Source organism: Phaseolus vulgaris, chromosome 10 (assembly GCF_051622355.1).
Source record: "Phaseolus vulgaris cultivar YP4 chromosome 10, ASM5162235v1, whole genome shotgun sequence".
NCBI classification, from domain to species: Eukaryota; Viridiplantae; Streptophyta; class Magnoliopsida; order Fabales; family Fabaceae; genus Phaseolus; species Phaseolus vulgaris.
Window position 1 is genome coordinate 7,672,519 of NC_143507.1, and position 60,948 is coordinate 7,733,466.

The 60,948-nt window shown below is 33.8% G+C and overlaps 4 protein-coding genes across 7 annotated transcripts; all 4 read left to right on the forward strand.

Annotated features, from left to right (window-relative positions):
• Positions 1 to 426: 426 nt before the first annotated feature.
• On the forward strand, positions 427 to 5,344 carry LOC137819422 (2-alkenal reductase (NADP(+)-dependent)). Its single transcript, XM_068623272.2, has 5 exons — positions 427 to 787; positions 1,109 to 1,286; positions 3,818 to 3,984; positions 4,533 to 4,615; positions 4,756 to 5,344. The coding sequence occupies exons 1-5, from the start codon at positions 563 to 565 to the stop codon at positions 5,132 to 5,134; spliced, it is 1,032 nt and encodes a 343-aa protein (XP_068479373.1). The 5' UTR covers positions 427 to 562; the 3' UTR covers positions 5,135 to 5,344.
• A 21,391-nt stretch (positions 5,345 to 26,735) lies between these two features.
• Positions 26,736 to 31,237, forward strand: LOC137819321 (2-alkenal reductase (NADP(+)-dependent)-like). 3 transcript variants are annotated; one of them, XR_016516303.1, is made up of 5 exons: positions 26,760 to 27,173; positions 27,774 to 27,951; positions 29,821 to 29,986; positions 30,539 to 30,621; positions 30,748 to 31,237. XR_016516303.1 is itself a non-coding variant. In XM_090296476.1 (4 exons), the coding sequence occupies exons 1-4, from the start codon at positions 26,949 to 26,951 to the stop codon at positions 31,124 to 31,126; spliced, it is 948 nt and encodes a 315-aa protein (XP_090152602.1). In that variant the 5' UTR covers positions 26,736 to 26,948; the 3' UTR covers positions 31,127 to 31,237. The 3 variants fall into 3 exon arrangements, 2 of the variants coding, with proteins under 2 accessions (XP_090152602.1, XP_090152601.1); XM_090296476.1 differs by lacking the exon at positions 30,539 to 30,621 and having other exon boundaries at positions 26,736 to 27,173; XM_090296475.1 differs by lacking the exons at positions 26,760 to 27,173; positions 27,774 to 27,951; positions 29,821 to 29,986.
• An 18,013-nt stretch (positions 31,238 to 49,250) lies between these two features.
• LOC137818467 (2-alkenal reductase (NADP(+)-dependent)) lies at positions 49,251 to 54,529 on the forward strand. Its single transcript, XM_068621914.2, has 5 exons — positions 49,251 to 49,551; positions 51,682 to 51,859; positions 53,356 to 53,522; positions 53,881 to 53,963; positions 54,082 to 54,529. The coding sequence occupies exons 1-5, from the start codon at positions 49,327 to 49,329 to the stop codon at positions 54,458 to 54,460; spliced, it is 1,032 nt and encodes a 343-aa protein (XP_068478015.2). The 5' UTR covers positions 49,251 to 49,326; the 3' UTR covers positions 54,461 to 54,529.
• Positions 54,530 to 55,530: 1,001 nt separating this feature from the next.
• On the forward strand, positions 55,531 to 60,714 carry LOC137819235 (Ribosomal L18p/L5e family protein). Of its 2 annotated transcripts, XR_016516409.1 has the most exons (4): positions 55,531 to 55,794; positions 56,016 to 56,161; positions 57,688 to 58,364; positions 60,007 to 60,714. XR_016516409.1 is itself a non-coding variant. In XM_068623021.2 (2 exons), the coding sequence occupies exon 2, from the start codon at positions 60,017 to 60,019 to the stop codon at positions 60,392 to 60,394; it is 378 nt and encodes a 125-aa protein (XP_068479122.1). In that variant the 5' UTR covers positions 57,765 to 58,364; positions 60,007 to 60,016; the 3' UTR covers positions 60,395 to 60,714. The 2 variants fall into 2 exon arrangements, 1 of the variants encoding a protein (XP_068479122.1); XM_068623021.2 differs by lacking the exons at positions 55,531 to 55,794; positions 56,016 to 56,161 and having other exon boundaries at positions 57,765 to 58,364.
• Positions 60,715 to 60,948: the final 234 nt, after the last annotated feature.

The window sequence follows — 60,948 nt, forward strand, 5'->3', positions numbered from 1 at the left end:
TTTGTACTTTATATTTATTAAGTTTATTCTTAATATTCTAGACTTTAATAAACTTTGGTACATCATTAAAGCTGGTCATTATTTTATTTTTTTCTATTTTATAATTAAAGTATTTTGATCTTTATTAATCGCATGATATTTGGTAGGTTGAAATTTTTTTTGTAGTTACATATGAGCTAAAATTGAAAAATGAAATTTGAGAGAAAAAAATTTAAAATTAAAATTAAAATTTTAGACATAGAAGTGCCAAGAATCTTAAGGTGCATTCTATGTTTAGATCACATCTTTCATTATAATGTGAAGTTGAATCTCATTATAATCCATATTTAAAGTGAAAGTGAAAAGGATGGGATAACAGATGCAATACTGGTAAGTTTGAAGATGGCAATAATATTATTAGTGGTAAAGAAAGAAGCTTGCATCTTTATGCATCGTACGTGCTTAGTGCTTCATGATAAGGCCATGACCCAGTGCCCTTTCGTTCTCTCATTTGATCCCTCATCATCCATTCCTCTTCACAACACAACACATTGAAACGACAAAAACATCATAAACCTCTGAGATGGCGGAACTGAGGAACAAGCAAGTGATTCTGAACAACTATGTTGTTGGTTTTCCCAAAGAATCAGACATGAGCATTGTTGAAGGAACCATAACTTTGAAGGTTCCAGAAGGTTCCTCTGATCTGCTCCTCAAAAATCTCTACCTCTCATGTGATCCCTACATGCGATTCTTCATGACCAAGGAGGACAACCCTTTGGGAATTGGCACCTACAAGCTTCACTCTGTAACTCACTCACTCTTTCACCACACAATCTTCACTATTTTCTTACTATTATTAACTTCAATCATATATTATACATTAAATTTTATGATATCTATGTTTTCATACTTTTTTTTTGTTTTTGTTTAGTTGATAAGTAAATCCATCATAAGTTTTGATGCTAAATTTTTGCACCTTCTGGTTATGTTCATGTAATGGATTTTTTTGGAAGAAATAGGTTAATGCTTAAGTTAAAAGTAGTTTGTAAAGAATTTAATAAAGAGAGGTTCTTTAAGAGTAATTAATGTTATATAAAGGTAGGTGGTAACTGTTGAGTGATTGCAGGCATTGAGAGGAGATGGTGTGTCTCAAGTGGTGGAATCTGGACATCCAGATTATAAGAAAGGTGATTTAGTTTATGCAAGGACTAGATGGGAAGAGTATAGTTTGATCCCTTCATCTGAGATATGTTTGAAAATTGAGCACACTGATCTCCCACTTTCCTACTATATTGGTGTTCTTGGTAGGTATATTCTCAATAATTTCAATTTATGGTTTATTCTCATTTTCGGTTCATTATAAAGTGGTAGAAAATCAATTTGGTTCTTCATATTAAACTTTGATGGAATTTTGTTTAAAATATTTTAATTTGGTTCTTTTTATTAGATTGTTTTTGGCGTCTTTAAGTATGAAATTTCATATGAAATACATGTACAATGACATGATTATTAGGGTGAAATTTGTCCCTTTTATGTAGTTGTTTAGGTCATGTTCACCCCTTGTTTTGAGTGTGCCCTTCTCTTCCGCTGAGTTGAGTGGTTTGCTTCACTGCTCATCAATATCTGAGTACTAATCTTCATCATCTTGTAGTTATAATGGATGGGGGTTGCAAAACCATATGGTGGTGGAAGTAGGAGTTCCTTCGTTGCATTCATTTGCCACTGTGGATATTTTTTTGTATTAATAATGTTAGAAAACAATTTTGGATAAATAGATCCTTAAAATTTCATGAAATAAGTTTTGATATGCTCCCACATGATGATATAAGACATGATAAAGGCCCACCACTACTAAGGATGGAAGAGAGAGAAAATAGAAAAGTAATACCATTTTATGAAATTAACCCTGGAAAATCTTACAAACAAGTTTTAAACAACCAATTACGTTCTTTAGTTCAAATATCAACAAATAGTATTATTACAATTACAACTCTTTCAAAAAAACATATTGTTCATGTATGCCAATATAGTGCCACATCGCTCAAGAGTCGAGTCCAAGGACAATTTATATACTCCCTCAACCCATTGATGCGCCTTTTCAAGATAAAACCATGACGGAGCACCATCATAATTGCTCAATTACTACTAAGATACACTAACTGCAATAGTTTTTCATGTTGCTCAATAGTGTGGTTTTTCATGTTTTAAAAACAATCTCTCTTTGTAAATGTATAGATTATTTATGCCTTAGGGACTAGTTGATCATAGGGTCGGAATCCAAAAACAATCTCTTTGTATATGCAAAAGCAAAGCTTTGTCAATAACATTCTCTCATTCCTTTGATAGTTTGAAGCCTTTTGACATTGATGCTCATTATTATTCAACAAACATTGTCTTGTTAAAATGATCACCTTCCTTGTGCAATCAATTTCTTGTAATGCATAGTTAGGCTTTTTCATTAAAGTGGGCAATCACACCCATGAAATTCATTGTCATAACATAAATGAGTTTCCCAAAAAAACTGAAAAAAGACCCACCATTGTGGGACAACTTTCCTAGCCATCTCTTTCCTTTCTTTCACCCTTTTATGTACCATGTTATTTCTATCCATTAACTTTTTTAGCCCTTTCTCAATCTCCCCCGCCATTACAAGATCACCACCCCTTTTATAGTCCAATCTCAACTTCACTACTAATCTAATCTCCATTACCGTCCTAAAAGTATTCAAGTGTTGTTCTGCATAAATAGGCATGTCAATATTGGTACTCCAAACCACAAGCTTTCCAAAATAGAGTCCATCCACAATGAGACACAAATTCCCCAATGGCTTTGTGGCCATAACCTCCATTTGAGGTGCCCGATAACATAACATTCCCTTACCTTCTGCCCTCTTTAAAAATGCTTTTGGTAAGGTTCACTCTTCATTTTTTGTTATGGTTGGTGGAGAACACATAATCCACAAGGATAACCCTAAAATTGTTTTCGAGCATTCTTAACAATTGTAATTGTTCTAAATACAAAAAATCTTCACAATGACAAATGTACTTGTTCTACTCCCACCACCATGAGAGGAGTTACATTAGATTTGCAACCCTCATTCATTACAACTACCATATGATAAAGAATGGATATCCAAACATTGATGAGCAGTGAAACAAACTCCTCAACTCAATAGTAGAGAAAAAGAACATACTCAAAATAGGTGAAGAAGGTGACCTGGCAACTATATAAAAGGAGCACATCTCGCCCCAACAATTCTTCTATTCTTTATGTGTTTTAAATGAAATTCCATGTATCCAACTTTGTCTACAAAATCATCATTGAGTCATTTTAAACAAAATTGGCACCACATTAAACAAAATAAAAATTAAGGGACAAAATTGATTTTTTGCCACTTATTTTGGGACCAAAACTGGTATTAAACCTCAATTTATTTTCATTCTTAGTGAATGATGCACTTGATGTTAGTATGACCTTCATTAATAACATGAAGCTTTCTTTTCATAATTACTCATTTCTATTATCTAAAATATCATTTCCTATTGTTTTACCTAAGATTCTAGTAATGGCCATGTAATGTAGCCATGTCAGATACTTATTCATTTCAAATTTTGCATGCACATTCTGTTTCACCTAAATAAATCTTAGTGAGTTTGCATGCAAGCTTATGATATTGTAAGCTTTTATATAACTTTGGTGTGACATTTGACCCATGTTATTTTCTTTTTTGAATGATGCTCAACAAGCTTCCATGCAAGCTTATGTATGTTCTTGCATGATTTTCTATAAGTTTGTTATGCCTTTTAACCTATAACACTATATTATTTTATCACAGGTGTGTCAGGATTGACTGCTTATGCTGGCTTCTTTGAAGTAGGTTCTCCCCAAAAGGGAGATAATGTTTTTGTTTCAGCTGCCTCTGGTGCTATTGGTCAACTTGTTGGCCAATTCGCCAAGTTGAACGGTTGCTATGTTGTTGGAAGTGCAGGAAGCAAAGACAAGGTATTTATTTCTTATTGTTATGTATTTGGATAAAAATGAATAATAAGCTTCAATGTTAGAATATTTATTCTATTATTTAAAATACCACTCTTTTCAATTCGCTTGGTTGCAACAAACCAAAACCTTTCTATGACATGAATATCCTGATTATAGAATACATTGGATTTTTTTTTCTTCCAATTATAATTCTTTAGCAAAGTAAACTTTTTAGGTAAGTAACATACTTTATGATTTTCGAAAATTGTTGTTGGAATAAAAATAGATGAATTTTGTTTTATTTAATGTAGGGAATATTATTTGTTCAGTTTCAAAATTTTCATTATTTTATATATTATATAAATTAGAAAATATGTATTATTGTATTTCTATGTTCGTGTTTGTTTGCAATGTGTCCAAAACTCCCAAAACTTTCCATTGCACCATATTTTTTTATGAATAGTGTTATAACAGAAAGCATTAATAGTGTTTGCTTATGGTTGTTGTGAATTTTGAATGGAAGACTAGAAATTAGTTTTCCTTTCACTTATAAGCACGTGTCTTGTAATTAGGTGGATCTTTTGAAGAATAAATTAGGATTTGATGAAGCTTTTAACTATAAGGAAGAGCCAGACCTCAATGCAGCTTTGAAAAGGTTAGTACATAACATTGTCCCAACAGAGAAATGTGACTTTATATTGTTTATTTCCATAAATAAAAGGTTACAAGTTATAGTACCTAGTGACACGAGCAATATTAATGAGTAGTGACAATGGATATAAATTTTGAAATCAGGTATTTTCCAGAAGGCATTGACATTTACTTTGAGAATGTTGGGGGCAAGACACTTGATGCAGTACTTCCAAATATGAGACTCCATGGTCGCATAGTTGTTTGTGGAATGATCTCACAATACAATCTTACTCAACCGGAAGGTGTAACAAATTTGGCACATCTCATATTTAAGAGGGTTAAAATGGAAGGTTTTCTTATAATTGATTTCTTCCATTTATTTCCCAAATTCTTGGAGTTTGTCGTGCCTCTAATTAGAGAAGGAAAGGTTGTGTATGTTGAAGACATTGTTGAAGGTCTTGAGAATGGCCCTGCAGCATTGGTTGGCCTCTTTAGTGGTCGCAATGTCGGCAAACAAGTGGTGGATGTTTCTCGGGAGTAAAATTCTATAAATACACTCTTATTCTCTAAGCTTTATTTCTAAATTTTCAATTTTCCATTGGATATTAAATCTTGTTTTTATGGTCTATGTAATCAAATTCCGTTATGCTTAGAATAATTACTGTATGATGTTAATTTTCTTTTGAAACAATTGGCAAAAGGACACCCAATCTTAACAAGTAGACATTATTAAGTATTTATCATTTTTCAAGGACTTGCTTCAATGTTAGCATAATTTATATTTATGAATAGCTAATGTGATGCAATCCACGATGATGGATTGTAGAAGTTGAATGCAGTGGCAACGAAATGGAGAAGAGTTTGCACCGAGAATGAGAGATTTTGGTGAGGAATTGGAATAGTTTTGGTGTTAGGAAGTAGAAATAGGTTTGGCCAACTTTCTAGCTATTACTAGGCCTTTGAGGCTCTCTAGCAAAAGGAGATTTAGGAGAGAATGAGCTTCATTTCAAAATTCATTCAGTTAATTGCAAATCTCAATACATGAGAGTATTAGGAGTATTTATAGATGAAGGTAGCTTGCTCCTTAAACTACCATAACTCTAGTTAAGTAAACTTAACTATGGTGAGTGTGGTGGCTTAAAGGGGTCTGTGTACTCTTCTTCTAGAGTATCTTTCTTTCATCTATAAAATACTCTAAGGAAATTTAAAATACAAAATCTTATATTGGTGGTTCTGCATCAAGCTCCCTCCCTTCAAAAGGATGTGTCCTCGGATCCAGTTTAAAGTGCCACCTTATGTGAAATGAATGACTTTAAGATCTTTCTGGTTCATGAATCTACCTGAAAAAAGACAACAAGCATAAGGAGAATGCAAAAGAATAGAAGTTGATGGATGTAGAAACTGAAAACAAGCAAAGTATGTGGTATGGTACCTTTATGGTGGTTCTTATTTCCTAAGGTAGGAAAATAAAACACTAAACAAAATGGATAAAACTACGTAGAATAAGAAAAAAATATAATAGGAAGAAGAATTACCTCGATTAGGTGATACAAGTACGTAATTAATTTCCTGTGTCGAGGTAACATGTTCATTTGATTTATGCGATGTTTTCATTATTTGTACCTCATGAAGTTGCTTCCCGTGTATTACTAGCAAGGCTTCACAAGGTGTTTGAACCAAATCTGGTTTAGCTCCATATAAAAGGTTTGCATCAAGTAACTCCTCACAGGATTGTTTTAAGAAACTTATATTCTTTTTTTTATGCAGCCTTAGACAAAGATTTGTAAAAGATGAAAAGTTTTTGTAATGGGTTTTCCACTACTTGTGAGGGTATAGAGAAACTAACAATAAACCTATTGTCTCTATTAGTGAAAGTAATTTTATCAAAACAATCCTAGTAAATAAATATATTGTGAAAATTGCTAGGTTATTTTAATAAAACATCTAAGGTTATCAAACTCGAGAGTCTAAGTAGACTCGTGGGAGGTCCATAAACCTGACTCGTAAACCCGACTCGTAGACTCGTAAGAGTATATTTTATATAAAAATTTAATACAAAAAATAAATATTCATGATACTAATTTTACAATATTAGAATTAATAAATTCATTCATATAATAATTATCTAACTTCTAGGTGGTGGTGTGGAATGAAGATGTACTACCATTGATACAATTTGAACCAGATCTTACGAGTTGAATTTGCAGAAACATAAGAATAAAAACCAATTTATCTTAATCTTATTTCAGTCACTCTAAATAAATAAAAAATCAACCTAAAATAAAAAATAACTTTAAAAGAAATCAACCCAAATATTCCATTTTCGATTTCAGATTCACCCAACACAACCAACCCTCAATCATGAAACCCACAACCCAACCTTGATCGCGAAATCAAACTCGCAAACCAAAGGCAACATGAAAATTAAGGTAGAACGCGATAACAGTGGCGACACGGGGGCGACGGTGAGCAAAGATGAAGGCAACAATGAGGGAAGGAGAGGCAACAAAAAGGCAATGTGATGCGATTCTTGGACATGCGAGACGATGAGGCACAACCGGATAATGATGAGACAACGATGAGGTGATGACAATGAAGCCAAGTGAAACGTGAATGCAGCAAGTTCAGTTCAGGTTGGAACGAACCCTAAAAACCTTGACACTAAGCAAAAGTGGGTCATTTTGGGCATTTCTTTATAACTCGTTTACTCGGTCTCCAACTCACGAGTTTGATCGAGTCTAGTCTGGGTTTACTCAAAGACCAGTCTACTCACGAGTTCACTCGTGACCCATCAGTAGACTCTTAAACTCATAAGGGTTTACAAGTTAACCCTAGAGTTTGATAACCTTGAAACATCACAAGCTTCTATAGGAATAATGTGACTTAAAACATTTGTATCATAATGTCCTAAAGAAGGCTTGACTTTCATGCATTGAATTACAACTAAATCCCATCATTTTGAATCAAAAGATGGTTATAAGATGGAAAAAGGGGTATTTATGTTGTATTTCAACATTTGAATAGACAAAGATATTTGAATCAAGAAAAGAGTCATTGGAAATACTAGTATTAGACTCCTTTCCTTTGGGCTCAATATTAATCAACTCTTTAGAAAATTTCTTTATCCTATCTTTCTTTTCTATTGCTTCTCTTTCTATCTTTACTTTTTCCTCTCTTTCTCTCTTTTCTTTTTCCTCTCTTTCTTTCTCCTCACTTTCTTTTTCTATTTTTGCTATCTCTTCTAATTTCTCCTTCTCTCTCTCTTTTCATTTTCAATGAATTTCTGTAAAACAATTTGATCTTCTTTGACTTAAGTAGGAGTGAGAGGACAAAGGGTAATCCTTTTCCCTACATGACGAAAACTAATTTTATTTGATTTTCTATCATTAATAGCTTTATGATTAGAGAGCCATGGGTGGCTAAGTAAATGATGTCCAACATCCATTGGAATAATATCACAAAAAATGGTTTTTTGATAAACTCTAAGGTTATTAGATTACTTACTTGGTTACTCACAATAATACCACCATCCTCATTAATCCAATGTAACTTATAAGGTTTTGGGTGAGGTATGGTAAGAAGATTTAGCTTGAGTACCACTCTTGCACTACAATAGTTAGAATATGACTCATTATCCACAACTAAAGTACATATTTCATCAAAAACTTTGCATCTTGTGTGGAATAGATTTTCCTGTTGTGACTATTCCAGATCATTAGAATGGCTATCAAGTAGTTTTCTCACCATTAAGCATTTTTCGTGAGAAAAAGAATATTTTTTAATGAAAGGATGAGGAATAGAAAGAGTTTTTAAACTTTTTGCTGGATATGTAGAAACATGAGGGTGAACAAAAGAAATTTTCTTTTTGTTAGTAGTATGGATTATGCTATGATCATCCATTATTGAAAAGCAAATGTTTTCATAAATATTTAAAAAAAAAATTCAAGTTGAGTGATAAAAGAAATTTCAATAAGATGTTTTAGTTTTGTGAAGTAAATCAAGGATTCAAGTGTAAGTTTTCTCCAAGTTCACTCCTAGGAAAGTGAGGTGAGTCACAATGGACTTCTTAAGTACTAAGACTTTCCTAGCCTGAGTTTACCCAAGATGGTTCAAAATATTAGTTTCCTCAAAGAACTTCAAAACCATTTTAGAAACAGTAATGAGTATGGGAATGCAAGAATGATCTTAAAACCAAAAGAAAGGCAACACAAGCAAAAATACCTAAGAAAAGCTCTATAAAAGATTAAAAAAAATAAGCGGACTGGTAGGGACTGTTTAAGAAATTTATATGTATATTTACACAAAGCTTTTGAATCTGAAATTTTTATTATATATTCTGAGCTCAAAAAGGAACAAAATGCCACAAATTTGAGGGCAAACAATATGTATACACTGGGAAACAAATCAACCAAACTTCTAAAAACGCAAACAGTTTGGCAGCAAAGGAGAAATTGGTTTCAAAACTGGAAGATTGAATTGTAAAATTTATGGTAATTTTTCTACGACGAATTTGAAGCTGAAATTTTAACCAGTTCAAGGTATCTTATGAAACAAGATATGGTAAAAATTTTAGGCTAAAACACCATGTGCAAAAAATTTAAAACCGAGAGGAAAAACTGACACTGAAACAGTTTGGCAAATAGAAAAAAACGTCCTGGCTTTTGGAATTTATAACTTTTTTTGTAGGTGAGATTAGGACATGCTTTTTTATTGCGTGTGGTAAACATGTTAAGGTATTTACAAAAAAATTCCACACTATTTGGATGCGAAATGAGGTCAAGATAATTTTTCAAAACTAAGTGTAAATCATACAATTCTGCAAACTGAACAGAAACCTAAAGAAGATATATCTGTATGTATTAGTATAATGTATTTACATACAGAAAAATATGTATATAGTTATGTATGGAATTACATACAAATTTTGTATGAAATTACATACGAATTTTAAAATTTGTATGTAATAGTTACCTACGACAATTTTACATACAAAATTTTGTCCGTATATAATCTATATGCAATTATGTTTACATACAGATTTTGTCTATTACATACAAATTTTTTATGTATTTAATACCGATTTTTTTTTTTTAGTGCATGTTAAATCTCTCTAATACATTTTCATTATATTTTTGTTGTGAGAACCATAATTTTTCATTTTTATTGTCATGAACAATTTAAAAGCCACAAATTTGTTTTTCCAGGACCCAAATCTTTTATTACAAAAGACTTGTTTAGCTTCCTTTTGAGACTTTGAATCTCGCTCATGTCATGACCAACAATGAACAAAGAATAAGAAAATAATAAAATTTCCATTAGAAGTGTTTTTCACAAGAACGCAATGACCATAAGAGATTTTATCATACCTGGCCCATTATGAAGAAATCAAATTTTCTATACCACTATATTGGAGCATGTTCGAGTTCATGTTGTTCCATATAAATCTCTTCCTCCAAGTCACCCTGAAAGGAATATCCTTTTCAATTAAACAATTCAAAGGTATAAGGTTTCATAGGTGTTTCACAACCATAACCTAGGAAGAAAAATTATTTGACTCATGACTAATGAATTATGGGTAATCCATATAAGAAACTACAATACTACCTCATACTGAAAATCTTAAGATAATAAATTTGTGGATGTACCGTTCGGTATCGAACGAGTCCGTCGCTCGGTCTCAGTGACTGACTGACCATGCCAAAATACATTTAAGACACAATAAATGACAGTAATGATAAATATAGAATTCCTTAAGAATCATGGTCACATCCCACCAAATTCGGGAGGCACCCCCGAGAAATCAGTCAACACTGAGTAAGTGGAAGACATTGATTTATAGCAAATATTCTTTAAATATACCAACATACCTTCCTATATATCAGGGATCGTGATAGAAATCAATCAACACTAATTTGGTCCAATAAAGCAAAGGCTCATGACTAACACTATAAATAAACCCTCCACAGAGGTGTAAGGGACGCTTTAATTAGTTTTCCCTATACACTCTTAATACATAGTACTTACTTGATTGTAGAAGTACTTTTTTCAAGTCAACCACGACCGAGCATCAACAAATAAGGGATGAGATTTATTACAATATGTCATAAATTTATAGATGGAAAAAAATATTGTATACGAAGAGAGAGAGGAAATTTAGAGAAAAAGTTAGCTTCTCTTCCAAGGAAATAAGAATCTTCTTCCCTAGAAACTCAAAAGGAGGTACCTCAAATTATAGATACACTAATAATAGAAAACTCCTACAAATCAAGGAAATGATAAGCGAGAAATAGAGATATCTTCTAAAAAGTTGATTAAATTGAGCCAAAAGGAAAGGAGTCTTGTACTAGCATTGTTCATATTATTTCCAATGACTTTTTCCTTGATTTAAACATTTTGTTTAAAAATATTAATCAACTTAAAACTCTCCATAGAGAAAATTATCTTCATCATACTTGTCAAAATTTTCAAAAGTTTTCTCTTATGGCTAGTGTACTGGTAGCCTAAAACCGAGAGGTATAGGCCGAGAACTACATGTCCAATAATCAAAGTAATAAATTAAAACCGAAAGGTCTGGATCGAAACCTAAAAGGATAATAAAAATCATAATAAAGCCCAATTTAAATAAGGAACTTGCACAAGGGGGTGTAAAAGTAATAAAAAAGGTGTGAGAAGAAAGTCCAAAAGTACTGTAGAAGGCCCATCAACGAAACCCTATAAATAGGAGGTCAGCACAAGAAAAAGGTAAGAGTGATTTTATCTGAAAAACCATTACATTGTTTCTGACTTTGGCATCGGAGCGACTTGCAGGTACATCCCCCCACCTGTGAGGAATACCAACCGAAAGGAGTAGCCGAGAGGTGCAGCCGAGAGGAGCAGCCGAGATGAATAGCCGAGAGAAGTAGCCAAGAGGAGCAACCGCGAGTCCAGCCCAGTTGAGGATCCAGCCCAATAGGAAACCGAAAGTATAGCCCGAAATCAAAAGATTTGTGAAAAAGGCCATCTTGTTTCAGTTCGAGTGTTCTTGGTCCCTTTTTGTAAGAACATTTTGGCGCCCACCGTGGGGCCGAGAACTAGTTAGAAAGAAAGGTAGAAGAGAAGATGGATCAGAGAGAAGGACAGGACGGAGAGCAAGTAGATAATGTCAGTATGCCAATGACAATGCTGGTGCAGCTGCAGAAAGAGTTCGAGACGTTAAAAAAGAGTAATGAAGAAGAGCTGAGTATGTTAAGAGCCGAAAATGCACGCATGAGGAGAAAACTACAAGAGGAAACAGTTTTGAATGCATCATTTGAAACTGTTCAGCCAAGAGCTCAAGTCAATGAGAGGATTTGTCATAATGAAAGTTCCCAAACGAAAAGAAGATTCCTTGGAGATTCTGAAGTTTTTGCAGGAGCATCTTCAAGAAAACATCCCTTTCATGATGTTATAGTTGATACTCCATTGCCTGACAATTGGAGAAGTTTAACTATTGACAAGTATGACGGAAGCACGGACCCTGATGAACATGTTGCGGTATATACCACGCAGATCAGTCTATATACATGGAACGATGCTATTATGTGCAGAGTGTTCCCTACAACGTTAAAAGGGACAGCGTTAAGTTGGTTCACACGCCTTCCGCCTTTGAGCATAGATTATTTTGACACATTGGTGGAAAAGTTTGGAGCTCAGTTCGCAACTAGTCGTCCCCATCATTTAACCTCGATTGCTTTGGTGAATATAAGGCAAGAAAAGGGAGAGTCGTTAAGAATGTTCATGGAACGCTTTAGGAAGGTTGCCCTGGGAATTCAAAACCTCAGCCCAGAGGTTACCATGCATCATATGATAACAGCACTAAAGCCAGGGCCGTTTGCTGATAGTCTCTGCAAGAAACCCGCGACTAGTTTAGATGAGCTAAGACAACGAGCGTCAAAGTTCATGCAAATGGAAGAACTGAGAGAGTTCCGGAATCAGGCAAGGATGGATGGAGGTGAAAAAAAGGTGATAGAAAAAGAAAGTGGACCTATGGCTAGAAGAGCCAGGGAAGAATTCAGAAGCCGAAAGTTCCAGCAATACACACCCTTAAATACAAACAGAACAAGAGTCTTACAAGAAGCCATGGCGGCAGAGATAATACCACCAACTAGAAAAGCGCGAACACCGGAAAGGGCCGACCACACCAAACATTGTGAATATCATAAAAATCATGGCCACCATACAGAGGAGTGTGTCGGGTTGAAAGATAGAATAGAAGAATTGATTCAGGCTGGGCAGTTGAAGCGTTTTGTTCAAGGAGGAAATGTTAGGCTGAGGTCAAGTCCGGAGAGAAGATTGAAAGGAATCGAAACAGGGGGAAGAAGGGCAGAAAGATTTGAAAGAGAAAAAAGAATAGAAAAAAGAGATGATAGAAGAGGTGGAAGATCAGAAGGAAGAAATGACAGGGTTTATCAAAACACACAATCAGTAAGGAGAAGTAGGGAACGAAGCTTGGGGAGACCTGTCAGGGGGTTTATAAACACTATTTCAGGTGGTTTCTCTGGAAAAGAATCATCATCAGCAAGGAAACAACATTGGAGAAGTATAAGGACCATTAACCACATTTTTAAAAGAAGAACTTTGCCACCAATGCTTTTTACAGATGAAGATTTTCAAGAAATTGATCCCGATCACGACGATCCTATGGTGATAACAGTTGAAATAGCCGAATATGCCGTCATGAAAACCTTGGTTGATCAAGGCAGCTCAGTTGATATTCTGTTTTGGGATACTTTCAAAAGATTGCATCTAAAAGAAGAAGACATTGTACCTTTCCGAGAACAAATCATTGGTTTTTCAGGGGAGAGAGTCAGCACGAAAGGATATGTGGATTTGATGACTACGTTCGGAAGAGGAAGTAAGACTAAAAAGATTAAAATCAGATATTTGGTGGTGGATGCTTCTACATCATATAATGTGTTGTTAGGACATTCTTCTTTGAATAAGCTGGGAGCAATAGTTTCAACGCCACATCTAGCAATGAAATTTCCAACAGAAAAGGGGGAGATAGCAACAGTTTATGTTAATCAAAGAGATGCTCGAGAATGTTATGCAGCCGGTTTGAAGATGAATTTAAAAACACACAAAGATACCGAAAGAATGGTGGCAATGGCGGATTTGGACCCGAGATTAAATGATGAAAGGTTGGAACCGAAAGAAGAGACTACAGCCGTGGTATTAGGCCGGGACGAGAAGCAATGCACTTATATAAGTGGAAGTTTGCCCGAAGAATTGTTAAACAAACTTGTCACATTGTTACGCGACAACAAAGACTTGTTCGCTTGGACACCGTCTGATATACCTGGAATTGATCCAAAGGTAATTTGTCACAAGTTGTCGGTATGCCGAGAAGCAAGACCGATATCTCAGAAACGAAGAAAGTTGGGTGAAGAGAGAAGGAAGGCAGCAATGGAAGAAACTGAGAAGTTAATGCAAGCCGGTTTCATTAAGGAAGCTCAATATACGACATGGTTGTCCAATGTGGTGCTTGTCAAAAAACCGAATGGAAAGTGGAGAATGTGTACAGATTATACAGACTTAAATAAGGCTTGTCCGAAAGATACATATCCTTTGCCCAACATTGACCGATTGGTAGATGGGGCGTCTGGACAAGAAATGATGAGTTTTCTTGATGCTTATTCAGGGTATAACCAAATACAGATGTATGAGCCAGATGTGCCCAAAACAGCTTTTACCACAGATACGGCAAATTATTGTTACAAAGTCATGCCTTTCGGCTTAAAGAATGCCGGAGCAACGTATCAGAGACTGATGGATAAGGTGTTCAAAGATCAAATTGGAAGAAACATGGAAGTATATGTGGATGATATGGTTGTGAAGTCAGAGAAAGTGGAGAAACATTTGGGAGATCTTGAGGAGGTGTTTTCACGCATAAGAGAGTACAATATACGTCTCAACCCAGAAAAATGTGTATTCGGCGTCAAAGGGGGAAAATTTCTAGGTTTTATGTTAACCAACAGAGGGATTGAGGCTAATCCTGATAAATGTGAAGCAATTATGAAGATGGGGAACCCGAAAAACCTGAAAGAAGTGCAGAGGTTAGTGGGAAAACTAAATTCATTGTCAAGGTTTTTACCGATCTTAGCCGAAAAAACTAAACCGATAATAAGCTTGTTAAAAAAATCAGAAACCTTTGAGTGGAATGAAAAATGTGAGCAAGCCTTCTCTCAAATCAAAAGCATGGTAGCTGAACCACCAATCCTAATCAAACCTGAGTTGACCCAACCCATCATAGTTTACTTAGCAACTTCCAATGAAGCAATAGGAGCAGCGTTAATCCAAGAGAATCCAGACCAGAAACCAATATACTTTGTAAGTAGATCCCTTCAAAATGCTGAAACCAGATATCCCAAAGTAGAAAAAGTTGCCTTGACCTTGGTGTACGCCGCAAGACGTCTTCGGCCATACTTTCAGAATCATCAGATAATTGTGAGGACAGATTATCCAATATCAAAAATCTTGAGAAAACCAGAACTTGCAAGTAGGATGGTGACATGGTCAATGGAGCTTTCCGAATATGGAATCAAATATCAACCGAGAGGACCAATCAAAGCTCAAGCCCTTGCAGATTTCATCATCCAGATGCCGACAACAGCACAGCAGGAGCAGTGGATATTGTACGTAGATGGCGCGTCAAGCAAAAAAGGAAGCGGAGCAGGGATAGTACTTGAAGGACCAGACAACTTCCAAATAGAGATGGCACTGAGATTCGAGTTCAGAACATCCAACAACCAGGCCGAATACGAAGCTCTTATTGCAAGACTACTACTGGCGAGAGACATGGGAGTTGAAAACGTCATTTGCAAAAGTGATTCTCAGCTCTCAGTGGGACAGGTACGAGGAGATTATCAGGTAAAAGATCCATTATTGATGCAATATTATCATAAGGTATTAAATGTCATGCAATGTTTCAAACAAGCTGAAATAAAATATATTCCGAGAGAACTAAACATGAAAGCAGATTCATTATCTAAATTGGCAAGTCAACAGCGGCAACTCCAACACAATTCGGTTATACAACAAACCCTCAGTCACCCGACAGTCGGTTTCGAGGAATGTTGCAACGTCACCACTACAACAGATGAATGGATAGAAAAATATTTGGAAGCCATAAAGAATCAAGAGCAAGGTGTTCAATTGGATACAAAAATGACCAAAAAAATAGCTAGTTTTGTGTTAATTGGAGATGAACTCTACAAACGCGGATATTCGATACCTTTATTGAAATGTCTCTCAAAAGAGCAAGCTCAATATGTAGTGAAAGAACTTCACGAAGGAATATGTGGCTTACATTGTGGAGCTCAAACAATGGCAACAAAAGTTTGCAGAGCCGGATATTATTGGCCAACACTCCGAGAAGATTGTGAAATTTATGTTAAAACATGCAAGAAGTGTCAAGAATTTGGAAGTTTGAACCATATACCAGCACAGGCGTTACAAGGAATTACTTCTCCATGGCCCTTTGCAAAATGGGGAATTGATATACTCGGTTCATTCCCACTTGGCCGGGGACAAACTAAATTCATGATAGTCGCTGTAGATTACTTTACAAAATGGATAGAAGCAGAAGCACTGACTAAGATAACAGCTCAGCAAGTTCAAACATTTATATGGAAAAATATAATATGTCGATTCGAAATCCCACACACCATAATAACTGACAATGGCCGACAATTCATTGACAAAAAACTTATGGAATTTTATGCAGATTTGGGAATCAAGTCAACAAGCACTTCAGTTGAACATCCGCAGACGAATGGACAAGCGGAGGCTGCAAACAAAGTTATTTTGGGACAATTGAAGAAGAGGTTAGGAAATGCCAAAGGTTTGTGGGCAGAGAAGTTACCAGAGATCTTATGGGCATATAGATGCACACCACAAACTTCAACTGGTGAAACACCATTCAACCTCACATATGGGACGGATGCAATGTTACCTGTAGAAGTGAATGAACCAACGTTACGAAGGCAGATAGAAGACTGGAATATTAACAATGAATGCTTGAGAACCGACCTTGATCTCATTGAAGAACTTAGAGAACGAGCAAAGATAAAAGAGGCAGCAGTAAAAAGAAGAGCAATGAAAAGGTTCAATGCGAAAGTAAAATTCAGAGATTTTAAGGAGGGGGACTTAGTATGGAGAATGCGAACTGATGCACGAAAAGATCCGCGACATGGAAAATTGGCCTCTAATTGGGAAGGTCCATTCAGAATACTCGAAAATTTGCAAAATGGAGCATACAGATTGGAAACTTTAGAAGAAAAAATAGTACCGAGAACATGGAATACAAGTCATTTAAAGTTTTATTTTAGTTGAAGTTCGGAGATGTACAAAGAAGGATGTATATATATCTATCCATCAATGAAGAAGCATTATCCATTAACAATGTGTCGTTCATTCATAAAACTTTCGGTCTTGGATGATTTCACTCTAAGTGAAAACCCACCCGAAAAGAAATGTATTCATAAAACTTTCGGTCTTGGATGATTTCACTCTAAGTGAAAACCCACCCGAAAAGAAATGTATTCATAAAACTTTCGGTCTTGGATGATTTCACTCTAAGTGAAAACCCACCCGAAAAGAAATGTATTCATAAAACTTTCGGTCTTGGATGATTTCACTCTAAGTGAAAACCCACCCGAAAAAACATCTATTCATAAAATTTTCGGCTTTGGATGATTTCACTCTAAGTGAAAACCCACCCGAAAAAACATCTGTTCATAAAACTTTCGGCTTTGGCTGATTTCACTCTAAGAGAAAATCCACCCAAAAATTCGTATATTCATAAAAACTAGTGATCTCGAACGCTTCCATTTCCAATAAAAAATTCACTCGCATACCATACTTGTGTTAATAATAAATTGGATAAACCACTAATAAATTATGAATCAATAACCCATTATGATATTTTACAAACTTGATTTCATGCGTTCATAAAATTACAAATCAATCCGCTATTTCGAAACCACCTTCGGATAAAAACCGACAGATACTCGGTGTGTGAACAAAACATCATCGCATTAAAAATAAATCGGTAGGTGGCAATTATGTAGAATACGACCAATAACGTAAAAAAATATATAACAGTTGACAATCTAACAAACTTTATATGTATTAAGGTTTTCGAAACGACATTACATTTAACAAAACGAATCCCCCCACATTGATTAGCATATCAAAAACATCCATACATGGATTTGTAGTTCAAAATAAATCTACTTTCGACAAGCAAACCTACGCCCTCCTAGCTCTCAATATTGACATCTTCAGCATCTGTGTCTGGGATCTCGTTAGCCGGCACCAATTCACCCTTGTAAAAATCTTTTTTAACATCAAAGTTGCCTTCATCAAGTGGAATCTTATAAAAATATTTTGCTTGTTGAAGCGCTTTCTCAAAACCAAGTTGATGTTGTTCAAATATAAAGCTTTCGGCTTCAAAAACGTTGGTCCTCAGCTGATTTATCTCTTCATCCATGAGTTTGATGGCATTCTTGTCGGCTTCGTTCGTAGACAATAACGCTAACACCTTATCATTCAACAGTTGATTCTCTTTACGGAGTTGAGCGTTTTCTTCACTTGACCTCAAGCTTTCATTCTTCAATTCAACAATTTCTTTTTTAAACTCTTCCTTTGCAACTTCTTGTTCACCTTTTTGTTTCTTCATCTCTTCTAGTTGCTCGAACAAAGAGCTCTTTTTCTCCTTATACTCAGCAAGGTCAGTCCTCAATTTCTCAAATTCAGATAAAGACACACAATTTCCATTTTTCTCCTTCATCATTTTTCCAATCAACAAACTTCTACTCGACAATTCAATAATCGAATCAGCCAATGAAGCAGCATCCATATTTTTCAACATATTATAAGACGATTCGTTAAAAGAAGTTTGGACAAACATCGCATACATAGTTGATGCACAAAAAATGGTTTCAGAAAGCGGTTCCGACGACACATTCTCAACGCGACGATGACGCCGAGAAGAAGAGTGTGATCTCTTGCTACTTCTATCTCGCTTCTTTGATTTTTTCGAAGGCCCAGCAACATCAACATGATGCGCAACTTCAACCACTTCAACAGGTGCAACACGCTCCGCTTCTTCCGTTTCAACAACAGGATTCACCACATTTTCGCGCCGAGGAGTTACATCACCTACCTTGTTTAGCAGCTTCGAAAAATAAGACCGAGCTTTCGGATTTGTGCTTGCCATCAAAGCTGAAAATCAATAAAAAACTTAGCAAAGTTAAAAAACACATCCTATAAAACAAGTAAATGAAGAACAACCACCTACCAATGAGATCCTCTCGTGGATGGGACGAAGTATACAATTGTAGCAAGGCGCGAGTGGGAACTTGGTACGAGAGGTGACTGAAAACTTCAATAACATGACGATCGGCCGCCCCCATTGAGTGAAAAGATATTGAATTAAACTTCACGGGATCTCTTGTCCAGTAAAGAGGAAATTTTGGAGACTCTCCATTGAAAAAATACTCTTTCCCTATCGGCTCTATTAGAATTTTGAAAAAACCTCCCTTAAAATCCTTATATGATGATGTAAAAGGTTTAAGGAAGCAAACGTTGGATTTACTAATAAGAGAAAGCCATCCTGGTCGTTTACCAGGCCGAGAACTATAATAATACAGGAACGAAGCTGGACTAGGAGAAAGCGACAGTAATTTACACAAAATACTAAAAGCTTGCATGGCAGCCCAACCATTAGGATGAAGCTGAGTAGGGGCAACATTAAGAAAATTAAGAACGCCTATTTGAAAGTTGTTCAAAGGCAATCGAATATGAAGGTCTCTAAAAAAGCAAGCATAAAAATAGAAAAACCGAGAGGTATAGGCCGAGAACTACATGTCCAATAATCAAAGTAATAAATTAAAACCGAAAGGTCTGGACCGAAACCTAAAAGGATAATAAAAATCATAATAAAGCCCAATTTAAATAAGGAACTTGCACAAGGGGGTGTAAAAGTAATAAAAAAGGTGTGAGAAGAAAGTCCAAAAGTACTGTAGAAGGCCCATCAACGAAACCCTATAAATAGGAGGTCAGCACAAGAAAAAGGTAAGAGTGATTTTATCTGAAAAACCATTACATTGTTTCTGACTTTGGCATCGGAGCGACTTGCAGGTACATCCCCCCACCTGTGAGGAATACCAACCGAAAGGAGTAGCCGAGAGGTGCAGCCGAGAGGAGCAGCCGAGATGAATAGCCGAGAGAAGTAGCCAAGAGGAGCAACCGCGAGTCCAGCCCAGTTGAGGATCCAGCCCAATAGGAAACCGAAAGTATAGCCCGAAATCAGAAGATTTGTGAAAAAGGCCATCTTGTTTCAGTTCGAGTGTTCTTGGTCCCTTTATGTAAGAACAACTAGTTATCAAATTCTACCTTTGTTTATTCAAATGTTGACATACAACATAAATACCCCTTTTTTGTATTATAAACATCTTTGGCTTTAAATGATGGGAATTTAGTTGTGAGTCAACAAGTAAAAGCCAAACCTTCTTTAGGACATTATGATAAAAAAAATTTAAATCACATTGTTCCTGTAAAAGCTTGTGATATTTTCTTAGAACGACCTTGGAATTTTCACAGTACTTTTGTTTACCACATTTATTTTAATGAAATTACTTTCACTTATAGAGGAAATAGGTTTGTTTTTAGTTTTTCAATACCTTCACAAGTAATGGAAACCAACTACAAACACAGTTGAATTTTGAAAATCTTTGTCGATAGTTGAACCAAGCATTAAAATAAACTTTTTCTCCTTAGAACAATCTTGCGAGGAGTTACTTGATGTATACCTTTTATCTGGAGCTGAACCAGATTTGGTTCCAACACCTTGTGAAGACTTGCTAGTAATACACCAGGGTGATCAACCGTTAAGGGACCTTCACAAGGTACAAATACTAAAAACACCAAATAAATCTGATACCCATTTTACCCCGACACATAAAATATTTTGCATGCTTGTATCATCTGATCGAGGTAATTCTTCTTCATGTTCTATTTCTTCTTATTCTACTTTATTCTCCCCATTTTGTGTGGTATTTCTCTATACATGTTCCACACAACCTAATTTGTTTGTTGTATGTTTACATAACAATCAATATTTAGTCTTTTTTCATTCTACTTATGTTTATTGTCTTTTTCAGGTGGATCCACGAACCGGGTGGGTCTTGACTTCACTCATTAAAAATAAAGGTGACACTTTCACTGAATCTGAGGACATGTCCTTTTGAAGGAGGCATCCTGATGGAGAACCATCCAAGACACCATACACAAGAATAAAAGAACAGACGACCTGTTTGTATATATTTTAGAATAAACCTGTATAAGAATTATATTTTGGTTTCTTTTCAAGAGTACTTTGTAGATGAAATAGAGACACTCTAGAAACCCTAACTTGTCACACAAGTAAGGATTCCTAAAGAATCTCAAAGGAGCATACACTGCCTCCTTGAGCCACCACACCTCACCTTAGCTGAGTTCACTTAACTAGGATTATGGTAGCTTAAGAAGCAAGCTACCTTCATCTATAAATACCCTAAATCTCACTCATGTATGGAGATTTGCAAATATTGAAAGAAAAGTTCAGGACTTCATTCGCTCCCAAATCTCTCTTGCTAGTGGGCCTAATTGACTTAGTGAACCTATGAAAAGTTGGCCAAACCTCTTTCCCTTGATTGCACCTTCAACTCCACTGAATTCTCTCATCTTCTCTCAATGTGGGTGCCTCTTCATCACTCCATTTTCGCTGCCACTTCAATCATTCCATTAACCACAAACTTGGACTACATCAACTAGCTTTTTGTTACACGTTATAGGGTCGTGTGACTCTTTGCGATATAAATGATCTTTCATCATAAGATTCAAATATGAGTAGTTTTCAGTAATGAACTAGATCCATCAGGCGAAATGAATCCTTCAAACTTAAATCACAAAGGCTTGCTCCCTTGAAACAATTGAGTTTTAATACCATTGCTGAGAAACAAAACACATACATATAAGCAAAAAATTCCCCTCCATTTGTGATGGATTCCTTGAAGTTATCTTCGAGTTTCTTGAGACTGTTTGCCTAGACAAAAGACTTTGCTCCAGCTACTATGAAAAGTACCAAAACTTAGGCTTTGGTTCGACTATATAGGTTTCCTTTGGAGTATTAGAGATCAAGGGCGATTTTTTCCATCATCAAAGGTCTTGGTACTCCTTTGTATTTGGATGAGAATACTATGAGAAAGAAGAGGGGTATGTTTTCTAGAGTGTTGGTGGATATTGATATGTTTCCCCTCTTTCCGATCAACTCTTGGTTGAACGTTCGGACTACACTTTTGTAGTTGGAGTGGAATATGAATGGCTAATTCCTTTTTGCTCTCATTGTAAGATGATAGGGCATGAGCTTGCTCAGTGTCGGGTCATACATGATCAGGCTCGTGTTCCTGGGCCTCAACAAAAATCTTTTCAGAAGATAGTTTCCGATGAACGGGATAAGGAGAGGACTGTGGTTCCTAAACAACGTCAAAAATATCGGAAGAAAGGTCTGTAGCCAAAGCTCGTGGATGGCCCCACAGATAATTCAAACTTTGTTTTTTCTAACGAGGCTAATGCAGGGTCACCCTTGGGTCACCTTGCTTCTAATAAACCAGGAGGACTGGAGGATGATTTTGCTGATATGTCTCCTCTTGAGGATGCCTCGGATCAAGAATCCATGAAAGGGTTATGCACTCATACTTCGGATTTTCCAGAACAAGGAATGCTACCTGCTGTTATGCAAGGCAAGGGCTCAGAGTCTCGTGCTCCTATTGAGGATCTTCATGTGGAGGTCTCACCTCTTATGGGGGATCCATCTCTTCATAGGGATACTTCACCTGTAGTTTCTACAACACCATTCACTACTCCTATGGATGGTCATCACATGTGTGCAATTGTGATTGTACCATCCTCGTCGTTGGTCCTGCAAAATCATTTTTCCTCTCTCGAGGGTTTGGAAACTACAGATGTGGGAGGTGATCCTTATATTGGGGAGACAGATTCGGGATTGTATTGGTATTGCTTTAGAGGCTATTAACATGCTCTCTAAAATGGTTTGAGGAGGTAATGTGGCATACAAAGTTGATATTCATAAAGCCTTTGATACTCTAAGTTGAAAATTTTTATTATTAGTTTTGACACGCTTTGGTTTTCACCCATCGTTTGTCGGTTGGATTAGTACTATTCTCCGGTCCGCTATGCTTTCTATCAGAATAAATGGCAATCTGGTGGGTTTTTTTCCTTGTAGTAGAGGAGTTAGACAAGGTGATCCTTTGTCTCTTCTACTTTTCTGTCTTGTAGAGGAAGTTCTTAGTAAAGGTCTTTCTAAGCTTGTGAATGATAAGAAGATTCTACACATGGTTGGTTCGCAAGGTTTTCTCACTCCCTCCCATGTTTTGTATGCTGATCACATTTTTGTTTTCTGTAGGGCGAATAATAAGTCTCTTAGAAATTTGAGTACTTTTCTTAAAACATATGGTGATTTCTCGGGTCAATATGTTAACAATTCTAATAGTAGTTTTTTCACCATCGATAATTCTGCAAGATTTGTCACCAAAATTCAACGTATTCTTTCTTATAGCCATGGTTGTTTGCCTTTCAATTATTTAGGAGTGTTTATCTTTGTTGGTGCTCCAAAAAGTCGTTTTCTGCAACCTTTGGCGAATAAAGTCAAATTAAAGCTAGCATCTTGGAAAAGTAAATCTCTTAGCATGATGGGTCAGATTCAGTTGGTCAATACGGTGATTACGGGAATTCTAGCATATAGCTTTAATTTGTATAAATGGCCTCTTCTTAAGCAAGTTGAGCAGTGGTGTCAAAATTTTTTATGGACTGGAGATATTCTGTAGAAAGGCATAGCTACTGTTAATTAGGCTACGATTTGTTCTCCCCTTGAGAATGGAGGTTTGAAGATTATTAACCTTCACCATGAAAATAATGCATATCTTCTTAAGCTTGCTAGGAACTTTGCTTATAGCAACAGGTCTTGGTCTTTGCTCTTGAAAGTCAAGGTTCTTAAATCAAAATACGAGTTTAAAATGGTTTATAGATCCTCATCTCTTTGGCCTAGAATTAAGCAGTTTTATTTTACTATACTTGATTATACTTCTTGGACTGTTGGTACAGGTTCTTTTATTAATTTCTGGAATAATAAATGGTGTTCTACTACTCCTTTAGCACATATTGTAGGTTTATCTGATGGTATTAGCATTCTGGATACAGTTTCTCAGTTTTGGACAGGTCGTGATTGGAATATTTTGTTGTCTTTACAGCAGATGCCTCATCTTTTTAGTCATATCATAGTTAGGGCGGATCAGGATGTTCCTAATTGGATTCTAGATGGGTCTGGTCGGTTCACTCTTCAATCGGCTAGGATTTTTTTCTTAGAACCAGGAGTTCCCTGTGGTTGTGGTAAATTTATTTGGTCTTCAGATATCCCACCTTCCAAAACTCTTGTCCTTTGGAAAGTTTTTCATGGGCGGCTTCCTACAGATCAACATATTCAAAATAAAGGTCTCCATATTTGTTCTATGTGTACGCTTTGTGAAAAGCATGAGGAATCTCTTCATCATTTATTTTTTGAATGCCCTAATGCTTTGTATATTTGGAGTTGGGTTCAACAGATTTTTCTTACTTCTCATTTCTCTAATAAGGATGATATTCTTTCATTTATTAAGAGTGATGGTAGTCCTTTGGTTAAATTGATTAAACTTGTTGTGATAACTTTTTCTATTTGAATGTTATGGCGTATGAGGAATTATGCTCGTTTTCAGGATAAGATTGAGGTTTCTAGGGCTATTTCAATTATTAAAGATTTAACTTGTCTAGTGGGAAAGTTGTCTAAAGCTTCAATGAAGAATGATATGATGGATTTCAGTTTGATTAAGTTTTTTGGTATTAATACTCGTACTGGTAAAGTTCGTCGTCCTCTTCCTGTTAGATGGGATTTTTCTTCACCAGGATGGGTTAAAATTAACACTGATGGGGCTGCTAGGGGTTCTTCAGGTCTTGCCACTTGTGGGGGTATTTTCCGTGGGAGTATGGGGGAGTTTATTGGAACTTTCTCTGTGTTTCTTGCGTTTAGACTGCTTTGGTTGCTGGATTTTATGGAGTTATATATGCTTTGGAGGAAGCTCAAAAGTTGGGACTAACTAATGTCTGGCTGGAATGTGACTCTACCTTGGTTTGTGTTGCGTTTACTGCTAGGACAAATGTTCCTTGGATGTTTCGTAATCGATGAAATATTTGTCTTAATTACTGTGGAAAAATCAGGTTTAGGGTTACTCATATTTTTCGTGAAGGGAATGTGTGTGCTGATAAGTTGACTAATTTAGGATTTATTCATAAAGAATTCTTTCATTGGTATAATAGGCTTCCATCTAGTCTGTTCTTAGAATTCTTTATTAATAGGTATAGTCTACCTATGTATCGCTTTTGTTAACATATGAATTTTGGTCTAGTCCTCCCATATTTTTGTATTTTTTTTTAATAATACATTTTTCATGTGATGGCAAATGATTGTTGTTACTTAAGGTGTCATGTGTCAACCTAACTGAGATGTCAAGTAACATAGTAATGTCTAATATGAAAGTTTTTTATAAAAAAAAATTCCCCTCCATAAATGTAACTTAAAATAGGTTTGTGAGAAATAATAATAAAAGAAAAGGATAACACACAAACCTTTTCACGTGAAAAACTTACTCAATAATGGGATCAAGTTTTTTTTTTTCTTTATAACATCCCTTTTTTCACTACCCATTCCTAAATAATTGTTTTCAATAGATTGAGAGAATTTCACTATTTATTCGATTGGAGTATTCTCTTTTTGCTCGATTTATAGTCTCTAACTCCAATTCAATAAACATTAGATGTGCTTTTATTTGTGAGATGATACGTCAACTAAATATAATATCAAATCATAAATTATATATAAATTTTTTCTTACAAATCAATTTTATAAAATTAAATTAAACTTAAATATATTTCTTAAAATATATAAAAATCATTTAAAATATTTTCTAATAAAAGTTGGTTGAAGTTATTAAAAGATAAAAAAAAATTACAGTGAATTTGATTTTTTTAATTCTAACTTCCCGTGACAATGGGATGGTTTTTCTAAAACCCGGGCAGAAGCATCAAAGGGGAAAATAGAAAAATTGTAATTATTATTTTTTTTCTATCAGTAAATAATTGTACCTATTATTTTACAGCAATAATTCCATATTAATTGTACCTATTTTTTGATCAGCAATAATCCCATATTATAATTATTATTGTACCCGTTTATTTTGCTATTGAGGTATTATCAATATATAAAAAAAAATAATGTGTATATAAATTGTTATTAATCTTGACTCCTAAGCAATATGGGATTATTGAGTGTACAGGAACAAGTTTCTAGTCGAGTTCTAATGGGAACAAATTATCTTTAGTTGAAGGCTAATAGAACGGAGGTTTATCTTTGAAACCTTGTTTTGTTTTCACATACAGTGTCAATGTTCCGATTTCAAATTCGTTGAGATAGCATGTTTTGGAACTTAGAATTTCGTCACGGTTGTCTTTAAAAAGTGTCTTGGTGAGTTAAGAGAGGAAGATGTATATAAATTGAAATTAAGTTTAAAGATAAAAATAATTAATTATTATATTAACTAAATTATATATATTATTATAAAGATTACAAAAATTATTGATATTTCAAGTAATTTTTATTATTAATAAAATTTATAAATTAGTATACTATAAATTTTTAATTATAATTCATTTATAGAATAGATGACATGTTCCATGATACTTGAGAAGCTATATGTTTTCCCATTTTGTCAAGAATTTAACTCTTATCATTTGTATGAACAAAAATATTGCCTCTTGTATTTTAATAATCTTAAGAAATGAAGCTGAATAATAAATTTTTATCTCTAATATAATTAAATAAAAAATACAATATCTTGTAGAGTCACAACTTAACCTTTATTTGATGTGGTGTTGAATCTGATTACAATCCATATTTGGAGTGATTGTGAAAACACATGGGATAACACATGCAATAGCAATAAATGGTAAGTGTGAAGTTGGCAATAATATTTATGGTAAAGAAAGAGAAGGGAAAATGGAAAAGAAGACAAAAGAACCAGAAACAGGAAGAAAGGTAGCTTGTTGCATCTTTATGCATCGTGCATAGTGCTTCAAGATAAGGCCATGACCCAGTTGCCCTTTCGTTCTCCCATTTGATCCCTCATCATCCATTCCTCTTCACAACACAACACATTGAAACGACACAAACATCATAAACCTCTGAGATGGCGGAACTGAGGAACAGGCAAGTGGTTCTGAACAACTATGTTGTTGGTTTTCCCAAAGAATCAGACATGAGCATTGTTGAAGGAACCATAACATTGAAGCTTCCAGAAGGTTCCTCTGATCTTCTCCTCAAAAATCTCTACCTCTCATGCGATCCCTACATGCGATTCCTCATGACCAAGGAGGACAACCCTTTGGGAATTGGCGCCTACAAGCTTTACTCTGTAACTCACTCACTCTTTCACCACACAATCTTCACTCTTTTCTTACTTACTACATGCTAAATTTTATGATATCAATGCTTTCAGATTTATTTATTATTGTTTAGTTGATATATAAATCGAAGATCCCAACCTCAACCTTAAGAGCCGGTTTTATGAGGTTGAGTTAGGCTTAAAGTCCACTTTATAATATGGTATCAGATTCATTTTTCGAGTCTATCCTAGAGAGTGTTTGTTGGGCTTATCAGACCATCCGCTATCGGGTCGTTATCGGATCACTCATAATATGTTATCTCACGCACGAGCTGTCACTCTCGACGTGAGGGGTGTGTTGGAGATCCCACATAAGTGGGTGCAAACCTCAACCTTATGAGCTGGTTTTATGGAATTGAGTTACGCTTAAAGTTCACTTTGTAAAATCCATCATAACTTTTGATGCTAAATTTTTGCAGTTTTGGTAATGTTCATGTAACAGATTTTTTTTTGGAAGAAATAGGTTAATGCTTAAGTTAAAAATAGTTTTTAAAGAACTTAATAAAGAGAGGTTCTTTAAGAGTAATTAATGTTATATAAAGGTAGGTGGTGAATGTTGAGTAATTGCAGGCATTGACAGGAAATGGTGTGTCTAAAGTGGTGGAATCTGGAGATCCAGATTATAAGAAAGGTGATTTAGTTTGTGCATGGACTAGATGGGAAGAGTATAGTTTGATCCCTTCATCTCAAATACGGTTCAAAATTGAGCACACTGATCTCCCACTCTCCTATTATAGTGGAGTTCTTGGTATGTATATCCTCAACAATTTCAATTCATGGTTTAATGCTACGTTTTATTTTAATATAAATGGTAAAAAATCAATTTCGTCTTTTAGATTTTATATTGTTATTCTAAAATTATGTAAAATAATTTAATATGGTTTTTTTATTAGATTTTTTGACGGTTTTAAGTGGATGATGATTTGACAGACAAAGTTTGACAATTGAAATTCATGTCGTGACAAAATTGTTGGAGTGATATTTGTTCTTTTTATGTAGTTGTCTAGGTCATTTTTTCCTTCTGATCTAGGTGTATTCTTCTTTTATGCTGTGTCACTAATCATCAATATATAGGTATCAGTCTTCATCATCTTGTAGTTAGAATGGATGGAGGTTGCAAAACCATTGTAACTCCTCTCATGGTAGTGAAAGTGAGAGTTCCTTCCTTGCACTCATTTGTCATTGTGAGATTTTCTTTTTATATTGAGAATAACTACAACCATTAAAAATAATGGAAAATAATTTTAAGCATATGAATCCTTGAAAAATAGTTATGTGCATTTTTTTCTTTGCTCGTCTTTTCCATGATATAAGTTATGATATGGTGATATAAAACATGATAAAGAGTTCAATACTAAGGAGGGGCGAGAAAGAAAAATAGAAAAATAATATCATTTTATGAAATTGACTTCTTTTAAAGATCTTACAAGCAAGTTTTAAACAAGACTAAGATCATCCAATCTCTTTCCTTAGTTCAAATGCAAACAAATAGTATTATTACAATTACAATTGTTTCAAAAACATATATAGATAGAATTATCATCAATGCTCAATTTCTTATATGATACACAAATTACAGTAGTTTAATATCTTACTTATGTTCAAGAGAATTGTGAAGGATAATTGTAATATGATTGTTCATGTTTAAAAATAATATGTATATGTAAATGTAAGGATAAGACTAAATAAAATAATCCTTCTACCTATCTTCACTTGACAAAGTGTATCCTAACATTATTCACAACAAAAAGCCTTTTCACATTAAAATACATTATTTTCATTTACAACAAAAGAACATTTTCACACATGAATATATTAATGTCTATTCACCCAACATTGTCTAGTTTAAATGATCACCTTCCTTGGCAATCAATTACTTAGAACACATCATTGACTCAAATAAAGAAGAAAAATCCATCTATGAAATTCAACAACAATCATCATTTGTTTCCTGTCATAATATCAAATTGCATCGCACTACCAAAAAGCGTGAGACGGGTTCACTAATCTAGTTCGTTGACCCGCTTAGACTCGTCCCTCATAACGCGGGCCAACAGTAGGACGGGTTAGCTCGCATAAATAAAACATTTTTTTTTCTGCAAAGAAAAACATATCTCATTTACCCATTATTGTAGTATGACATTTATTTAATTTTATTTGCGATGACGTTGTGCCTTAGGGACTTGTTGATCATGAGGTCTAACTCCAAAAACAATGTATATGCAAAAGCAAAACTTTGTGAATAACATTCTCTCATTCCTTTGATAGTTTGAAGCCTTCTAACACTGATGCTCGTTATTATGCAACAAACATGGTCTTGTAAAATTATCACTTTCCTTATTAAATCATGGTTGAGTAATGTAGCCATGTGATATACTTATTCATGTCGAATTATGCATGCACATTATGTTTCACCTTAATGAAACTTAGTGAGTTTGCATGCAAGCTTATGATGTTGCAAGGTTTTATATAACTATGTTGTGCCTTTTCACCCATATTATTTTCTTCTAGGAATGGAGCTCAACAAGCTTTCATGCAAGCTTTTAGATAGTTTTGCATGATTTTTCATAATTTCGATGTGCCTTTTGACCTATAACATTGTATTTTCTTATCATAGGCATGCCTGGATTGTCTGCTTATGCTGGCTTCTTTGAGGTAGGTTCTCCCAAAAAAGGAGATAATGTTTTTGTTTCAGCTGCCTCTGGTGCTGTTGGTCAACTTGTTGGCCAATTCGCCAAGTTGAAGGGTTGTATGTTGTTGGAAGTGCTGGAAGCAAAGATAAGGTATTTATTTATTGTTGTTATGTATTTGGATAAATGAATAATTAGCTTCAATGTTAGAATATTTATTCTACTGTTTGAAATACCACTCTTTTGAATTAGCTTGGTTGCAACAACAACCAAAACCTTTTTTTGGCTTGAGTAGGCTGATTATAGAATACATTGAAATTTTTTTCTTTCAATTATAATCCTTTAGCAATGTAAACTTTTGAGGCATGTAACATACTTTATTATTTTTCAAGATTGTTGCTATAATTAAAATAGATAAAGTTTGTTTTATTCAATGTATGAGATATCATTTGTTTAGTTTTAGAATTTTCAATTTTTAATATATTATATAATTCAAAAACGTGTATTACTATGTTTCTATGTTCATGTTTGTTTCCAATGTATCCAAAATTCTCACAGCTTTCCGTTGTACCAAGTAATTTTTTTTTTTAAGAGTATTATAAAAGAAAGCATTGATAGTGATTTTTTATGGTTGTTGTGAAATTCTCAATGCAAAAACCAGAAATTAGTTCTCCTTTTACTTATAAACACATGTCTTGTAACTAGGTGGATTTGTTGAAGAATAAATTAGGATTTGATGAAGCTTTTCACTATAAGGAGGAGCCAGACCTCAATGCAACTTTGAAAAAGTTAGTATGTAACATTGTACCAAATGTGATTTTATATTGTTTATTTTCGTAAAGAAAATATGATTGTACCTGATGACACAAACAATACTAGTGAGTAATGATAGTGAATATAAATTTTGAAATCAGGTACTTTCCTGAAGGCATTGATATTTATTTTGAAAATGTTGGGGGCAAGACACTTGATGCAGTACTCCCAAATATGAGACTCCATGGTCGAATACCTATTTGTGGAATGATCTCACAGTACAATCTTACTCAACCTGAAGGTGTAACAAACTTGGCACATCTCATATTTAAGAGGGTTAAAATGGAAGGTTTTCTTGTAAGTGAATTCTTCCATCTATTTCCCAAATTCTTGGACTTTGTCATGCCTCTGATTAGAGAAGGGAAGGTTGTGTATGTGGAAGACATTGTTGAGGGTCTTGAGAATGGCCCTGCAGCGTTGGTTGGTCTCTATAGTGGTCGCAATGTCGGAAAACAAGTGGTGGTTGTTGCTCGTGAGTAAAATTCTATAAATATGTTCTTATTCTGTAAGCTTTACTTTTGATTTTTCCATTTTCTGTTAGATATTGAAACTTGTTTTTATGGTTTATGCAATCAACTTCTATTCTGCTTAGAGTAATTATAGTATATGTTAATTTTCTTTTGAAACTATTGGCGAAAGGACACAAAATCTTAACAAGTAGATATTATTAAGTATTATCATTTTTCAAGGACTTGCTTCAATGTTAGCATAATTTATCTTTATCATTAGTAAATGGATTCTTCACCCACATACTCTTCTAAGTTGGCTTTTAGGATAAACCATCGACTTTGATACGACTATTTAAAATTTTCATCAAGTTTAGATTTTTCATCTCTAGAAAAGTGAACACATGTATTGCAAATAAACACCCTCAAATGATTATAGAAAACATATAATTTCCTTTCTACACTCTCATAAGGACATTACCATCAAGATGAATAAGAAAAGGGTTAATCAAGTCCAACATAGTTCTCAATGTCTCATGCTCGAGAACTTTAGGTAACTTTGCACAAGAGATCGTGTATCGAATTTTATCATTAATTGTGCAATTCATTCTCTTTCCAGAGGTGTCTTGGAATTATTTTCTCAAGCTTGATGTCATGTTGCTTGCAATAGTGGCAAAAATAGTCTTATATTCCCTACTAGTATGTGTTCTAACATTTTAATAACTTTGTTGTTCTCTCTCGACACTTTCATATAAATGCTTTAACACGTCAAGGACATGGTCTTTGTATTTAAAATAAAAGCTCAAATGTTCATTAATAATAATGACAAAAAAAAAACACTAATAGATTTAACATCCATACACTATGAACTAAATCCAAGATATATGGTCTTCTACATGGAGATAGGTGCACAAAAAAAAACTCTATGTTACTTACAAACAAGACACTCAAAACAAGTTTCAAGAAATGTATTTGTAATATAAAGTAATTTATGCATAGTTTTGTAGAACAATCCTCAATTGTATTCACTTGAGTTGTAGACAATTTTGTTAATGTCCAATAAAGAGTATTTGGCTTATTTCCTTTTTCAACCAACAATGTCCCTTTAGTGCGTTATCATTTGCCATCACCAAAAGAATTATGATAACCCATCTTCGTTAAGTACTTGTATATAGATCAACTTGAGACGTATGGATTTACTTTAATGGTAATTGATTAATCTATAATGCATCATGTATCTAATGATATCATACTATGCTTTGACTTTGAATGGAAGGTCGAGGTCTTACTGAGATAGATTGAATTTTGACTATCATAATACAAAACATGTTTTTCTTGTGTTAGTCACAATTCTTGTAGGAATTTTTACATACACGAGAGCTCCTTAGCAGCTTCTATAACAATAATATGTTTTGTCTTTGTAGAAGACAAAGTAATACATTTTTCTAGTTTGGATTTTTATTGCATTTCTCCCCTTGTCATCGTATAATCAAAAGTAGACTCCTTGAAACCTACATCACCAGTCATATCTACATTTGTGTAACCATTCAACATAGGCTTACCACTTTCAAAACATAAACAAACTCTATAAGTATCTTTGAGATACCTGAGTATCCATTTTACAGCTTGTCAATGCTCTTTTCTAGGATTAACAAGGAAATGACTAACAACATCAACAACATGAGTAATGTTTAGTTTTGTACACATCATAACTTATGTTAAATTACCAACTACAGATGACTATGGAATCTTCTGCATTTCTTCTTTCTCTTTCTCATTTGTAGAACACTATTTTGAGCTCAACTTGAAGTGAGATGTCAAAATAACACATCATTTGCAATCAATCAATCAATAGTGTTAAAGATGGTTGCTGCCCCTTCAAGATTGTGTTTGATGAAGACTTATATGTAGTGTTTGATGAAGACTTGTATGTACATTTCACTTGTATTTTTTGCTTTGCTTTAAGTATGTCTTAGGTAGTGCTTAGAGGTTGTCTAAGAGTGGCTTTTTGCTGAGTAACTCACCTCATAACCACTGGCCATGTGATAAGAACAAGCATAAGTTTTCTTAAACTGTTTTTCACATGTTTTACACAAAAACACGTTTACTGCATAAAAATAAATCTGTTCTTTTCTAAATAAACAGATTCATTTTTTTCACTGATGTTTTGGCTAAGTCTTGTAAAAATTAGATTTTGTGCATCAGGTATTTTGACTAAGTCTTCTTCTTTTCAAAACGACTGAGTTTTAAATTGTTAAACTTTCTCTGTTTTCGTTTTGAAAAATAAATTTGTTCATCTGTAAATGAATAGATTCTTTTTGTCTCTGGTGCCATGTCAAGCTTAAACGTTTTTCAGTTTTATCTCAGCACCAGAATGGTTGACTAAAGTCTCCTCACTTAACAAATTCTCTAACTGCTTTTGAAAATAAATCAGTTCATTTTATTTTCAATCTGTTCATTTTATAACAGCTTTAACTGTTTTTCAAAAATCTGTTATAAGTTGGTTTTCTATAAAATGCAAACTTGTTTTCTGAGTTTAATAACGATTCAAACAATTCATACATTTGCAAAAACAAGTTTTGACAGCAGAGAGTTAAGTGTTTTCAAAGGATTAGCATTTGTTCTTCAAAGATTTCAAAAATCACAAAGTGCTTGTTCTTGGTTTGGTTCAAAAGCTTGGTGTGAGGTGCAGCTACTGTTCTAGCAATTTTGCCTACTGGTTTAAGGCAGATCTGTGTATCCTCAATCAGGTGTAGTCGTTTCACATCTCTTTCTTGTAATAGTTTGGTTGAACACTCTTCTTGATAGGTGTTCTTGAAGAGTGGGTGTGTGTGTATGCTGAAATAGGTTTTTTCAGCAAGAGTACCTAAGTTCTTGTAGGTTTCAAGAACAGTGGGAATTGTACTTGGTTGTACTGTGTGTTAGTGATTTCCACCTGTTGTTGGTGAAGACTGGATGTAGCTCAGGTTGAGTGAACCAGTATAATTGCTTGTGTTCATTCTCTCTCACTCTCTGCAATTTCGTTTCTGCATAACTGATAAAACAGCAAAGAAATAAATCTGTTCAATTGAAAATAAATCTGTTCTTTCTGGGCACTGTACATACTGTTCTTGTTTTCTGAAAAAGTTGTTTTAATCTGATAAGAACATATAAAATTTGCTAAAAGCCACTGGAACAGATTGACTGTGATAGGTTGCTCAAGAAACTGTCAAAGCCATTAATTGAACCTTAAACAATTGCTTAGAGTTGAAGCTTGCTGTTCTGTGATTCATTGTTCTTAATTTCTGGAAATTGCTTGACATCAAGAAGAACACTCATAGTCTGTTAAAAGCCACTGGAACAGCTTGTTTGCAAAGGTCACTCAATTAATTAGCATGCTATCAATTGAACCTTAATCACTTGCTTGAAATTGAAGCTTGCTGTTTTGTGTTTCACTGTTTTTCAAATCTGATATTTGTGTGTGTGCTGCTGGAAATTCTCACTGCATAATCTTGTGATTAACCTTGCTGAATTAAAAGCGTTTCAAACAAAAACAGTGCTGAAATAAATCTGTTCATTTTCACATAAATCGATTTATTTTCTGTAAAACTGTGTTAAACACTGCTTCTGCGAGAAAGTTTTAAAAGGTCAATTCCCCCCCCCCCCTCTTGAACTTTTGCACTATTAAACCCAACAATTGGTATCAAGAGCTAGGACTTGTATTTTAATCAAGTTTGTTTGTAATAATGTCTGAGTTCAATGTGCTTTTTGCTGAAGGTTCTGCTGTTAATAGACCACATATGTTTAATGGAATGAATTATGCATTTTGGAAAGTTAGAATGAGAATTTTCATGGAACCCATTGATGCATTAATTTGGGAAGCTGTGGTCAATGGACCTTATGTGCCAATGCAGGTTGTCAAGGATGAACAAGTGGAAAAGCCAAGATCAGAATAGAATGAGACCGAAAGGAGGAAGGCTCAACATGATCTTATGGCCAAGAACATCATAACCTCTGCATTGACAATGGATGAGTTCTTCAGGATATCCCAATGTAAGTCAGCTAAGGAGATGTGGGAAGTCTTGGAAGTGACTCATGAGGGTACTGAAGATGTGAAAAGGTCAAGGAAACATGCACTCATCCAAGAATATGAGCTGTTCATAATGCAACTCGAGGAGAGCATTGCTGATGTGCAGAAAAGGTTCACTCATATTGTGAATCACCTCACTGGTTTGGGAAAAGAATTTGACAGAGAGGAACTCAACATAAAGATATTGAAGTGCCTCGACAGAAGCTGGCAACCAAAGGTGACAGCTATCTCTGAAAGTCGTGATCTGTCAAAGTTGGGAACTGCTGCACTATTTGGAAAGCTGATGGAGCATGAGCTAGAGCTTAAAAGGCTTAAAGAGCAGGAAACAACAGAGAGAAAACCCAAAGGTCTTGCACTAAAAGCAACTGAATTGGATGAGATCAAGGAGGAAAAAGAAGATGCTGAAGATGATGACACAATCAGCCTTCTTACAAAAAGATTCAGCAAATTCCTGAGGAAGAAAAGCAAAAATAGGAACCAGCAGAAAAGAAGGTATCCTAAACCCAATGATTCAAATTCCTCTAAATATACTTGCTTTGGATGTGGCAAAACAGGGCATATCAAAACAGATTGTCCAGACAATCAAACAAGGGACAAATCTGCCAGCAAGAAATTTGAAAGGAACAAAGGAAGAAGAGCCTACATCTCATGTGAGGAAAATGAAGTATCCTCAACTAGCAGCTCTTCAACAGAAGATGAGGAGAACAATTTGTGTTTCATGATGAAGGATGAGGAGTCAAGCTCTGAATCAGTAAGTAATTTTTCTACTGATTCTGATAACTATGATGATTTGCTTGCTGCCTTCAAGGAAACACATGATGAAGCCAATAGGCTAGCTGTAATATGCAATAAGCTGCAAAAGGTAAATAATGTGCTTGCACCTAAAGTAAAAACACTTGAGGAAGAATTGCATAAGGCCAAAACAGATTTGGTAAGCCTTGAACTGACTTGCTTGCATGCCTCTATTAAAAACTGTGAAAACTGCAAAAGATTGGAAAAACAAGTGGAATATTTGCTGAAAACCCTTTCCAATTTCACCAAGGGAAGAGAAAAACTTGAGTCTCTCCTTGGATCACAGAATGCTGTTTTCAATAAGAATGGACTTGGTTATACCCCTGGAAATACAACCAATGTCAAAAAGCTTTCAAGTTTTTTTGTTCCAGCAAAATCAGTTTTTTCAGCTTTTAACAGTGGCAAAAAGGCATCTCATGTAACCTGTTTTTACTGCATGAAATCTGGTCATACATCTAGGTCTTGCATTGCTAGAAAGCATCTTGTTCCTAAGAACTTAGCAAAATGGCTACCAAAGAGAAGGTTTTAATCTGTGCTGGACCCTATACTGAAAAGGGTACCATTTGTATATTTTTTATTCTGTTTTGCAGATTGGAAGCAAGAAAAACCAGTGGTACTTGGACAGTGGTTGTTCCAAGCATATGACTGGAGATCTTACAAAGTTCACCAGCTTAAAGCTCAAAGCAGAAATCTATTCGAAGTGATCATGGGGGAGAGTTTCAAAATGCTAAGTTTGAGAGGTTCTGTGAGAAGCATGGGATAGCTCATACCTTTTCAGCCCCTAGGACACCCCAACAAAATGGTGTAGTTGAAAGGAAAAATAGATCACTAGAGGAACTAGCTAGAACTATGTTAAATGAATCTAAGCTACCTAAGTATTTTTGGGCTGATGTTGTTTATACTGCAGGTTATGTCTTAAATAGGACCTTAATAAGACCAATTCTTAAGAAAACCCCATATGAATTGTATAAGGGCAGAAAACCTAGTGTAAGCCACCTTAGAGTATTTGGGTGTAAATGCTTTGTACTAAATAATGGCAAAGAAAATCTTGGTAAGTTTGATGCTAAATCTGATGAAGGTGTGCACATTGGTTATGCTTTGAATGGTCATGCATATAGATTCTTCAATAAAAGGTTGCTCATAGTAGAAGAATCAATGCATGTTGTTTTTTATGAAACTGATCATAGTATATCTAAAACTGCTGATGAACCTGACAGTAATGAATTTAAATCTGTTTTAAATCAAAATGAATCGATTCATTTTGATACTGCTGATACACATGCTATACAAGAATCTACTGCAGCTACAGGTTTGCCAAAAGAGTGGAAAACCCCAAGAGACTTAACCCTTGATAATGTCATTGGGAACATTGAGAAAGGAGTGTCAACTAGAAAATCCTTGAACAATTTCTGTGAAGCAATGGCCTTTGTATCTCAAGTTGAACCCAAGAATTTGAATGAAGCCCTCAAGGACAGCAACTGGATTTTAGCTATGCAAGAGGAACTGAATCAGTTTGCTCTTAATGAGGTCTAGACTCTTGTTCCTAGAATACCAGAGATGAATGTAATTGGAACAAAATGGGTATTTAGAAACAAGATGGATGAGCATGGAGTGATCACCAGAAACAAGGCTAGGCTTGTAGCTAAAGGGTACAATCAAGAAGAAGGAATAGACTATGATGAGACATATGCACCAGTGGCTCGGTTAGAAGCTGTTAGATTGCTGCTTGCCTTTTCCTGCATCAAAGGGTTCAAGCTATTTCAAATGGATGTGAAAAGTGCCTTTCTAAATGGCTATATAAATGAAGAAGTATTTGTTTCACAACCACCAGGTTTTGAAGACCATCAACATCCAGAATATGTGTTCAAACTCCAAAAGGCTCTTTATGGACTCAAGCAAGCTCCTAGGCAATGGTATGAGAGGCTAAGTGATTTTCTCACCTCACAAGGCTATGACAGAGGCACATCAGATAAGACCTTGTTCATTAAGAAGAAAGGAGATGACTCAATTCTAGTACAAGTATATGTGGATGATATCATTTTTGGATCAAACAATGGAGAATTGTGTGAAGCTTTCGTGAAAGTCATGAAGAGTGAGTTTGAAATGTCAATGATGGGTGAGTTGAACTATTTTCTAGGTCTGCAGGTCAAACAACTCAAGGATGGCATTTTCCTAAGTCAAGCTAAGTATTGCAAGGATTTGCTGAAGAAATTTGAAATGGACAAGTGTAAACCAATCAGCACACCCTTCTCAACAAGCTGTCATTTGGATCATGATGAAGCTGGAATTTCTGTTGATGAAACCAAATACAGAGGACTCATAGGATCACTACTGTATCTCACTGCTAGCAGGCCAGATATAATGTTTGCAGTGTGCATGTGTGCAAGGTTTCAATCTGCTCCTAAAGAATCACACTACAATGTTGTCAAAAGGATTTTGAAGTATTTGCAAGGAACTAAAGAAGTTGGCTTGTGGTATCCAGGTAATATTTCATTAAGCTTAACTGGATATTCTGATTCAGATTTTGCAGGTTGCAAAATTGATAGGAAGAGCACAAGTGGAACCTGTCATTTGCTTGGATCAAGCTTGATCTCATGGCAATGCAAAAAGCAGGCTTGTGTAGCTCTTTCCACTGCTGAAGCAGAATACATTGCAGCAGGGAGTTGTTGTGCTCAAACTATATGGCTAAGACAACAATTGAATGATTTTGGTATCTTACTTAACCATATACCTCTGCTGTGTGATAATACAAGTGCAATCAACTTAACCAAAAATCCTGTCATGCATTCAAGAACCAAACACATTGAAATAAGGCATCATTTTCTAAGGGAACACATATCTAATGGAACATGTGATATTAAGTTCATTGGTACTGATTTACAACTTGCTGATTTGTTCACAAAACCATTAGCCAAAGATAGGTTTAATTTTCTGCTTAATGAATTGGGTATTATAAATGTCAATTGTACCTAGCAGTGAAAAATTAAATCTGTTTATTTGCAATTGAATGTGTTTATTTTCTGCATTGATATGCATTGATGACTAGGAAAGAGAAATTCTGATCTTTGACTGCTTGACTGACTTAGTGGGCATTAACCTCTGTACCTTTGACGGTTTTGGTCATGGTTATGTAACCGATTTGATGGTTTGGGTGCTCAATAAGAATTTGAGTGTATGCATCGTGACCCTAAATATTTGGTGCATATTTTCAAAGATTCTCTGCACAAATTCAGAGCATAATATCTTCATGCATATCCACTCATAACTGCCATATCAATCCATTTATTCTGCTATAAATCTGTGTGAATACTTGCTACCCACATTGGCCATTCTCTTTCTATTCTCACCATTTGAAACCTAGAAAAGAATTCAGGTCCAAACATGGCTTCGTCTTCAAGACAAAAACAGAAAAACAAGGGAAAGCAAACCACTTCTCAAAGAGTACTAGAAGGTTGGTTCGCTGGAAATGAAGAAGGCATCAATGCCTATATTCACGAGACAAGCAGGAAGCAGATCAACATACCCAAGGTGCTGGATTTCAACTGGCTGAAATCTGAAAAATTGGTAGAAACAAGGGCTGTGTTGAAGCACCAGAAATTGAAAAAGATGCTGGAATTAACGAGTAATGTTTATCCTGACTTGGTTAAGGTGTTTTATACTAACCTCACATTGGATGGGAAGAATGTTGTCTCTTATGTGAAAGGAATCAAGATGAAGATCACAAGTGAGGTGTGGAATTCTGTGGCTGGAATAAAATATGCTGGACTGAAAGTAGGGAAAGGAAATACCAGTGGAATTTCAGAATTCAACAAGCTGCAATATTATAAGAGTTGCATGAGGAATCCTACAGAGAGTATAAACAGGTTCCATGCAGGGCATTTGAACCTCACTCCACGTCTAGTTGCATACATCATAGCTTGGCAACTGATTCCTAGAGGGACAAACCATGCTGTCTTACATGAAGAGGATCTCATTCTCCTATATTGCATCATGAACCAGATTAAGGTAAACTGGGTGTTCATTGTCAATGAACACATGCTCAAGTCAAAAAGGTTGGCTGATTACAGATTTCCCTATGCTATTCTTGTTTCCAAATTAATTGATTACTTTGGTGTTGATGTTACAAATGAGAGAAATGACCCTATCAAAGCTGTAAGTGAGATTGATACTTCAACTCTCACCAAAATGGGTTTTCACAAAATTGAAAACAAGTGGGTGGTTCTCAAGGAGAAGGACACTCAAGCAGAACATGAGGATGAGGATGAAGCTATTCCTATGGATGATGACTCACCTGCTGCCCAATCTGAACATGAGGAAGTTGCTGCAAATGCCATAGTTGCCTATCAAAGTCCAGAATACCGTGGAGAACCAATGTCTATGTTTGAGAGGCAAGTGTTGTATCGTCTTGATGTAATGTCTGCAGAACAAAGGGCACACTTTGAGACTACTCATGCAAGGTTCCAACACCTTGATAATCAGATTGAAGGAGTTCAGGCACAACTTGCAGAGCTTTACTACAAGGATCAGTAGTTTTTTTCTGCTTTTAATGCTTTCTTTATCAGTTTTCAAGTCTCTGTAATGTTGAACAATTTGGTTTTATGTTTCTGAACTATTATGATTGTGGTTTCTGCTTTATATCCCTTTATTCCCTGTGCTTATATGCTGTTTGATGAATCCAAAGGGGGAGAAAAATAGCTCACCATGCTAGGTAAAGCTAGCTGAAACAGGGAGTTAATTCTGCACCTTTAAACCAATTCTGTATGCTATGCAATACTGCTGTTTTTTCTGGTTTAAAATCTGGTACAGTGCAGGTGCAATTCTGGTTTAAAATCTGGTGCAAGTACTTAAAGCAACAAAGCTATGAGGTTAGCTATGGGGATTTGTCTCCATCAAACAGGGGGAGATTGTTGAAGATGGTTGCTGCCCCTTCAAGATTGTGTTTGATGAAGACTTATATGTAGTGTTTGATGAAGACTTGTATGTACATTTCACTTGTATTTTTTGCTTTGCTTTAAGTATGTCTTAGGTAGTGCTTAGAGGTTGTCTAAGAGTGGCTTTTTGCTGAGTAACTCACCTCATAACCACTGGCCATGTGATAAGAACAAGCATAAGTTTTCTTAAACTGTTTTTCACATGTTTTACACAAAAACACGTTTACTGCATAAAAATAAATCTGTTCTTTTCTAAATAAACAGATTCATTTTTTCACTGATGTTTTGGCTAAGTCTTGTAAAAATTAGATTTTGTGCATCAGGTATTTTGACTAAGTCTTCTTCTTTTCAAAACGACTGAGTTTTAAATTGTTAAACTTTCTCTGTTTTCGTTTTGAAAAATAAATCTGTTCATCTGTAAATGAATAGATTCTTTTTGTCTCTGGTGCCATGTCAAGCTTAAACGTTTTTCAGTTTTATCTCAGCACCAGAATGGTTGATTAAAGTCTCCTCACTTAACAAATTCTCTAACTGCTTTTGAAAATAAATCAGTTCATTTTATTTTCAATCTGTTCATTTTATAACAGCTTTAACTGTTTTTCAAAAATCTGTTATAAGTTGGTTTTCTATAAAATGCGAACTTGTTTTCTGAGTTTAATAACGATTCAAACAATTCATACATTTGCAAAAACAAGTTTTGACAGCAGAGAGTTAAGTGTTTTCAAAGGATTAGCATTTGTTCTTCAAAGATTTCAAAAATCACAAAGTGCTTGTTCTTGGTTTGGTTCAAAAGCTTGGTGTGAGGTGCAGCTACTGTTCTAGCAATCTTGCCTACTGGTTTAAGGCAGATCTGTGTATCCTCAATCAGGTGTAGTCGTTTCACATCTCTTTCTTGTAATAGTTTGGTTGAACACTCTTCTTGATAGGTGTTCTTGAAGAGTGGGTGTGTGTGTATGCTGAAATAGGTTTTTTCAGCAAGAGTACCTAAGTTCTTGTAGGTTTCAAGAACAGTGGGAATTGTACTTGGTTGTACTGTGTGTTAGTGATTTCCACCTGTTGTTGGTGAAGACTGGATGTAGCTCAGGTTGAGTGAACCAGTATAATTGCTTGTGTTCATTCTCTCTCACTCTCTGCAATTTCGTTTCTGCATAACTGATAAAACAGCAAAGAAATAAATCTGTTCAATTGAAAATAAATCTGTTCTTTCTGGGCACTGTACATACTGTTCTTGTTTTCTGAAAAAGTTGTTTTAATCTGATAAGAACATATAAAATTTGCTAAAAGCCACTGGAACAGATTGACTGTGATAGGTTGCTCAAGAAACTGTCAAAGCCATTAATTGAACCTTAAACAATTGCTTAGAGTTGAAGCTTGCTGTTCTGTGATTCATTGTTCTTAATTTCTGGAAATTGCTTGACATCAAGAAGAACACTCATAGTCTGTTAAAAGCCACTGGAACAGCTTGTTTGCAAAGGTCACTCAATTAATTAGCATGCTATCAATTGAACCTTAATCACTTGCTTGAAATTGAAGCTTGCTGTTTTGTGTTTCACTGTTTTTCAAATCTGATATTTGTGTGTGTGCTGCTGGAAATTCTCACTGCATAATCTTGTGATTAACCTTGCTGAATTAAAAGCGTTTCAAACAAAAACAGTGCTGAAATAAATCTGTTCATTTTCACATAAATCGATTTATTTTCTGTAAAACTGTGTTAAACACTGCTTCTGCGAGAAAGTTTTAAAAGGTCAATTCACCCCCCCCCCCTTCTTGAACTTTGGCACTATTAAACCCAACAAATAGTATTTGCAGAGATTTCATTTTTGGAATGGAAAGCTAATAAAAGAATGACCTTTGATCTTAGTATTATGTTTCTCTTGGAGGAAGTGTACTCATCACATTTGAGGACGAATGTCTTTGAAAACAGAGGGAATGAAATGATCTTCAAGGGGTAGATATAATTTTGGATTCTCTTAGTAATTTTTATTATGTTTTTAATTAAGTAGTTGAACGATAACATGGAAAGATAAAAAAACGTGATGTTCTCATAGTAGAAAATAATTATGCATATAGTAGGAATTAAGGATAACACTAGTAGGAGTTAGTTACTAGTAGGCATTAAAGGTTACTTGATTGGAATTAATGTGGAATTTAGAGAGCCTGACATAATTTGGCCTATAAAAGGATGTATCTTAGATATAATAAAAATATATATGAATTGTGAAAGAAAATGGAATTTTCTCTTTGTGAGAATTTTATGGATTTTTTAGTTATAATAACTCAAATTTGATATTATCAGGGTAACTTGTAACGATCAACCACTTATCTTTCTTGAGTGTGGTGTCATTCTTCTTGTCATGAACAATTTTCATGTCAAAAGATTTGTTTTTTAGGAACCGAATCCTTTATTGCAAAAGACTTATTCAACTCCTTTTGAGACTTTGAATCTCGCTCATGTCATGACCAACAATCACCATGCCATCAACGTAAAACAAAAGAATAATAAATTTTTCATTAAACACAATGATCATAAGAGATTTTATCATATCCAATCCATTATGGAGAAATTAAATTTCCTATACCACTATCTAGCTCATGTTGTTCCATAAAAATCTCTTCTTGTAAGTTACCATGAAGGAAGATGACTTTCAATTCACCAATTCAAAATAGGTGGTTCACAACCATAATCTAAAAAAATAAATTATTTATTTCACAAAATCTTTAAGATAAAAAATTTGAAAATTTTCTTTCAAACATGTTATTCAACTATTCAATTTATATTTAAAATCCTAACAATTTTAAACAAACACTTAGTATGAAATAGATAATTTAAGAAGCAAATAATGTATATTAACTTTAGTTTGTGCAAACAATAAATGTAAATAACAAATCAGTTTAAGACTTTGTGATGCTTAATGCACCAAGCACCATATTTTACATAATAAATTATTTATCCAATTGACATTTGTCAGATTTTATGAAGAATATAAAGTTTATATTATATGTGTGCTTTACTTATCTGTTTAGAAATAATAATTTATAAATACTATCTTCTTTTAATTATTAATAAATAATATTGATCAAAATATAACATTTATATACTTATATAGATTAATATAAATTATTATTATTAATTTTGACCTATTAAATAATTGTGGAGCTCATGTTGTAGAGTATATGAACATAAAAGTAATAGATAGCTTGAACCCTTAGGCTTGTAGATGGTAGACTTTTCTAGAAACTCCCTCACAAATAAAATTACATTATCATTTTAATTATTATTATTATTATATACATATTATTACAAAGTGGACTTTAAGCCTAACTCAACCCCATAAAACCGGCTCATAGGGTTGAGGTTTGCACCCACTTATATACAATGAAAGGCTCTAATCTCTAGTCGGTGTGGGATCTCCAACACACCCCCCTCACGCCGAGACTTCCAACTCGTGCGTGGGACTATATATTATGGGTGGTCCGATAGCGGCCCGATAGCGGGTGGCACGATAGGCCCAACAAATACTCGCTAGGATAGGCTCGAAATGGCTCTGATACCATATTACACAGTAAATGAAGATGAATATTCCTTGTCTGATGTGATGCTTTAATGTAGCGTACGTAATCGCACGTAATCGTAATGAAGAAAGAGAGGTTTTGATGAACCCTAATTGTAGAGAGAAAAATAAATATAAAAGAAACTTTTATTCACTTGTATATTAGAGAGTAAAATACATGGTGTATATATAAGAAAAAGATTAAGACCTAGCTGAAACAGAAAAAGGAAAGTTGGGTCAAACAAACAAAGCCCAATAATTTAAAATAGAAAATTAAATATATTAACACCCCCCTCAAGATGGGGAGTAGATATTTGTCAGGCCCAGCTTGGATTTGAGAGTAGAGAATTGTGCGGAAGCAAGGGGCTTGGTGAATATGTCAGCAACTTGCATTGTAGAAGTAATGGGTAGTAGTTTGAGGAGACCAGAGTTAAGTTTTTCACGAACTAGGTGGCAATCAATTTTGATATGCTTGGTTCGTTCATGAAAAACTTGATTGGAAGCTATTTGAAGGGCAGATTTGTTGTCACAGTACAGGGTTGCAGGCTGGGAGAGAGGAAGATGTAAATCCTGAAGGAGGTAAGACAACCATTGTAACTCACATGTGGTGGTGGCAAGGGCTCTATACTCGGCTTCAGAGGAGCTGCGGGAGATAGTTGACTGCTTCTTTGATTTCCATGATATTAGGGAGTCTCCTAAGTAGATGGAATATCCAGTGACAGATTTGCGTGTGGTAGGACATGTTGCCCAGTCAGAGTCACTAAAACCACAAAGGTGAAGTGAACTAGTGTGAGAAAAATATAGTCCTTCACCAGGGGTGCCCTTGAGGTAACGCAAAAGACGTGAGACAGCTTGCTGATGATGAGTTGTGGGTGCAGATATGAATTGGCTTAAATTGTGGACAGCGAAGGCGATGTCTGGTCGCGTGTTGGTTAAGTAAATTAGACGTCCAAGGAGTCTTCTGTATTGAGAAGTGGCATCAGCGAGAGGTGAGCCTTGGTCGGGAGAGAGACGGGAGGTGTGAGTCATAGGAGTGGCCACAGGTGCAGAGTCAAGCATGCCAGTTTCTTGAAGGAGATCAAGAGTATACTTGCGTTGACTTAAATGAAGACCAGTACTGTTGCGAGCAATTTCCAGTCCCAAAAAGTAAGTGAGATTACCTAAATTTTTTATCTTGAAGTGATGGTGAAGGGATGCAGTAATTGTATTGATTTCCTCCGTGTCATCACCAGTTAAGAGCAAGTCATCAACATAAACAAGAATAACAGTGAGTTTATCATTATTATATTTAACAAAAAGAGAGTGATCAGCAACAGAAATAGAGTAATTATTTGATAAAAGAAAAGTAAAAAGTTTGGCGTACCATTGGAGACCAGCTTGACGAAGGCCATACAAAGACCGTTGAAGCTTGCAAACATGCTGGGGAGAAGGAAGAGAGAGGCCAGGTGGGGGGGTCATGTATATCTCTTCATGGAGATCACCATGAAGAAATGCATTATTGACATCAAGTTGTTTTAAAATCCAATTTTTGGTAGTGGCAATAGCAAGCAGAAGGCGGAGGGTAGTGAGTTTAGCAACAGGTGCAAAAGTGTCTAAGAAATCAAGTCCTTCAAGTTGGGTAAACCCTTTGGCAACAACTCTAGTTTTGTGGCGCTCAACAGTGCCATCAGAATGGTATTTGATTTTATATACCCATTTACAACCAATAGTTTTCTTTTCTGGAGGGAGAGGGGTAAGTTGCCAAGTATTGTTAGCAGCAAGAGCTTGAAGCTCATCTTGCATGGCAGATTGCCAAGAAGCATGTTTGGAGGCTTCGTTATATGTCCGAGGTTCAGGATGAGAATTGATAGAGGAAATAACATTTCTAAAATTGGAAGATAAGGAATTGTAAGACAAGTAATTATAAATAGGATATCTACTACTTACAGTGTTGGTTGCAGTGTGGAAATCTGCAAGATAGGCAGGTTGTCGGTGAGGACGAGCTGATCTTCTTGGAAATTGGGGTGAGATGCTTTCTGGAGATGCAGGCGGTGATAATTCTGATGGAGGTGCAATGTTGGATGCAGGAGCAGAGGCACTATTTGTTGGAAGATCATAGAATAATGAGGCTGGTGGAGGAACAGTATTGGGTGCAGGAGTAGAGGCACATGGCTCGACAAGAGGTGCAGTATCAGAAAAAAAAATCAAAAGCAGAATTATATGCATTAGAAATAGGGAGAGATAAAGTGTTAGGGTCCTTAGGCAAGCCACTGTCCAATTTATATGGAAAGTGGTTTTCATGAAAGATTACATGTCTTGATATCTCTATGCTATGAAACTTTAAATTTAAGATAATATAACCTTTTGTATTTTGCGGGAAGCCAAGAAAAATACCTTTGATAGATCTATCATCTAATTTTTTCCTATGTGCAGTAATGGTACTAGCATAACAAAGACAACCAAACACTTTTAGAAAGGAAATGTCATATGGTTTTCCAAACAACTTTTCATGAGGAGTGATGTTATCAAGTAATGGAGTAGGAATAGCATTTATTAAGAAAACAGCATGATTTACAGCAAATTCCCAAAAAATAGGAGGAAGATTTGCTTGAAAAAGTAAAGCCCGGGTTACATTTAGTATGTGTTGATGTCTACGTTCTACAATGCCATTTTGTTGTGGTGTTTCAACACAAGATTTTTGATGTATAATTCCCTTTGAAGCATAAAAATTTGACATAGCAAACTCAACACCATTGTCAGTACGAATCGTTTTGATATTAGTTTTGAAATGATTTTGAACGAAAACAGTGAAGTTAATGATGTGCTGACGCACTTCAGATTTGTTATGCAACAGAATAACTCAAGTATAACGCGAGTAATCATCAACAATAGTCAAGAAATAACGAAAACCTTGCATAGAAATTATGGAACATGGTCCCCAAATATCAAAGTGTACAAGATCAAAAATAGCAGAGGTAACAGTATTACTTAAAGTGAAAGGAAGTTTTCTCTGTTTTGCACGACTACAAGTGTCACATACATGATGAGTATCAACAGTAATAAAAGAGTATTGTTTGCTTAAGACATGTAATCTTTCATGTGAAGGGTGTCCTAGTCTATAATGCCATAGTGTTTTGTCTGTGATATTACAATTAATAAAAGGAGCAAAACAATGCGATTTAGATTGACTAGAAGCAGGAAAATGAGGCACGTATAACACATCAGACAAATAAAACTGATCAGAAAAACGTACTAAACCAGAATATGTGGCATAAACTTACCTGTTGAAGAATGCTCAGTATTGGGGATTTCATGACGCAAAATGTTGGTAAGGAATTGGCATTGTTGTGATGTAAGTTGAATCCCCTTTACAAAAATCAGAGAAAAGCTCATAGGGTTGAGGTTTGCACCCACTTATATACAATGAAAGGCTTTAATCTCTAGTCGATGTGGGATCTCCAACACATATCTCACATCTTTGACCAAGTGAATACATAATTTTAATTAAAAAGAAAGACAAAATCAATTTATATTGCGAATTTTTTCTACTTGTAAATAATCTTCTTTAGGTTGGTTTCTTTAGAACTTAATTAGTCGATTTAATTATTAAAATATATTTTTATTATTTTATTATAATAATTGTTTTATATGAAAACGGTAAAGGGGTTGAATTTCTTCTTCTTCAAATAAATGTTTACGTAAGAAATAAAGAACGTATATATATTTACCAATTTTACATATCAAATTGAAACTAATTTTATTTCAAACAGTAAAAAATAAGAAAGTGCAAATAAAACTTTTTCCAAAAAAAAATAATTTTCAAATTATAAAAACATGGATAGTTCATAGAGGAAGGACCAAGTATACAATTTTTTTAAGAAAATATAATTATTTGTCAAAAAATATTTATAGTAATAATTGTGAAGCATAGATGTACGAAAGCTTGGACAGAAATTTCCAATAGTTTGTAGCACCACTAGCTTTGTTACATTTGTATGGCTAAGAGTTTCTACCAAAACTTTCTTTGGTTTTATTCTTCATCATTATTTTGGTTAAGTCAATTAAATTTTGACTTAAATATAATGAAGTAATATAATTAGAGTTAATTAATAAGATGTTTATGTTATAATTTTGTCTTTAAAAAGATGAATCAATCATTAAATTGGTCGATTTAAATTTTCGTTGCCATTTTTTTTCATTTTGTATTTAAAAGACGTTTTAGAAAATTAAAAAAATATAAATTTTGGACAAAAATAACTTATAATTTATATTTTATTTTTTATTTGTATATCTCTTTTATACTGTTAATCTATGAAACTTAGAACGCTTCTCTTATATGGTGTGTCGGTGTTCGATACTCGTATGACACTTGTAGGATACATATCCGTGAAGTGTCCAATTCAAAAAATATTTGTTATATTTTTGACAATTCTAGTACAATTCTAACAAAATTTTAAAAAGGAAAAATACATTGATTTTAAAAAATCAAACTTTATTGTATAAATTGTTATTATGATTATAAAAATAAGAAACAAATCATTGTGAACCAGTCATGAAAAACATCTTTCTGCTTCAAAAAATAATCTAAAATATACTTATGCACATAAATCTTTATTGTCATATTGCCGATAAAAAAAAATTATTATCAATTTATATAATTCATAATTATATAATATATAGATCCGTATCCCTGTGTTTTAGACTTTAAAAATTTTATTTACGTATTTTCATGTCCGTATCCGTGTCTGTGTTACATATTAATTAATATTAATTAGATAAATAAATAATTGTGGCACAACAAAAATGTGATAAGAGAAAAGTAGTAGCATGTGATTTGACCATTTTGTCCCTGATGGTTCCCTCTATAATAATGGAGGTATGAGGTGAGAGTTCAGAAAGCTTATCATTTCCAATGGCAGAAGTGAGGAACATGCAAGTGGTTCTGAGAGACTATGTGGCTGGTTTTCCGAAGGAATCAGACATGAACATTCTGGAAGGAAGCATAAGATTGAAGGTTCCAGAAGGTTCGAATGAGGTTCTTGTGAAAAACCTGTATCTCTCTTGCGACCCTGTCATGAGAATCATGATGATCAAGGTGGAAGCCATTGATGAGTATCGTCACTACACACCAGCTTCTGTGAGTTATCAAACACTTTCTTTTTCTCTGTTTTCACACTCTATTTTGCTGCTATAAAAATCGCTGGTTCAACTCATTTAATATTTGTAATTTTAAAAATACTAATTTATCATGAATTAGTAAGTTTTATGGATTCATTAATCTAAATTTTAAAATAGATTTGGTTTTTACATTTATGAAAATTGATTTTTATTCCTAATCTAAATTTTAAACTTTTTATATATTTGTAATAAGTAAATTAGCAAATTATTGAAATAGGGTTATTGTTAGTTTTTTTTATATGAAACATATTTTCACTGTAAATTAGAAATTAATAAATTATTGAAATAGGGTTTCTTGTTAATTTTTTTATATAAAATATTTTTTCACTCTAAATTAAAATGTTAAAATATTTTATATTAAGTTAACATGGATTTGCTTGTTACTAAAAAAATACTGATAATCAATAAGTTTTTATTATAGATATTAGAATATTTAAAATTTAAATTAAGAAAAAAAATTACATTATAGAAATAGCATATTTAATGCATATTTTAAAACAATTTAATTAGTAAGTTCTTTTATAAATAATAACATATGAAAATTAAATTAAAGATCCAGATTAAGAATTAAACATCTGTGGATAAATATTAAATATTGAAAATATTTAATTTTTAATATACTACAAAAATAATAGTTTTATTATAAAAAAATTAATTCTATTAATTTTGTTTAAATTTCATTAAAAGTTTATGTAAGTAAACACTTATTTGATCTTCATTAAATAGTCGCCTATGATTATTATTAAAGGTAAAATTAATTTTATTATGTAATTAAATTTAAAGATTTATTAAGAATTTTAAATTTATAAAATAAAAGAAAAATTACAAAGTTGTTGCTCTTAAAAAAGATAAAAAGACCTTTTTTAAGATTAATTATATTTTAACTTTAAGTTTACTCCTTATAAATATACGTGACAGATAAAAACAAAACTATAGAATTAAAGTTTTTATATTAATTTTTTTATTATAGTAAAAATGAAATATATTGTAGTTAACTGACTACTTATCTAAAATTTATATAATATATTAATGCATTAAAAATGTTATATTTTTTAATTTTCACTAAAAATCCACCAAACTCACTAATCTTCCCTAAGCAAGCTTTCATCTTTTAATATTACTTTTGTTTAATGGTTTTAATTTTCCTATAATACATAACAAATTGGAAAACTTAAATTGTAATTTAACTTAATTAAGTAGTTTTATTTTTAAATAAATTGGTGTGGGCAATCTAAATAGACTCTCTTGTAAGGTCGAATTTTTTTATTGATAGTAAAAAGATATTACTCGTTAATACGTGTATATGTATATATAATTTATTTTCAAAACATCTTTCAATATCTATAACCTAATTTCAATAATAACATTAATATACTGATTATTGATAATTTTTTATTTAGATTTTTTTTAAAGATTAAGGGGCAAAGATCATAGAAACATTTATAGTTTACAAATTTGTGTTAAGATTTGACTTTATTGATTTAAGATTTTTGTTTAGGTTTATGGAATTAAAGTTATTTTTCAGGGATTAATTTTATCTAAGTTTATAATTTGTTATAAAAAGACTAATTTTATTGGTATTAAAAAGATTAAAATATATTTATATATCTTTTTAGACATGTAAATAAAACCATTTGTAAAATTATTTCCCTATAGTATTTTCTAATTTTTTATTTATAATTCGTATAAAAACAAATTTTAACTTGTCAAGTACTTTTTTTTTTCCTGTCAAAATGTTTACGGAAAAACTACTTCAAATACTCTCTACTCATTTTTTATTCATATATATAAGTAAATTTAGTTTTTATTTATATATTTAAAACTTAATTTTTTACTCTCCTTTCAATTTTATAAATTTAGATCATAGAGATTTAAAATATATTTACAATTACTAAAAAAAATTATAAACATAAAAAAATTATAAATATATTCATAAGAACTAAAAAAAATAATGAAATGATGTATGTAGAAACTAAATGAATATTTTTAACTTATAGAAAAAAAAAAACACTAAAACATCAATAGCAGAGTTAGTATTAAGTTTAAATATAAATATGGATGATAACTTATGTTATGAAGAATATTGCAGCCATTGACAGGTTATGGTGTGTCTAAAGTGGTGGAATCTGGACATCCAGATTATAAGAAGGGTGATTTAGTTTGGGGAATTACTAAATGGGAAGAATATAGCTTTATCACCTCATCTCAAATATGCTTCAAAATTGAGCACACTGATGTTCCACTTTCCTACTACACTGGAATTCTTGGTATGTACATTCAACACCTCATTTCAGTATCATCTGCATGAAGTTTTTTTTTTTTTTATCAGCAAAAAATTAAATTAAGAATACTTCAGGTGTATTTCAACCCTCGTACATAATCCAAAAATTGCGATTTTGGATTATAAACAATAAACCAGAAGAAAAAAATAAAGGCTGTTTGCTGCATAAAATGCAGACAAACCGCACCTTGCTACTAATAATCTGCTATAAGAACTTCAACCTGCAGCTTCTGAATTGGCCAGCACCTAAACACCAAAACTCTCCAAAACTATAAAATTTCTATATTTTTATATTTCTAATGCTGTAACAGTTTTAATTATGTGGTTCTCTTCCCCAGCATTCCTCATGCATAGCATGAAGTTCATATGTGATAATTACTCCTTTTTTTTGGATTTATTTGATAATCACCATCACAGAAGAGACTCTGGAACTTTTATGGAGCTTATTTGGATTTTGCTTATCATGTATAGTCTAAGCAGATGGTTGAAGGTTTTTACAAAAAAAAGTAGTGCAAATTTTTTTACAAATTACGATTTGATAAAAAAAATTATGAAAATAGATAAGTCATAGACTATGTGGATGACTTTAAAGTAAAATTTGTTTATGATTTCAATGTAAAACAATATAACTGAAATCAGTCAGGACACAACTTCACTTAAAGATAATTTCCGAAAGTCATCTCATACGACTTCTGTTTAATAAAATTGACAAAGAATTTTTGTTTAACGAAATTGACAAAGTCGCATTGGTGGAGGACTTCCGCGTGAAGTCTTTTAGAACCTAAAGTCGTATTCATGGATACGATTTTTACTTTAAAGTCGTCTACATTGTGTACGACAAACTCACTTTCGAATAAAAAAATTACTCAAAATCCTAATTTGTGAAGAAAAAGAATCACTTCTTTCTTGCAAAATCCGGTGGTTGAATGTAGATTATGACCTTTCCATATAAGCTCAATGTTCAGAAGGCTTATTTCAATGATCTTTCACTAAGCTTATTAATAGGTAGCTTGGTACAACAACTATTCATCCCTAGTAATTAACTACAAGTAGTAGCATGAATAGCCAATTCAAAACATGCAGCTACAGTGGCATAAAAGATAAAGTAGTAACAGCTACTATGAAGAAAGCAGTAGAACAACCAACAAACCTTTTTCCCAGTAAAACTATAGACAGTTGTGCCTGCAATTAACAACCCTGCTCACAGCAAGTCCTCAAGTGAAAATAAAATAAATTCCCATGACAATGTCAGATACTTATTCATTTGCATGCACATTCTACGTCACCCGAATGGATCTTAGCAAGTTTGCATGCAAGCTTATGATATTGCAAGGATTTATATAACTCTGTTGTGCCTTATGACCCATGTTATCTCTGAATGAATCACAACAAGTTTGCATGCAAGCTTATGGATGTTCTTGCATTGTTTTCTGCAATTTTGATGTACCTTTTGACCCATAAAATTTTATTTTCTGATCACAGGTATGCCAGGAATGACTGCTTATGCTGGTTTCTTTGAAGTAGGTTCTCCCAAAAAAGGAGATAATGTTTTTGTTTCAGCTGCCTCTGGTGCTGTTGGTCAACTTGTTGGCCAATTTGCCAAGTTGAGTGGTTGTTATGTTGTTGGCAGTGCTGGAAGCAAAGAGAAGGTATTTGTGCAACTATTGTTATTGTTAGATGTTCCTAAATAAATTATTATTGGAGTCAACACTTAGGATATTCATTATATCGTTAAGCAGATAATTATTTTGAATTAGCCACAACAACAAAAGCCTTTTCTTTCAATAGTAAATCCTTTTCACTCTGAAAGTATATTTTATATTTAAAAAGGTGTTTTTGTTTTCTTAACTCCCACCCCTTCCCATTTCATCAATGAAAGAAATTCATGCAGAGAATTGTTTTAGAAAGCTTTGATGGTGAAACTTTTTTAATAGGAAACATTGTTGTAGAGAAGTGTGATTAACAAGGCTAAAAATTCATGCACTAAAATGAATGTCTTGCAACTAGGTGGATCAATTGAAGAATAAATTAGGATTTGATGAAGCCTTTAACTACAAGGAGGAGGCAGACTTCAATTCAGCTTTGAAAAGGTTAGTATGTAACAATGTCCTAATAGATAAATATGAGTTTATCTTGTTTTTCCATATAAAAAAAATGTTAACAAAAGCATCACTGAGTAGTGTTGATGGATATGAATTTTCAAATCAGGTACTTTCCTGAAGGCATTGATATTTACTTTGAAAATGTTGGGGGCAAGACACTTGATGCAGTACTCCCAAATATGAGACTCCATGGTCGAATACCTGTTTGTGGAATGATCTCTCAGTACAATCTTACTCAACCAGAAGGGATAACAAATTTGGCACATCTCATATTTAAGAGAGTTAAAATGGAAGGTTTTGTTGTAAATGATTTCTACCATTCATATTCAAAATTCTTGGAGTTTGTCTTACCTAAGATCAGAGAAGGAAAAGTTCTGTATGTGGAAGACATTGTTGAGGGTCTTGAGAATGGCCCCGCAGCGTTGGTTGGCCTCTTTAGTGGTCGCAATGTCGGCAAACAAGTAGTGGTTGTTTCTCGTGAGTAAAATTCTATAAATAAATTCTTATTTTGTAAGTTTTACTTCAGAATTTTCAATTTTTGATTGGATATTCAACCTTGTTTTTATGGTCTATGCAATCAACTTTCATTTTGTTTAGAATAATTATTGTATGAGGTTAATTATCTTTTGAAATTATTGAAAAAAGACACAATTGTAACATCTAAACTTTTAGTTCTGAATTTTTTATTCAATAACGTTTATCTCATAATAACAAAAACTTACTATGATACCTTCATATACCTTAGAAACTTAAACAATGTTTCTATAATTATAGTACTCAATACACCCTTTGAGAGTTTATAACATGTGTTTCTAATAGACATTATTATAAAAAAATAATCCTAAATTAATTCCGACGGAAAGTAAACTTTGTATTTTCAATCATCTAATATCTTCTTGAACAAGTGTAGTATCTAACGTACCAATTCAACTTATGCATATTTTGTTCACAACATGTAGTCTATATTGATCATGATTCTAGACTATTTAATGAATATATGTAATAAATAACAACTTTTTAATCATATATTTTTTAAAAACATGTTCAATCAAACTAATATTATATTCAAAAACAAAAATAATTAAATCTATGCAATTTATCAAATACTCTATTTACACTTTCTGTTTATCATTTAAATATCATTGCCTAAACAAATTTCTTCAATTGAAAATATCTAAATTTAATGCAAATATTTCTCAAATTTCTTTAAAAAGAATCAATTTCAAATTTAGTATCTCAACTTATATGAACAAAATGATTTTGTTAATGTTATTTCATTTGTTTTTTCTAATAAAACTACTTATAAATATACTTTCTCAAACAACTCGAATCAAAATCAAATTACAAAATTATAAAACCGAGTCTTCTTCTTCCCCCAACTAGTTGCCTTCTGTTTTCATCACCTTTTCCAAAATATTGTTTATTGTAAATATGAAGTTATTATAAAATTTAAAATTAACATATTCAAGTATTTTGAGATATATATTAAAAAAATCATTAAATAAAAATAATTAGCTGTTATATAGTTAGTGATAAATAATTTTTAAATTCTAAATATTCAAAAACTTTCCTCACATTCTCTCGCAGTCCATTCTGTCTCTGTTGCTTTCGCTGGCATCATCCCGTGTTTTGGGTGGTGTCATTCCCGGTCACCGGCGGTGTTTGTGGTGGTGGATGGTGTTTTCTTGGTCTGTGTAGGGAGGGTGTGTGGCGCCGTTCGTGGAGGTGGTTGTTGTGGTTGGGTGTTGTCACCGGAGTCACGTGTTGGTAATACTGAAGATGGAGGTGAATGAGCATGGCGGCGGGGTTGATTCTAAAGGTGAAGTAGCTATCACAAATGCTGCATCAATGTTTTCATAACAGCACATCAACTGTTTGATGAAATGCTGCATTCAATTGAACTTAAATTGAACCTCTACTTAAACTGTGTCTATAGCATGCATGGGACTGGCCCTTTGAACTTATGTGTCATCCTTTAGAATTTGAATAAATGCTTAGAAACCACAAATCTTTTGACTGTTTGTGTTGTGTTTGTTGTAGATCAAACTTGAACTCCCGATCCTTCTGTACAGCATTTGAACTCCATGCTGGAGCTGATATTGAAGTTGAAGAAAGGTCAATACAATATTTAGTTTGAACTGCATTCGTCAGAAGCATAGAATATACATACCAACAACGAACAAGAGGTATTGTGTATGGTACTATAGATTAATCAAAATATTTGATTTTATAATTTAAGATATACAGATCATTAAATCACCCATCGTATTGGAGAAAACCTGTCGTTAAAACAGTGTCCTGCACTTGGTAGGCATTTGTTAGGGTGTTTTTGTAACTCACCTTTCCAAGATGCTCATGAATTATAGTATCTTCTTATTAAGAAATGAGTTTAAGCTAATTCATCCTCATAAATTTGGTCTTATTTATAGTTCACACTTATATACTGCAATTTGGTCTTATTTATAGTCCACACTTATATAATGCAATTTGATCTTATTTATAGCCCACACTTATATACTGCAATTTGGTTATCTGGTCTTATTTATAGTCTATGTAAGATCTCAAATACTTATAGCTCTAAGTTGATGTGCGCTCTATACAATTTTCAATAAATAACTTTACTTTTTTTCCTAGGGAAATATTCCCTACATAAGATTATAAGGTAGTTTGAAAGTAAAGCTAAGTGAATTGAGTACCTAATGTAACAAGTAACCACTGAAACTTTTTACTAGTTTAATCTTTTTCTTCTTCTTCATAGTTCTGGGAAATGGAATTCTTAGATTAGAAAGCCATTGGTTTTTATATTTTTAACATAGGGAAATAAAAAGGTAAATTTTACAGTCTTGATTAATTTACTTCCTCTTCTTTGTATGTGCGTGAGAAATTTTACCGGCATCGAAGGTGCAAGAAAGTTAGTTTTCTTGCAAAGTGGCCAAATGATAACACTCTTTGTTGTATAATTGTACTTGAGCACCTTTATACTTTTTCTGTTACATAGGCTAAATGCAGGAAACTGGTGCAAAATGATAACAGGGTTAATGTAGTTTCAATGTTTCGTGAGTAGAAAGAGGAATTCAAATCCATTTTGGGGGTCAGTTAGGGTAGTTTTTCAAATCATTGAAGAAAGTAATGGACAACCATTTTCATATAAAACATCCCGTCTTTCATTTTCTTTATTGAACTCAAACCCCTGATATAACCACCTGCATATCACACCTTTAATCCTTGGATCCTTCAGTTTTTACCTCTGTTTGAAAGCTGTACTCTCCAACCAAAACCAACCATCCTATTCTGCAAGACCCTTTAAATTTGTGGGTGTCTGTCTAAATAATGATGTGGGAATGGTAGTGTCTATAACCACTTCATAAGCATTGATCCACTTATACAAACCTAATTGGGAATTTAAACAATTTGTTAGAGTCTATAACCACATTTAAAGATGACATTAACCATTATTTATCCATATATAGTGCAATACCTTCACCGTTGAAATTAAGCAATAGACACAAAAAGGAACACCTTAAACTCCACCAATTGCATGTCCAAGCCATGTAAAAAATGGATTTAAGACATTAAGAGGTCAATGAGTTTGACATTGGAAGTCAAAAGGGAATTTAACCAAATAAAAAAGTGATTGCATTGCAAATCATAAGTATGTTTTTGATATTTCAATTGAATATAAATTTAATTCGAATAAATGCCCCCTGTGCAGAGCAAGTGCAGGGTCCTAACATATTAAAACGCTGACTCTTTCTTCCTACACCTCCATACCTTATTGTGTATCATACTAAATATAAAAATACTATTTTATTACTTCCGGATTACATAATCCAGAAGCTAATCTTATGTATAAAATAGACTTTCAGATTATGTAATCCGGAAGCTAATCACAAAAGACTTCCAAATTATATAATCTGAAAGTTAATTTTAAATAAAAAAAACTTTCGAATTGAATTATGTAATCCGAAATATTGAAAAAGTTATTTTTGGAATAAGAAAAATTTATGGCCGTGGCGGAGGTGCAGGAAGAAGCAGCCTAAAACGCTTGGTTTGGGTTTTCTTTTCTTCTTTCGAGTGTTGTTGTTGTCTGAGTCTCGTGGTTCAATCACAGTGCAACGGAACCAATGCATAACATTGAAACCGTAAAACCCTAACCATTCACGAAGTGAGAGTTTGTGTTGCGAATTGTGATAATTGATTGAATCGAGTTGTTGAATCGGTGGAATGGAGGTGGAGTTGGAGCCTCGCGTGAAGGCGCTTCCGTTCAAGGTGAAAGCCACGTCGTGAGAATCGCCGTCGCAGAAAGCGCTCCACGTCCTCGACACCGACCTCCGCACTCACTGGTCCACCGCCACCAACACCAAGGAGTGGATTCTTCTAGAACTCGATGTCAGTCCCTCTCTCTCTTTCTTCAATGCAGCTCAACGTTTTCTTCAATTTTCATTCTCGTGCGTCTCGTAGTAGTTGTAGTAATAATGTTTTTCCTCTGACTTATTCGGTTTCGTAATGCTGTAATCTCTTCGTATACGCTGAATGATTGTTTCCTTCGTTTGGTTTTGGAACTCTAGGTCTGCTTCCTGATTATGAGCTTTCGATTATAAACTAGATGATTGTTTCTTTCGGTTGGTTTTTGAGCTGTAGGACTATTTTCAGATGGAGAACCTTGTTTGTTTGTTTAATTTGGTGCATAAATGAGGGAAACTGGTACTTAGGTTTGCATTTTCGATTATAATATAAACGGTGTATGATTGTTTCATTGGGTTGGTTTTTGGACTCTACGGCTGCTTCTAGACAGAGAACTTAATTTGTCTGCTTAGTTTGGTGCATAAATGAGTGAAACCCGAACTTAGGTTTTGCACTTTCAAATTTTGTTTTCTTCCTCTTTTCATCGTTATATTACTAATAAATAATAAGTAGTAAATAATAAATGATGGATGATTGTTTCCTTGGTTGGGTTTTGAACTCTGGGGCTGATCCAAGATGAATTATTTGTTCTGTTTGTTTAATTTGATGCATAAATGCGTGAACCTAGAATTTAGCTTTTTTGCATTTTCTATTTTTCTTTTCCACCTTGTTATTATCATTATAATGATTATTAATTATTAATTAACGATGAATGATAGTTGGGTTAGGTTTTGAACTCTAGGGCTGATCCAAATAGCTTTATTATTTGTTTGTTTAATTTGATGCATAAATGGATGAAACTAGAACTTACGATTTACACTTTCAATTTTCTTTTTCAACTTAATAACACTCTTTTCAAATCATTGAAGAAAGTAATGGACAACCATTTTCATATAAAACATCCCGTCTTTCATTTTCTTTACTGAACTCAAACCCCTGATATAACCACCTCCACTTCACACCATTAATCCTTGGATCCTTCAGTTTTTACCTCTGTTTGAAAGCTGTACTCTCCAACCAAAACCAACCATCCTATTCTGCAAGACCCTTTAAATTTGTGGGTGTTTGTCTTGTAAATAATGATGTGGGAATGGTAGTGTCTGTTTGATTTAAATTCCAAACCAAGCTTACACCATTCCAATACATGAAACCCCATTTATAGCATAATTTCCAGAGCAATTTTTTTTTTTTCAACATGGACTATTGGAGGTTTAAATATGAAGTTAAACACGCCTGAAGTCATCTACAACTTTTGAATCAAGACCTTCTACTATCTACCAAGTTATGTTACATGTGAATGACTCTATGGTAGCATGTTATCTTGAAATTAATTGAGTAATTACACCAGTATATTGCTGCTGTTAGTAATTTATCCTGAATTAAGATTTTATTCAGACATGAAGGGTGCATCTGTCTTCTAACCATAACAATTATTTCATATTGATGAGTAATTTGATTCCTTTCATTAAGAAAATAGACAAAGGAATCATGAATGAAAAAGATAAAGATAAAGAAAAGTATATTTATTCACTTAAAATGTGTTAACATACCTTTCCTTTTCTTATATTTGGTGTTGCTTAGTTTTTATTAAACTGATTTTCATGCTTGGTTTTCCATCTTCTATTAGACAATTGAAAATGCCAGTTATGAAGCGATATGTTCTGAGACTGTTCATATCATTAAAGTATATCACTGCAAACGTGGTAGACAGAAGCAACGGTCGAATTGTAGCAACATCATCCACTGCAGAACACACCATTAAAGAGTCACTTGAGTGTGGTAGGTCCTGCAATGCTAAAGCAGCTACTGTTGTTGGGGAGGTGTTGGCCAGAAGGCTCAAAGTTGAGGGCCTGAATGAAGGAGAAGGAAGAGGTATTCACGCAAACATAGGTAAAGAAGTAGGGAAGAAAGGATTCAAGAACCAAACCAAGGTTTGGGCTGTTATGAATGCTCTTAAGAACAATGGAGTCAAACTCATCCTCGATGATGAAAACGATGACAAATTCTTGGCCTGATTCATGTTAAAAATATGGTGAGTCTTCTGCTAATAACTTCTATGCAATCAAAAGAACATGGAAGTATTATTTCTCAGAAGCATTATTGTCAGAATCTAAATGAAAATCTTCAATTTAGTTATTGAAAATGTTAGCAATAATCAAAATTACAAGGAAGTATTATTCAATATTATTTCTCAGAAGCATTATTGTCAGAATCTAAATGAAAATCTTCAATTTAGTTATTGAAAAATGTTAGCAATATACTTTTACCCAGATACTCTTATTGTTGGCAAAAATTTATTGAAAATCACAAAATTGTGTTGCTTGTTCTCACTTTATTTACTGAGTTTTATCCAAGATTTTGTGATATTTTTTATAGATTTTAAACCAAAGTAAGATTATGTTACAAGAACTCTTCTTTACTTCGTTTTAATTCATTTGTGATAGTAAAACAGATTAACTTATCAGTCATACCAGATGTTTTGTTTATCTTTGTTAATATAATAATCTAATACTTTTAAGTTCTAATTATCTCTCCTCGTTCTTTCTCTTCTTTTGTTTATAATATTAAA

Excerpts from the sequence above, each read along its gene's own strand:
- LOC137818467 (XM_068621914.2), top strand. The coding sequence starts at position 49,327 with ATGGCAGAAGTGAGGAACATGCAAGTGGTTCTGAGAGACTATGTGGCT. Across the intron at positions 49,552-51,681 it reads GTCACTACACACCAGCTTCT|CCATTGACAGGTTATGGTGT; the intron begins GTGAGTTATCAA and ends AGAATATTGCAG. Across the intron at positions 51,860-53,355 it reads CTACTACACTGGAATTCTTG|GTATGCCAGGAATGACTGCT; the intron begins GTATGTACATTC and ends TTCTGATCACAG.
- LOC137819422 (XM_068623272.2), top strand. The coding sequence starts at position 563 with ATGGCGGAACTGAGGAACAAGCAAGTGATTCTGAACAACTATGTTGTT. Across the intron at positions 1,287-3,817 it reads CTACTATATTGGTGTTCTTG|GTGTGTCAGGATTGACTGCT; the intron begins GTAGGTATATTC and ends ATTTTATCACAG. Across the intron at positions 3,985-4,532 it reads GTGCAGGAAGCAAAGACAAG|GTGGATCTTTTGAAGAATAA; the intron begins GTATTTATTTCT and ends TCTTGTAATTAG.
- LOC137819235 (XM_068623021.2), top strand. The coding sequence starts at position 60,017 with ATGCCAGTTATGAAGCGATATGTTCTGAGACTGTTCATATCATTAAAG.
- LOC137819321 (XM_090296476.1), top strand. The coding sequence starts at position 26,949 with ATGGCGGAACTGAGGAACAGGCAAGTGGTTCTGAACAACTATGTTGTT. Across the intron at positions 27,952-29,820 it reads CTATTATAGTGGAGTTCTTG|GCATGCCTGGATTGTCTGCT; the intron begins GTATGTATATCC and ends TTCTTATCATAG. Across the intron at positions 29,987-30,747 it reads GTGCTGGAAGCAAAGATAAG|GTACTTTCCTGAAGGCATTG; the intron begins GTATTTATTTAT and ends TTTTGAAATCAG.